The sequence below is a fragment of the Triticum urartu genome, chromosome 7A, assembly GCF_056163025.1.
Source record: "Triticum urartu cultivar PI428250 chromosome 7A, HENAU_Tu73, whole genome shotgun sequence".
Lineage (NCBI taxonomy): Eukaryota > Viridiplantae > Streptophyta > Magnoliopsida > Poales > Poaceae > Triticum > Triticum urartu.
The window spans coordinates 748,682,078-748,753,445 of NC_141879.1; the positions used below are offsets into that span (position 1 = coordinate 748,682,078).

A 71,368-nucleotide genomic window follows, 5' to 3' on the forward strand; every position below is an offset into this window, starting at 1 on the left:
CTTATTGGGCCATACGGGAAAGAGAGAGGGGCTGCCTAGGGCAGGCCGCGCCCCCCCCCCCCAAGGCCTAGTCCGAATTGGACTAGGGGGAGGGGCTGCGCCCCTTCCTTGTTTCCTACTCCTACTACATGGAAGGACTCCTAGTTGGACTAGGAAAGGGGGAATCCTACTCCCGGTGGGAGTAGGACTCCCCTAGGGCGCGCCATAGAGAGGGCCAGCCCTCCCCTCCTCCACTCCTTTATATACGGGGGCAGGGGACACCCCATAGACACACAAGTTGATCCACGTGATCATATTCTTAGCCGTGTGCGGCGCCCCCTGCCACCATTATCCTTGATAATATTGTAGCGGTGCTTAGGCGAAGCCCTGCGACAGTAGTACATCAAGATCGTCACCATGCCGTCGTGCTGACGGAACTCTTCCCCGACACTTTGCTGGATCGGAGTCCGGGGATCGTCATCGAGCTGAACGTGTGCTAGAACTCGGAGGTGTCGTAGTTTCGGTGCTTGATCGGTCGGGCCATGAAGACGTACGACTACATCAACCGCGTTGTGCCAACGCTTGCGCTGTCGGTCTACGAGGGTACGTAGACAACACTCTCCCCTCTCGTTGCTATGCATCACCATGATCTTGCGTGTGCGTAGGAAATTTTTTGAAATTACTACGTTCCCCAACAATGGGTGGCTCCGATGGCTGCGGATCTGGCGTCCTGTCCAGATCCGTCTCGGTACGGCCTTGGCTGGCCAGTGGCGCGAGGAGGACCGGTGAGGGGCGGCTAGAGGCTCCCTGTTGGCATGTCGACGGTGGCCCTCGTCTCCACGGCGAGGCTCCATTCGGCTCCAGCCAACTGCGAGGTTGGGGGGACGCGACTTCCAGTGAAAATCGTGCCGACTTCGGTCATGGCGGACAATGGTCGCATGTATGACGTCGTTCCCTTCTCAAGGCATCGTTGTTGCAGGTCGTGACACCCCCACTCGTGATGCTCCGGGGGAAACCCTTGATCTGGATCTACCGGATCGGACGATGATGGCATGATGCCTTTGATGCCGTTGTCCCTCCTGAGGGCATCGTTTTGGAGCAAGTGCTAGTTGGACGGGACAAGCGGAAGAGCGGTGTCTCATCCACCGCAAGGCCGATGGCAGATCCCAGTGTCATGGTGCTGCGGAGGTTCGGCGACGGGCGCATGTGGACAGATTCGTGCAGGATGGTGGAGTTGTCTGGCGTCGTGGTGGCGTCGACGGCAAGCCAGGCAAGGTCGATGGGTCAGTTGCTGCTCTGGAGATGGACCGGTGGAAGATAGCAGCGGCAGCCTCTGAGAGTGTGTCGGTTCGGTATGGGACCCAGTCCCGGTGTGTGGATGGGCTGGGGCCTCCGGCTTTAGATGTTAGGGTTTGATGCGATGTCCGTTTGGTATTAGGCCCGGATATTCGGCACACCTTCATCAATGGGATAGGAGTAGCAATAGGTGTTGCCTAGATGGTGGCTTCAGACTCACTGGTGTATTACTTTGTATGATCTCTGTGAATAATTAATAAGATAGCCGCATGCATCGTCTAGATGCAGAGGCTTATCCTCCTTTGCCAAAAAAATCCGAACCACAGAAAAAACATCGTCGTGCCCTTTTGTTCGCTACCACCTCCGTCCTGGTTTATTGGGCCCCTTTGTACTTTGTGTCAAATTTTGACCAAAGATTTAACTAACGAAATGTTAATGACATGCATAAATTTTTTTTAGTTCAATCTATGGTCAAATTTGGCACAAAATACAATAAAGACTAGTAAATCAGGACGGAGGTAGTATATCTTAACTCAAGCTTTTACTTTCCTCGCGAGTTCTTTTCTCCGCTACCTAGTGATGAAGACATGTACCTAGGGTAGGGACACGAACCTGACCGAAGAGTCCCACTCTAGGACACCCCTGGGAGAAATCATCTTTCAATCGACTTGAAGGCATCCCACTCGACAAGTTCGAGACACTCGACCAAGAAGCTATCACTCGACCATGAAACCAATCACTCGACCGCCGGAAGATCTGTAGTCACTCCGTAGGCAAACGGTCAGCAGTTAAGTAGTCTTCATGGTCATTACAGCACTTTATTAGAGGCGTTACCAGTAACGCCCCATCTTAAATGTACTTTAAACCCCGCATTACTGAGGGCAAGAGGGGGCCGGCGAACTCTATATAAGCCACCCCCCTCCTCAGTAGGAAGGGTTCGCACCCCTGTAATCGATACACGCATAAATCCAGTCGACCGCCTCCAGGCTCCGAGACGTAGGGCTATTACTTCCTCCGAGAAGGGCCTGAACTCGTAAACCTCGCGTGTAACAGCTTCCCAATAGCTAGGATCTCGCCTCTCCATACTCACCCCCTACATCACTGTCAGAGTTAGAACCACGACAGTTGGCGCCCACCGTGGGGCCGGAATCTTAGCGCTTGGTTGGAGAAGTTGCGATCTTTTCCGATCCCTTTGATCATGGTTTCTTGCGGAGTTTTGGTGGAGAGCTGCGAGATCCGTCTCGGCACGCTTACCTTCATCGTCGACGACTCCGCCTGGCTTCAAGAGGCACCGCTCGACATCGACGCGCTCCCCGCCCGCGGCGCGACACATTTCCGCGCATGCGTTCGTGGCGTCCTCCTGCGGAAACCATCGACCCAATATGGGTCGGCCCCCGTATCGTCTCCCCGCCCTGTCTCTCACCAACGCAAGCGCTCCGGTCGGTCAAGACTTCAGCGGTGGGTGAGGCACGCCGTGGCCCGCTAATCGGCAGCCCCGCAAGTCGCGGCCATCGAGCCCGTCGAATCCCTCTACGGCCTGTTCGACCTGTCGACTGGCTCCATGGAGACCGCATCCGAATGCGACAGCAGCGATCCAGCGGCTGAGGTTCTGGCGGTCGACGGAACACACAGTCCCCCTAGTTTCCCTCGCACTGATGGAGGCGCGGGTGGGGGCGATCCGTCGCATCCCCACGATGAGTATCTCCCCGAACCTCTCACGTCATTGCAGCGAGAGGAGCTTCGCCGCCGGAACATGGACGCGCTCCGCACTCCTATCGTCGGAGAGACCCCCGAGGCCCGGGCCTTGGAAGGCGCGCGTTTGGCCAACTTGGCCGAGCGCACTCGACTGGAGAATCTCCAGCGAGCACTCGACGAGCAAGCGCGTCAGCGGGCTCCCGAGTCTAGTCGACGCCAGCTCTTCCCGCCGACGCAGGTATATCGAACCCCAGTTCAGAATCTAGCCGCCGCGGCCCGTATAGCAGAATCGATTCAGCCCTCCCAGTCGGAGGCTGGCAGGGGCTTGTTGCAGATCAGAGCATTGCTCCGGGCGGCGGGAGACCAGAATTCCACTGTCTCTCAGTCGCGGAATAGGATCCACAGTCGGTCTGTCGCAACAGATACAGTCGAGTCAGCTCACAGCCCGAGATCGCCCCCGAGGCGTGAGGGACGTGGTGGCCGGCATGATCAGTACAGGAGGAATGAGCAGTATGATCACCGATTCGACCGTGATGATCGACGTCGAGTGCCAACCCCTCCCCCGAGGAGTGGGTCATATGCGCCTCGATGGCAAGATGACAGACGCCCTCATAGTGTTGGGCAAAGGATTCCAGTCGACCCCAGAGACCCAGGCTTTGATGCGAGATCCATCCTCGTTCAAGGTTTGGTCGACAGGAACAAAGCTCATCGAGAAGGCTACAACAGAGATGCGCCTGCCGGCAGCAGAGTACATGCTTCAGGGCCAGAGTGTTTCAGTCGAGCCATCAGAGCCGCGGTGATTCCTCCCAACTTCAGGTTGGCGACTGGAATCGGCAAGTTCACCGGTGAATCTAAGCCAGACACCTGGCTCGAAGATTACCGAGTGGCTGTACAGATTGGCGGTGGCAATGACGAGGTGGCCATGAAGCATTTGCCTCTCATGTTACAGGGCTCGGCCAGAGCATGGCTAAATCAGTTGGCACCCAGCAGCATTTACACTTGGGAGGACCTCTCCCGAGTGTTTATCACAACCTTTGAAGGAACGTGCAAGCGACCTGCAGGCCTAACCGAGCTGCGGTCTTGCGTGCAGAAGCCGAATGAAACTCTGAGGGAATACATCCAAAGGTGGATCACGCTGCATCACTCGGTTGAGAACGTGCCGGACCATCAAGCGGTTTGTGCCTTCAAGGAAGGTGTTAAATACAGAGAGTTGAATCTGAAGTTCGGCCGAACTGGAGAGATGTCTCTGAATCGGATGATGGAGATTGCCACCAAGTATGCTAACGGAGAAGATGAAGATCGACTCCGGAGTGGCAAGCAGAAAGCAGTCGCCCAGGAAACCGGAGGAAATTCCGGTCGGAAGCAGAAACGGAAATCCGAGCCAGCTGCTCCTGGGGAGGCCCTGGCCGTAGCCCAGGGAAACTTCAAGGGAAAATCCAAGGGCACCTGGAAGCCCAAGAAAGTCAAGGATCAAGACGGAAATGATGTTTTGGATCTGCCATGTCACATCCACACCAAGAAGGATGAAGAGGGTAATTTTATTTACCCAAAGCATACCACTCGACAGTGCCGGCTCCTGATCCAGCAGTTCCAAGGAAAACAGTCCAAGGATAAGGAAAAAGAGTCGGACAGAGTCGAGGGCAAGGAAGACAGTGACGATGGATACCCCCAAGTCAATTCCACCCTGATGATTTTTGCCGATGTCGAAAGCAAAAGTCGACTGAAAGTCATTAACCGAGAGGTGAACATGGTTGCCCCGGCAACACCCAGTTACCTGAAGTGGTCCCAGACTGCCATCACATTCGACCAGTCTGATCACCCGACGCACATTGCCACCCCTGGGAGGCAAGCTTTGGTGGTCGACCCAATTGTTGAAGGCACTCGACTGACTAAAGTCCTGATGGATGGGGGCAGCGGCTTGAACATACTGTATGCTGAAACATTGAAAGGAATGGGCATTCCGATGTCCAGACTCAGCACCAGTAACATGAGTTTCCATGGAGTCATTCCTGGGAAGAAAGCCCAATCACTTGGCCAGATCTCTCTTGATGTGGTTTTCGGTGATTTGAAGAATTACCGCAAGGAAAAGTTGACATTCGAGGTTGTGGACTTCCAAAGTGCTTATCACGCCATTTTGGGCAGGCCAGCTTACGCGCGCTTCATGGCCCGACCATGTTACGTGTATCTCAAACTGAAGATGCCTGGCCCCAAAGGTGTGATCACTGTCACTGGCAATCGGAAGAAGGCGGAAGAGTGCTTTCAGAAGGGCTCAAAGATTGCAGATGCTCAGATGGCAGTGGTCGAGCTGCAAGAGTACCAAAAGACTGCCGACCCAAGCGAGTTGCTACGAGCCAAGAAGCCTGCTTCAGAATCAGCTTTTCAGTCGTCCGGTGAAACAAAAACAGTCAACATTCACCCGACCGACCCCGACGCTGCTCCGACTCACATCTCAACGACGCTTGACTCCAAATAGGAAGAAGCACTCATCCAGCTCCTTCGTGAGAACTGGGATATCTTCGCATGGAAACCCTCCGACATGCCTGGAGTTCCCAGGGGGCTGGCTGAGCACCGTCTACGGGTCGACCCAAAATTCAAGCCTGTGAAGGAACATCTTCGACGGTCCACCGTCCAGAAGAAGCAAGCCATTGGCGAGGAGGTGGCTCGGCTCTTAGCAGCAGAGTTCATCCGAGAAATTTACCACTCCGAGTGGCTCGCCAATGTCGTCATGGTCCCCAAGAAGGACAAGTCACTTCGCATGTGCATTGATTTCAAACATATCAATCGGGCCTGCCCGAAAGATCATTTTCCTCTCCCTCGCATCGACCAAATAGTCGACTTGACTGCGGGGTGCGAGAGATTGTCTTTTCTAGATGCTTATTCCGGATACCATCAGATCCGTCTGTATGGACCCGATGAAATCAAAACAGCTTTCATCACCCCATTCGGATGCTTCTGTTATGTCACTATGCCGTTCGGCCTCAAGAACCCCGGAGCCACGTTCATGAGAATGATTCAGAAGTGTTTACTCACTCAAATCAGTCGGAATGTGGAGGCATACATGGATGATATTGTGGTCAAGTCACGCAAAGGTTCCGACCTGCGAGCTGACCTTGCCGAAACTTTTGCCAACCTCAGGAGGTATGATATCAAGCTCAATCCATCAAAATGCACATTCGGAGTTCCAGGCGGAAAGTTACTCGGTTTTCTCGTTTCCGAACGAGGGATCGACGCCAATCCTGAGAAAATTGGCACCATACTCCGGATGAAGCGTCCTGTGCGCGTGCATGATGTCCAAAAGCTTATAGGCTGCTTGGCCGCTTTGAGTAGATTCATTTCTCGCCTCGGTGAAAAGGCGTTGCCTCTCTACCGACTGATGAAGAAGTCTGACAAGTTCGAGTGGACTCCAGAAGCTGACGCAGCGTTTGCAGAACTCAAAGCTCTGCTCTCCACCCAGCCGGTGCTTGCTGCCCCAATCAGCAAAGAGCCTCTGCTGCTGTACATTGCGGCCACGGGACAAGTTGTCAGTACAGTACTCACGGTCGAGCGGGAAGAAGAAGGAAAGGCCTTCAGAGTTCAGCGCCCAGTCTATTATCTGTCTGAAGTTTTGACCCCTTCAAAACAAAGATACCCTCACTACCAGAAGCTTGTATATGGGATTTACATGACCACGAAGAAGGTTGCACATTACTTCTCTGACCACTCCATTACAGTCGTCAGCGACGCCCCACTGTCAGAGATACTGCATAACAGAGATGCAACTGGTCGAGTGGCCAAGTGGGCGATTGAACTCCTTCCCTTAGATATCAGGTTTGAAGCAAAGAAAGCTATTAAGTCCCAAGCAATCGCAGATTTCGTCGCCGAGTGGATTGAACAGCAGCTTCCGACTCAAGTTCACTCGGAGCACTGGACCATGTTCTTCGATGGATCTAAGATGCTAAATGGTTCCGGTGCTGGGGTAGTTCTAGTCTCCCCCCGAGGAGATAAGCTCAGATATGTTCTCCAGATTCACTTCGATTCCTCCAACAATGAAGCAGAGTATGAAGCACTTTTGTATGGGTTGCGCATGGCCATTTCACTCGGCGTCCGTCGCCTCATGGTCTATGGCGACTCAGATTTGGTGGTTAATCAGGTGATGAAGGAGTGGGACATCAGAAGTCCAGCTATGACCGGTTATTGCAATGCAGTGAGAAAGCTAGAAAAGAAATTCGAGGGGTTGGAGCTTCATCACATCCCCCGACTGAAAAACCAAGCAGCTGATGACCTGGCCAAGATAGGCTCCAAGAGAGAAGCCATTCCCAGTAATGTGTTTTTGGAGCACATCCGCTCGCCGTCAGTCCAGGAAGATCCTTTCACAGAAGAAGCCCCACAACCGAAAAGTGCCACAGATCCGACTGAAGTCGAAGTTCCTGCTGTGGTCGACCTGATCATGGAAGTATTGGCCATCACTCCCGACTGGACGGTACCATACATCGCGTATATCCTAAGGAAAGAGCTCCCAGAGGACGAGGAAGAGGCTCGGCAGATCGTCCGCCGATCCAAGGCCTTCACAGTCATAAAGGGGCAATTGTACAGAGAAAGCGCGACTGGAATCGGTCAGAAGTGCATAACTCCGGAAGAAGGTAAAATGATCCTTGATGAGATCCATTCGGGGACCTGCGGTCACCATGCGTCCTCTCGGACCATTGTGGCCAAAGCATACCGAGCAGGATTTTACTGGCCAAGAGCAAATGAGATGGCAAAGGAGATAGTTGACAAGTGTGAGGGGTGTCAATTCTACTCCAACATGTTCCACAAACCCGCATCAGCCCTGAAGACCATTCCACTCGTCTGGCCCTTCGCTGTCTGGGGACTGGACATGGTCGGCCCCCTGAGAATAGGCAGGAGCGGTTTCACCCATGTACTTGTGGCAGTCGACAAGTTTACCAAGTGGATTGAAGCTAAACCCATCAAGAACCTCGATGCTGGCACTGCTATTAGCTTCGTCAGAGGACTAACATTCAGGTTTGGAGTCCCTCATAGCATCATCACTGACAATGGGTCGAACTTCGATTCAGATCAGTTCAGAGCCTTTTGCGCCTCTCAAGGCACTCGTGTCGACTACGCATCAGTCGCCCATCCCCAGTCGAATGGACAAGCTGAAAGAGCAAATGGTCTGATCCTCAAAGGACTAAAGCCTCGGCTAATGCGTGACCTCAAACACGCAGCAGGTGCCTGGGTCGACGAGCTTCCGTCAGTTTTGTGGGGATTAAGGACCACCCCTAACCGGTCGATTGGAAGAACCCCATTCTTTCTTGTTCATGGAGCCGAAGCCGTTCTGCCAAGTGATCTCCTTCACAACGCTCCCCGAGTCGAGCTCTACACCAAAGATGAAGCAGAACAGGCTCGGCAAGATGCAGTAGACCTCCTGGAAGAAGAAAGAGAGATGGCCATGATCAGATCGACCATTTATCAGCAAGACTTGCGTCGATTCCATGCCCGACATGTGAAGAGTCGGGCCTTCCAAGAAGGAGATTTGGTCCTCCGAGTGGATCAACAGAAACCACACAAGCTTGCTCCTACTTGGGAAGGCCCCTTCATAATCACCAGAGTCCTCCACAACGGAGCGTATCACCTCTACAATGTTGATCGCCAGATTGACGAGCCGCGAGCTTGGAATGCGGAACTACTCCGCCCCTTTTACACTTAAGTTCCTTCCCATAAAGATGTAATAAGAGAAACTCCCGTAGTTCATCTTTGTCAAAATCAAGAGTGTTCCAATGATTGCTGTCACTTCTGTTTACATACGAGAACCCCCAGTGGGTGACTTAGCCGCGAACCCGTTTCGCCTAAGTTCAAAAAAAATCCTACCGAGTGGAGAGCGAACCTCCCACTCGGGGGCTTAGCTGCAGTCCAGCACTCGCCTAAGTTCTCCTACGCAGAGACTTAGCTGCAGTCAGCACTCGCCTAAGTTTGAAAAATCCTACCGAGTGGAGAGCCAACCTCCCACTCGGGGGCTTAGCTGCAGTCCAGCACTCGCCTAAGTTCTCCTACGCAGAGACTTAGCTGCAGTCAGCACTCGCCTAAGTTTAAAAAATCCTACCGAGTGGAGAGCCAACCTCCCACTCGGGGGCTTAGCTGCAGTCCAGCACTCGCCTAAGTTCTCCTACGCAGAGACTTAGCTGCAGTCAGCACTCGCCTAAGTTTGAAAAATCCTACCGAGTGGAGAGCGAACCTCCCACTCGGGGGCTTAGCTGCAGTCCAGCACTCGCCTAAGTTCTCCTACGAAGAGACTTAGCTGCAGTCAGCACTCGCCTAAGTTTAAAAAATCCTACCGAGTGGAGAGCCAACCTCCCACTCGGGGGCTTAGCTGCAGTCCAGCACTCGCCTAAGTTCTCCTACGCAGAGACTTAGCTGCAGTCAGCACTCGCCTAAGTTTGAAAAATCCTACCGAGTGGAGAGCGAACCTCCCACTCGGGGGCTTAGCTGCAGTCCAGCACTCGCCTAAGTTCTCCTACGCAGAGACTTAGCTGCAGTCAGCACTCGCCTAAGTTTGAAAAATCCTACCGAGTGGAGAGCGAACCTCCCACTCGGGGGCTTAGCTGCAGTCCAGCACTCGCCTAAGTTCTCCTACGCAGAGACTTAGCTGCAGTCAGCACTCGCCTAAGTTTGAAAAATCCTACCGAGTGGAGAGCGAACCTCCCACTCGGGGGCTTAGCTGCAGTCCAGCACTCGCCTAAGTTCTCCTACGCAGAGACTTAGCTGCAGTCAGCACTCGCCTAAGTTTGAAAAATCCTACCGAGTGGAGAGCGAACCTCCCACTCGGGGGCTTAGCTGCAGTCCAGCACTCGCCTAAGTTCTCCTACGCAGAGACTTAGCTGCAGTCAGCACTCGCCTAAGTTTAAAAAATCCTACCGAGTGGAGAGCCAACCTCCCACTCGGGGGCTTAGCTGCAGTCCAGCACTCGCCTAAGTTCTCCTACGCAGAGACTTAGCTGCAGTCAGCACTCGCCTAAGTTTAAAAAAAAAATCTTACCGAGTGGAGAGCCAACCTCCCACTCGGGGGCTTAGCTGCAGTCCAGCACTCGCCTAAGTTCTCCTACGCAGAGACTTAGCTGCAGTCAGCACTCGCCTAAGTTTGAAAAACCCTACCGAGTGGAGAGCAAACCTCCCACTCGGGGGCTTAGCTGCAGTCCAGCACTCGCCTAAATAGGAAACACTTCTCATTTCCCAAGGACGACGAGGGGCAGGTCGACCGCCACCTTCTCCTTCGGAGCTGCACCACGGACACAAAGTTATTTCGAGTGAAGATCAAATCCCACTCGACGGGTCATCCACAAAGAGATTCAACGACAAAGCAAGTTCAAATAAAGCCTAAAATATCCGAGAGCCCTTAGATCAAAGTACTCGAGCCCACAGCTCGGCAGAGTTTATCTGTTACACTTCCACTCGGCATTCCGAGGCGAATTTAAGGCAGAGTCTGACGGATTACAAAATACACTCGGTATCCCGAGGCAATTTTTTTCATTCCTCAGGAGGAGGAGGACTGGCAGGAGCGACAAACTCATCCAAGTCGATCCCATCTGCGATACGGGTAGCAGCAGCAATGAATGTCTCCATGAAGTCCTGGAAGTTGTGCTTCCTCGTGTTGGCGACTTGGGATGGTGGCCAGTTTCTCCTCCCGCAACTCCTTACAGTGGACGCGGACCAGGGACAGAGCCACGGCAGCGCCACACCGAGCTGAAGACTTCTTCCACTCCTGCACTCGGTCAGAGATTCCATTGAGTCGAGTCATCAGAGACTCGAGATCATTCTGGAGCGAAGATTCCGGCCAAAGTGTCGGGTCGATCCGCGTCATGGCAACCTTCAGTCGAGCCAAGTAATCCACGACGCCGTCAACACGAGACTCCAGACGGAGCACGTTCATTGCGGCCTCGTCCTTCACAAGGGAGTTAACTGGGTCCAAGCTCGGCTCCACTCGACTGGTCTCCTCTTCAAAATTCTGGCAAAGCTCTGCATACAAGATTCAAGGATAAGACAATTTTCACAGAATGAGTCGACTCAAAAACCAGTCGGAACTGAATGCGCACCTCCAAGCTTAAGGTACAACTTCTTGGCAAGGCTCCCCAAGTAGCTCTCCAGGTCGTTTCTCCCGCGAGCGAGGCCTTCCAGCTTCTCGCTCAGGATGAGGTTCTCCTTCTTCCAACGTGAACACTCCTTGTTGGCCTCATTCAGAGCAGTCTTGAGCTTGGTATTCTCTTGTTCTAAGTGGTCGACCGAAGCTAGCTTCTGTGCGGCCAGAGCGGTCTTGTCATCAGCCTCCTTGCGGGCGGCAGCCAAGTCCTGATCCTTCTTCGCCAGAGCTTCTTTCAGTGTTTCTGCAAAAACGATGATTGAGTCAGAAAAAGCGAAGAGATACTAACCAGTCGACGAAGGCGTCTTACCTGCGGCGCCGTCTCTGACCTTCTGCAGCTCCGTCCTGGCCAGCTCCAGATCGAGGTTCATTTGGATTTGCTGCTTCTCCAAGTCAGCCAAGCGGGTTCCAAGATCACAAGATTTCTGAAGTCAAAGAGGAGGAGTTACAATTTCAAAAAAAAGCAACAAAGACAATAAATACTAAGACTATGGTCGACTACCAGCAGTCCACCTTAGTCTCGGGGACTACACCCAGTGGGTGCACTTAGCGTGCCCCCACCGGTTCCTATCCCACCCATCCGACCCCCGAAGTCGAGTCAAAGACAAGTTGCTTCCGAGAAGCTAAGAGACAATAAGCCTACACCCAGTAAAAAAAGAGAGAGAAAGACGTCGACTGCCCGCAGTCGACAGAGTGAAGAAACTCAACTACGACTCAATTTAAAGACCACAGCCGACTGCCAGCAGTCGACCGTAGTCTCGGGGACTACACCCAGTGGGTGCACTTAGCGTGCCCCCACTCGTCCAAGAATTGGCAAACACACCCACTGGGTGTACAAATTAAAAACCTTCGGAAAAGAGAATCTTCAAAGGACATACCAAAACAGACCAAGTGTTGAAGTCGACTGACCTGGACATTGCTCTGAAGAGCCGAGCTTGCGTCGTAAGCCGCCTGGCAAGCCTCCCGAGCCACTTTCACCTGTTCCATCATGACTCCGGCCTGGCGTACAGCCTCCTTCGCAGCAGCCGCTTGGTCCTCAGGGACGGGGTACGCAGCAAAAAGCGAAGACGGATCTGCAGTCGACGCTGAAGGCTGCACACTCGTCAAAGGAACAGTGAAAGTCACGGAAGCCCGAGTGGGTTTGCCATCATCCTGAACTGCAGCCTCAGGCGCGGGAGTGGATTGCAGAGTCTTGCCAGCCAACACCTTCTTCTTCCTCTTCACCCTCAGCGGTGCGTCGTCGTCGTCGTCCGGGAGGTCAATAACATGAGGAGGAGCTGCAAGGAAAACATTCAATTGACCAACGCTTCAGTCGACTCGTAAGCAGGACGGCAGTGATCGTACCAGGGTTGGAGGTGACAGCGTCCTCCATTTCTTGGTCGTCGTTCCTGGCAGAGACCTCAGAAGTTGCACCACTACAAATCTCAAAAGATTAGTCAGTTGGCCCAGCGAATCGACCAAGGATCCGTCCACAGTCGACAAAGGAAAGCAAGTGTTGTTGTTACCCCGAAATGGTGAGAACAGCTATCTTCATCTTGGGCAAGGCCTTGGGCGGCTTAGATGGCGCCGTTCGTGGGTGCTTGGGAGCCTTCCCGGTCAGCGGAGGAGAAGAAGTCCGAGGGCGTTTCGACGACTGCCCAACAGGAGCGGTCGCCTTGCCACGTTCCTGTGCTGGATCATGGGCGAGCTTGGACCGTCCCTCCGGGCGGGGAGGTTCAGCCTCCTCCTCCTCTTCACTGGAGAAGATGTCGTCGCCCTCCTCTCCCTCACCATCGGACTCCCACTCGACCTGGTCGTCCCCGCTCTCGCCTCCGCTCCCCTCACCTTCCTCGGTCGGCCCTTGTGCCCCGCTGGGCGTCGAGTACATCTCAGTGGTAGCCTGGAGGACAACGGACAGGACGAAAGTCAGTCGACTTGCATAAAGAAGACTAATACAGAAGGCCAGATGTCCGACACAAAGACATACCTGATCCACCTCATATGAGTTGTCGAGTGGAATCACCCTTCTGGCTCCTCGGGGGTTGTCTTTGTTCCCCGTGATGCTTGACAGCCACCCCTCCAGCATCTCATCGGTGACCTCCTCCGGGTAGATTCGAGTGGTGTCGTCGAGGCCAGAATACAGCCACATCGGATGGTCTCGCGCCTGGAGCGGTTGGATGCGCCTCTGGAGAAAGACCTCTAACAGGTCCATCCCAGTCACCCCCTCACGGACAAGTTCAACCACTCGACCCGCCAATACTTTGACTTGGGCACTTTCCTCCGGCGTGACTTTCAGAGAGATAGGCTTCTCGGCTCGGTCGAGTGAAAAAGGAGGAAGACCGGTCGACTGTCCGGGGGTCGCCTGGTCCTGGCAGTAGAACCAGGTCGACTGCTAGCCGCGGACCGACTCCGGGAAGGTGATAGAAGGGAAACAGCTCTTCCCCCTCGTCTGGATCGCCAGACCCCCGCACAACTGAATGACTTGCGTCTTCTCGTCACTCGACTTGGCTTTCTTCATCGACTGAGAGCGGCAAGTAAAGATATGCTTGAAAAGCCCCCAATGCGGACGGCAACCCAGGAAGGACTCGCACATAGAAATGAACGCGACAAGGTAGACTATGGAGTTGGGGGTAAAGTGATGGAGCTGCGCTCCGAAGAAATTCAAGAAGCTCCGGAAGAATGGGTGGGGAGGCAGAGAAAACCCTCGGTCGATGTGGGTGGCGAGGAGCACGCACTCACCGTCGCGGGGTTGCGGCTCGATCTCCCTCCCCGGGAGACGCGCGGCCTCATGGGGAATGGCTCCTCCCTCGACCATGTCGTCGAGGTCTTCCTGCCGGAGCACCGATGGCATCCAATCGCCCTGAATCCAACCCTTGGGCAGGGTGGTCCGGGAGGAAGATCCACCTCGCGAAGACTTCTTCCCCTTCCCCGTCGCCGTCGCCTTCTTCGCGCGCTCCAAAGCAGTGGTCTTGTGCCCTTCACCATCATCACCGGAGAGATCTCGCACGGGCTCGCAGCGCTAGGGTACGGCCGAGGGTCGCAGGAGGGCTGGCGAAGGAAGAGAGGAAGAAGGAAGGAGAAGAGAGCGCACGGCTTAGAAACCCCGAGCCGGCAACTTATAAGGGGCCGTTCCCGAGTGGCTGACCGGTAGGCCCAGGCCATCCAGTCAAATCCCGCAACAGACGCGCGCGCAGTACGTGGCGAAAAAGGCGACGCGGAGATCGAGGAACTTCCGCTTTATCGCTTCCGATCACTGCGGCTGCTCCCGTCCCGCGCGCTTCCCAAAATCCAAATCCCGTGACATCCGCGGGCCGCAGAACAACTCGCTAAGGAACAGAAGACCCCGACCGCGCCGGCACTCGGCACGGCACAAACAAAGAAATTCACTCGACAGAAGGCCTGGAATGGATCAAGGCGACTGAAAAAGGTTGGCAACGTCATCCGTGACAATTGTCCCGAAACGAGGCGCTCACATAGCCCGAAGAACCAGTCGGAAAGATCTCCAACTCTTTCCCCACTCTAACCTCGATCCATTCGGGGGCTAATGATGAAGACATGTACCTAGGGTAGGGACACGAACCTGACCGAAGAGTCCCACTCTAGGACACCCCTGGGAGAAATCATCTTTCAATCGACTTGAAGGCATCCCACTCGACAGGTTCGAGACACTCGACCAAGAAGCTATCACTCGACCATGAAACCAATCACTCGACCGCCGGAAGATCTGTAGTCACTCCGTAGGCAAACGGTCAGCAGTTAAGTAGTCTTCATGGTCATTACAGCACTTTATTAGAGGCGTTACCAGTAACGCCCCATCTTAAATGTACTTTAAACCCCGCATTACTGAGGGCAGGAGGGGGCCGGCGAACTCTATATAAGCCACCCCCCTCCTCAGTAGGAAGGGTTCGCACCCCTGTAATCGATACACGCATAAATCCAGTCGACCGCCTCCGGACTCCGAGACGTAGGGCTATTACTTCCTCCGAGAAGGGCCTGAACTCGTAAACCTCGCGTGTAACAGCTTCCCAATAGCTAGGATCTCGCCTCTCCATACTCACCCCCTACATCACTGTCAGAGTTAGAACCACGACACCTAGTACTCTTTGTAGCTTGCTTGTCAAGTTCCTAACCAATAAGCACTAGAAGGTTGTTTTGAAATTCACCAACCCCTTAATATCGTCTAGTTTTTGGTTTATTTTTATCAAGAGTATGCCAATGACATACAATATTTTTATAGAAGGAAATTTTGAAAACTCGTCTATTTTTTTTCCATGGTTCAACTGGTCTAGTTTTTTTGAGAAGAAACTGGTCTAGTTTTTGGTAGGACTATATATTTCACCCCAAATCAGCCCAGGGGAGGGCGAGGCCCATGGGTTCCAGCACATATTTCCTTGCGACAACCTACGAGGTCCACACCGCGATATATAGGTCACCGGCAACTTTCCTCCCTTTATAATCCACCAATCCCTTGGCCACTCCGCCGCCACCGCCGCCGCCCGTCACAATCAACCGCCGTTTTGCTTGCCGCTGCGCCATCTTCGACTAGATAGAGCAAAAGCAGGCGACGTGCGAGGCGAGCAGAGAGGATGTCTTCTTTACTGTACTACCATTATCTTGCGAGGAGAGGAGCAGGGATTCCAAAGCGGCGGCGCGAGCGAAGGCGTCGGCGGCATCACCTTTACCTCGTCTTCGACGACTGGGCGCACGGCTACAGCGTCCGCAAGGTGAGCCCCTCGCGCCACCGACCCGGCGTGCGGCGCAGGCGCCTGCTGCCTCGGCCTCTCGTCCGGCTGGAGGTGCAGCCCGGGTCTCCGGAGTGCTTCGCGTCAGCCTTCGGCACCATGATCTTGTCCATGTATCCCTTGCAGACTCAGCTCGATCCTGATGACTACATGGGCTATCCCGCTACCAGGACCTTCATCCCCGCGCTGGACGTCCGCTCGCGGGGCATCACCTTTGGCCCCGGGCCGGCGAACCCGATCCGTCCCATATATCTCGCCGTCGGCGAGGATAAGCTGTCCACTCTGGGCGTAGGCACCTTCCAGATGCTCTCCGTGGATCTATCCGGTGGCAGCAACGGCAGCATGGACATAGATTGGTGGCCGCGAGTGCTTCTGAAGCCGCCATTCGATCTTTGCAAAGCCACGTCCACCTCCTACGCCGTGCACCCCGACGGACGGTCCTTCCTCGTGAGCACCAAGAAGGAAGGCATTGTGGCGACCTTCGCCTATGACGCAGAGGAGCTCTCTTGGAAACAGCTCGGCAATTGGGCGCTGCCCTTTGCCGGCCGTGGCCACTTTGACCCTCTCCTCAACGCCATTGTCGGGCTCTCGAAAGACCCCGACACCCTCGGCCAACTCTACTCCTCCTACCTGCCCAGCTCCGATGACACCCCTCCCGTGTCGAAGCTTGGCAAGGAGAAGCTGTTCAGCGAGGACCCGGCCGAGAGGCATGTAGGCGCCATCCTCGTCTACATGGGGCGCCGGAGCAAGTTCTGCCTCATAGAGTGCGTCTGCATCGATCAGGAGCTCAAGGAGGAGGGAGACGTGGGCTGCTTTCTTTATCGTTTGACCACTTTCTCTCTCAGCCATGACATGAATGGAGACCTCACGACTGGCAAGAGCCGCCAAGTGGAATACTACAAAGTGCCTGGAGAAACCACCAAGTTGTTCCTCGGTGATCCAGTGGCATTTTGGATTTAAAATGCTGGAATTTGCACACTCAACGAATGTATCTCCTTCTATGTTTTCATGTGTATGAGTTCGTGGCATGTCAAGACTTTTTTTTCATTCATTATTGAATTAAGTTGCAAACACTCCAGTATTGGGGGTGCTGCTTCAAGCCTTCAATAGATTTTTACATCTTATATCTGATCCACCACTACATGTGTTTCCTTCCTCCTCTCGACATTTTCCGTTTAAGAATGCATACACAGTGGCATTTCTAACTTCTTTTAGGTTGTGTTTTGTATAGCGCCTGGTAGTATTTATGCAGTGGGGTGAACCATGTGAGATTTAGAAAAAAAAACATTGAAATGAATTGTGGATCCTATTCTTATTTTATCGCGAGGGATAAAAATGCATCAAGAGAAGCAAGAAACCAGGCAAACACGAGGCATAGATGGCTATTTTCTCATGAGCAGTCACCACAGGCAAGGGAGATAATTGGGCATGAGAATACAAACAATACATAAGCATCTTGGTTTAGATTTCCATGTCCTACTGGTTGCGGGGTTGATGTGACGCCGCACATATGAACCTGTGTACTCAGGGCGCATGCATGAAAAATTCAAACAGGTCCAGTCGTCAATGGTTCCTCTAAACTACTTATGAGTTATGAAACAGTAAGTTTTCATAACTCTGTTCTGCTGAACCTCAAATGACTGCCAGATTTACAATATACAAAGCATTAATGCAAGCATACAAAGCATTTACTAATATACAAACAGAAAACCAAAGAGATGAAACCAAACAGATAACGGAGAATATTACTTGCAATCCCAATAATATCGGAAGAAGCATTCATAACTCAAGCCCAATCTGTCTAGCGGCATCAGTTAGAGATTTGATGTGACCATGCTAGAGGAAAGCCCCTTGGTCAAAGACAACTTTGGTGTTTCCTTTCTCCAAGCAAGAGTTGGTAATCACTTCATCAATCCTTGGTGCTACTTCCTGGAAACCAAGCATCACAAGTTCACAACCTTGAACTCTCTCATCAGAAACTAAGTGTTGCCTTTCATCAGCAAGAAACAACTACAGATGCAAGTCTTAAGCCTATTGATTTAGTCTCAATTAAAATAGACCATTACGAATATGTCCTAAAAGCATCATGCGCCTCTACTGACTTGTGGAAGTTTAATGCTATAAGTACAACTCAGAAGCATGTGCTATCATTGAGAAGCTAGATGTATAAATCAGTAAAAGCATCCTTACAAGAGCACATACCTCTATAAGTTTACTTTAGAGATACATCAGCAAAATTAGGACTGGCTAGACACTAGTCGGCTGAAAATTTAATTTGTGCCAGTCAATTGGTTTCCAGCCGTCCGGTGGAAAATAAACGGCCCGATGCGCGTCTTCCACTTCCAGACCGCCTTCTTCTACGTCAAACCGCTGAGCCACCATCGGCCTAATTGCCGCTCGCGGCCTACGGTGCTCCCACGCCAGCCTTGCGGCCCCACCCTCCCCCCCTACTGCCACTCATTGTCGTGCTGCCGCCTGCCCCGGCCACCCCTCTAACCCCAGCCATGAATCATTTTTTCCGATGAACCTCCACCCCCCCAAGAACCCTAAGATAGATAATGGGGTCGCCTGCCAACCTATGATAGATAATGGGTCTCCTGCCACCCTAAGATAGACCCAAAGGGCTTCTCTGGCGAGCCGGCGACTACATCTTCCTTCCTTCTGATGGCTGCTTCCTTCAAAATTGACTGACCCAAAAACTATTTTCAGGCGACTTACAAGTACCTATTGTGAGTAAAATTACTATGTTCCTCAGATTATCCAAGTTCCAATAGTCTATCTAGAAGCAACTGCGCTGCCAATATGGCTCCAGTTAGAATGTATATATACACTCGTAGACTCGGTACTAATGACACATTTTATCTTGTACTCCCTCCATTTCAAAAACAAGTGGCGTGGTTTTAGTTCAAATTTGAAATAAAACCACGTCACTTATTTTGGGACAGAGGGAGTAGTTTACATATAAAATTGACAAGCATAATAACAGCTGCTAGTGCATGATTCCCTTATGAACTGGATCAACGGTTTATTCTTCGAAGGAAAAGAAACCAACTGTCTGACAAACAAGGTAACTAAGTTATCAAGTATTGAGAGGGACTAAGCATACCAAAAGCATACTTTGAGAAACACCTTCGCAATGTAAAAGTTTAAACCACATTTTTTTGTGACACGTCGAATCAAACTTAAGCACAATGTACAATGTTAGATGAAGGAATTGGAGTAAGTCTTAGGACTCCCCAAGCTTTCCAGAGCGACATGTTGGCCACCCTAGAGCACCACTCTAATGTCACTGATCATCTCAACGCCAAAGAACTGCAATGGAGATATCATGGGGAAACAAGAGAAGCATCAGATGGGCTTGTGATTGCATGATGCTTGACTATTCAGCACAGCTGCTTGGCCGCCAAAAGCAATGGTGTATAGGCGGTATCAAGGAATGCATGTTAGTGTGCTACTATGACCTCCCGACTGCTGCCCTTATTTCAATAGTTGTTCAAGTTCTCGTATCCTTGCTTCATACAACTTCTTTCAAGAGAAATAATTTTATTTTGTCATCAGATTCTAAGCAAGCACAATTTTAAAACTTTTGACAAGCCTTACACAATTCTAAGAAAAAGTGGCTCGGGAAAATAGAGATTAAGCAAAAAATCTTTATTGTGGTGATGAAATTATCGTGGACAATCACATGCCAAAGTGTCTATTCGCATGGTGAATCTCATCTTCTATTTATCAGTAAAGATGAACATCGTTTCATTTTTGGGCTTTTGTTGGTTTTGCCACTAGTTGTGCCATGCTACTCAGTGTTTCCACTAAAAGTTTTGACTATTTAAAATGACATTGTTTCATTAGAAGCGTACTAATAAATGACATTTTATGTTGTTATCATCATGTCAAAATCGGTTGACCAGTATATATGTCCAAAATACCCATGGTCTCAATTGTCATACCCTGCTCCTCTCTCTAGTTCTTCTGACCAAAATATCTCTCTCTCTATCATACACTATCATAGATTGTTAACGAGAAAGTTGATATACTATCTATTCCAAAATATAAGGTGTATTAAAAAAATTCTATGGTTAAACTTGTGCATGTTTGGTCAAGTATTAAGAAGAAAATAATCATATATAATATCAAATTTGTATCATTATATCCATTATAGAACAATATTTTCATATTTATTTATTTGTATTGTAGATGTTGATATTTTATTCCATAATCTTAGTCAAACATATATATGTTTGACTTTCAAGAAAATTGATGCATCGTCTAGCTTCTCCATGCGTAAAAGATTCCAACTCCACAAAAAATCAAATCTGCAAAAGTAACATGACACAATAACGTAATTGTCTCACTGCCACAAAGAACTGGAGTAATGTGTTCCCAAAATGATTACGATGACTGCTAGATGATGACAAAGACTTTAAAATTCTTGAAGATCCAAGGTCCTCCCACCTCCTCACGCCAGGATGACATCTAGAGGTGGGGGGCGGAAAAAATTTGTATGGCAGCTACTGTTTAATTAGCATGCTCATTTAGTAACCACACATGCACATGCTACTGTTTCATAAGTTGCAAAACTGTTTAATTAGCATGCTATTTTTTCTGAAAAGTTCATGTTTATCGATGCTTTAATCTGCGTTAACTGCAGCATTTGTACGTGTGATTACTAAATGAGCAAGAAGGGCTAAATGTTGTTGTCAATTTTATTTAATGCACCTCAAAATCTAAAAGGGTGTTAAACTAAAATGAAAATGCGATTAACAAAACGAAAGACTAAAAAAATGAGATATGCCCAATAAGTAAAAAAAAAGAGGGAGTAATACAAAATATCAGGCCAGGGGAGAGCAAGTCCCATGATTTCGACAACAGCCCACGAGGTGTACACCGGTCGGTCACTGGCAATCCCTCTATAATCCACCAACCCCTTGGCCAACAAAGACGAGGCAAAAGCAGAGGTATGAATGAGGGTTTCTCGTTCAGCCGCCGCTGCCATCATAGAAATTTTGGTCCCCTCCCCTCTGGCTGCCATCTTGGCGCTGAAAGGAGGGGGCCTCGGATCTTCAGGAGCTCTATGTTCTTCGTCACCATCTAGTGATCATTGTAGCTTCATGAAAATAAAGTTACTCTCATTCTTTTCGCAGTGCCATGAAGTTAGAGATTTTACTTCCTCGCATATCCGATTGTTCAGATCTGATGAGTTTACGTTAGTGTGTCAAGCTTTTTTTTATTTTGATTCTTTGTTGATCTGTTATCAACACTATGGTGAAGATATTGTGATTCGACAACCTGTACTTCGAGGGTATCATCCCCCACCCAAGTACGTTTATCGATCAAGACTTACCATTTTTTTGGATGGGCAACTCAAGGCGCTTTCAAAACCTTTATTGGCAATGTTTGTGCTGGTGAAAAAATGACAACATCGTTGCTCCAGTCTAATTGCAGGATCTTTATCAAATTCTTGTGAGTATTTCTTCTAGCAAAGATTATTCCACGATGAAGATGTTTTCCAGAAAAAAAATCATTGTAATTCTTAGTCATTAGGGTTATCTTGTATTTTCTTGGATTTAAGATCCAAATCGGTGTATCTATAATTGTTATGATTTATAGGTGTTTCTAAAAAACACAATCCCTTTGCCAACCCCTAATAAATAAAAAAGAGAAATAAGAACCAATCCCGTGGCCACCCCTACAAAAGGAAAAAAAAAACAATCCCGTGGCCTGCTCATCGGTCCAATTGTTTGTGCCGGTGGGCTATTGGTAATGTTTGTGTCGGTGAAAAAATGACAACATCGTTGCTCCGGTCCAATTGCAGGATCTTTAGCAAAGTCTTGTGAGTATTTCTTCTAGCAGAGATTGATACCATGATAATGATGTTTTCCAAAAAAAATCATTGTAATTCTTAGTCATAAGGGTTATTTTGTATTTTCTTGAATTTAAGACCCAAATCAGTGTATCTATAATTATTATGAGTATATAAATAAAATTATACTCCCGACAAATCTAAGATAAAATTTTTGGAACAGAGGGAGTAGGCGTTTTTAAAAAATCCCTTTGCCGACCCCTAATAAATAAAAAAGAGAAATAAGAACCAATCCCGTGGCCACCCCTACAAAAGGGAAAAACAGAACCAATCCCGTGGCCAGCTCAGCCTCTACTAGGGGTGGGCATAAAAACCGACAAACCGAATACCGAACCGAAACAGAAACTGAAAAAACCTAATTTTCGGTTTTTACAGTTGGTACATTAAAATTCCTAGGCCCTTTACCGCCGCCGCAGTAGGCAACTTCCTAGGGTTTTGCCGCTGCACCATCAAGCAGGCGACGAGCAAGGATGTCTTCTTCATTGTACTATTACCTTGCGAGGAGGAGAAGAGCAAGGATTCCAAAGCGGCGGCGCGGCGGCGGCCGTGAGCGGAAGCGACGGCGGCAACACCTCTACCTCATCTTCGACGACTGGTCGGGCGGGTACAGCATCCGCGAGGTGAACCCGTGGCGCCGCCACCAAGGCGCCGTGCGGCGCCTGCCTCGGCCGTTCCTCCGGCTGGAGGCCCTGCGTGGGTCGCCGGACTGCTTCGCGTCGGCCTTTGGCACCATGATCCTGTCGATGCATGCCAGGGATCCCCAACTTGCTCCTGACGACGACAGCTGCTGGTCCGGGGCCGGCATCCCGATCCTGGACGTCCGCTCGCGGGCCATCTCCTTCGGCTCCTGGCTCGAACACCACATCGATCCCATCTATCTCGCCGTCGGCGACGACAAGTTGTTCACTCTCTGCCTCAACTCGTTCGAGGTGCTCTCCCTGGATCGATCTGGCGGCGGCATGGAGTGGTCGTGGCAACTGCTCCCAAAGCTTGTTGTTGCCGCTCTCTTCCTCGCTCACTCAGAACTAGAGATAGAAGAAGAAACAAGGCATACTGGAGTTTTACCCGGCCGCACATACAGCCCCGTTTTTCTTTCAAGAACACCAACTCTTCCCAACACACACACACGCACACGCACGGATCACCTGGCCACTAAGCCAACTAACTAAATCATATACCCACGCCCGCTGGCCACTAACTAGCTAAGTACCAGCAACTGACTCCTACATGCATGCATGTATAGCACCCACGCATCATCCCCTCAACGGCAACGACCCAGCCGAGCATGTGATGCGTCCCAATTACCTACCTGCATGCATCTAGCGAACTTGGCCACCACGCTTGCCAACAGCCTTGCTCTACGTGGCAGACTTGAGTGTACACACACTACACACACATACGCTACACACGCGCGCCCGTGCACGCCCCTGGTGCACCCGACGCGAACGCTGCCATCACGGGCATGGCTTGCTGCTAACAAAGCTGCCGTTCGAGGTTTAGGACGTCAGCTCCTACGCCTTGCACCCCGACGGGCGGTCCTTCCTCGTGAGCATCAAGAAGGAAGCCATTGCGGAGACCTTCGCCTTCGACAGTGGGCTCTGCCGTTCAACGGCCGCGGCCACTTAGACCCACACCTTGGCGCCTTTGTCGGTATCTCCGAGTCTGAAGAAGACCCGGACACGCTCGGCCGACTCTACTCCTGCTGCCTGTCCGGCTCCGACGGCACCCCTCCAATGTCGAAGCTCAGCAATGAGAAGCTGTTCAGCGAGGACCCGGCCGAGAGGAACCACAGTGCCACCCTCGTCTACATGGGACGTCGCAGCAAATTCTGCCTCGTAGAGTGTGTCTACAGTGATCATGGGCATGAGGAAGACCCCCGACCGGACAGCGGTCTTTATCGTCTCACCACGTTCTCCATCAGCCATGACATGAATGGAGAACTGACCACTGGCAAGAGCCGTCGGGTGCGATACTACAAGGTGCCCGTCCTTCAACAGCCTGTGGCATTTTGGATGTAAAGTGCTAAAATAATGTAATTTTGGATGATGAGTTCATATGTTTAATTTTCACACACTCACTTGTGGTTGTTTCCTTTCTACTCCCTCCATTCCTAAATATTTGTCTTTTTAGAGATTTTAAATGGACTACCATATACGGATGTATATAGACATATTTTAGAGTGTAGATTCACTCATTTTACTCCGTATGTACTCAGTTGTTGAAATCTCTAGAAAGACAAATATTTAGGAATGAAGGGAGTAGTACGTACTTATGTTTTAATAATGTGTTGATGAATTCATCTCCTTCTATGTTTTCATGTGTGCGAGTTCCCAACAAAAATAAATCATTCTATGCATGTGAAGACGTTTTTTTTTTTGCTTCATTGATTTAATTCAATACGGCAAGCTTAGTAAGGGGTAATAAGCTGCAAACACTAAGAATTGGGGGTGCTGCTTCAATCGGCCGGTCGACTGTCGCCTTACCCTAGCGTAGAATTACATCGTTTTAATCAGTTTTCATTGTGCGGTGATTTTTCTACACCTTACCTGATACACCATTACAGTACATGTGTTTTCTTCCTCCTCTCTGAATAGGTGTGCCATGATAGGCCTCCATACGTCGTAATTAAACTTAGTACATGATCGAACATCCAAGCATTTGCTGAATGTAATTCATCTGTCCATGGACATGCATGGAGCATGATTAATTCAAATTCATATGATTGGACAATGCGATTTGAATATTGACCATCTTGTTTTGTTTGGATTGGTGGCTACGATATTACTAACTGGATGCAAATTATAAACTGTACCTCGTGCATGATGAGTGCCACCCTGGTTTTGTAGGAAGAACAAGGCAATGCACGATATATTTTTTTTACACAATTTCCACGTCCTAAAAAACAATTTGCACGTAGTGTTCCCCTTTTGGGGGGATTCTTGGTAATGAGGTTGAACTCCAGCCTCTCCCTGCATGCCGATGGTGTCTCCCTTGTCCCTTGCTAGCATCGGTTTCTTCTAGAGTTATCTTTCCTCGTGTGCGGGGCGAATTGTGAAATGTGAAATAAAACGATGAATGGGAATAACTCTTACAGCTCACCCAACATTGGGTGGGACAGAATGGACTAACTATAGCACAACTCCAATTTATTGCTCGCTTCAGTGCTTGTAATCATCGCTAGGTGTTCTATGAATCTGGATGTAATTTTTATTATTTTTGGTGTTCGTTGTACTGCCATGATTGAAGATGAATAGATTGGAAGTTTTTTCGCAAAAAAAGAAGGAATACATGTTTTTTACCTAGTACGTGGTTGTTTTGTTCGGTTCGTTCATGTTTTCCCACAACGGCTCACCCCCACCATTTTTTTCCAACTAAACCCCACGTCTCGTTTCCCCACCTACAACTCATCTGGTTTTTCCACGTTAAAAAGAACCGAAAGGAAACCGAAGGCTTCTTCGCTCATGCACGTGGATAGGAAGATACGTGCAGAAGGCCTTCCTTGCTCGCTTCCTATCTCCCTCCTTCGCCTAGATCCAATTGGCCGGCTGCTTCGTGCCATCGCCCATGGCAGAGTGCCAGCAAACCGACCAAGAACAAGATCATCTCGCTGAACCCCCCCCCCTTCCTCCTCGCTGATCGATTCTCTTGCGTCCGCAACCGATGAGCCTCCTTATCCTCCTTCAGTTTGATTTTATTTCCCGCGGTTGGCATATGGTTCGGACGGCACAATGACTTGGTGTCTGGGTTGCCATCGCAACCTCGCACTATAGATGGAGTGCACATGAGTTGTTGGCCAAGCCGGCAGCACGCCCTCTGCCTCGGGCCTCTGGCCTTTTATTTTGTCTGGTCACTCTGGTGAGGTTTTTTCTTTCTTTTCTTTCATCTAACGATTCTCTTGGAACTATTTGATGCAATCTCTGTATGGTCTATCTTGTACTTGCGCCTGCATGACGCTTAGCTGTTTTGGCGCAACCGCCTGACCAGCAAAAGCAATTGCGCATGCGTACGGGTACGACGGTGAAAATGCATCTTGCCTGTGTTTTGAAAGTCTGTTCTTTTTTTTTTCAGGACAAAAGATGTTCCTTTTTGCAAACATGATGAAGATGCTCTCTCTCTCAAAATAAAAATAAAAAAACATGATTTTTTTAGCAAAACATTAAAAAACATGATGAAAATGAAAATGCTAGGTTTGTGGGGGGTGGGGGGTGGCAGTCCAGTAATTTGGGGCGCCAACGACCTTCTCTTTCCCCACCACCATATACCACCCGCATCGCCACCACCATTCCACTTCCCTTCCCCCCACGCGGCATCACAGATCACCACCCTCCCCCTCCCCATCCCCTCGAGCTCCAGATCCCGAGCCCATGGCGACCGCCTTCGACTCCCCGACCTCCTCCCCGGCCGCCGCGCCCTTCCACGACGACCCCTTCCTCAGCTTCGCCGACTCCCCCACCCCCGCCGCGGCCGACGTCCACGTCTCCGGGGACGACTTCCCGGCCTCCCCCGACCCCTACGCCTTCAGCCACGACTCCGCCGCCGCGCACCCCTTCGGCATGCCCGACTCCAACGGCAACGGCCACGCCATGCACCACGAGGTCGACGCCGACGACGGCCTCTTCACCGACTCCGGCCCCGTCCTCCCCGACCCCGCCCAGATGGGGGCCGACGAGGGCTTCCTCCTCCGCGAGTGGCGCCGGTACGTTTGGTTCACTTCCTCGCCTCTACCGCTGCTCAGATCTGATCGATCTGGCCCGGCTCGGTGGTTGGTCCTGCTAGATCTAGCCGCGCGATCGTGGCGGGCTGGGTTGCTTCGGGGCGTAGATCTGCTTAGATGGGTGGCGATCTGGCCTGCCGCTTGCCATTATCTGGGGCGCAGAGCTGCAGTACGCGCGAGATTCCATCGCTGTGGTGCAGATTCGGTCTCTCATGCGAGCACCTGCTCGAAATTCGGTGCATGTGCCGATATGATGGTGTGATCCAATGCCTCCAGCTTCACTAGACTAGGATTTTAGCTGAATTAGAGCAATTGACGTGCAAATTGGTCACCGCACCCGTGCTTAGTTGCTTGGAAGTGATGCAAGACTTCACACCATGACTTGATGTCAATGAGCTAAAAATGGCTCAGCTTTAAATCGGGGATTTAGTACTGGGTGGTCTCAGATCAACAAAGCAGTCGGAATCACATGATCAAATCCCAATTTTTACTGCCTGGGACTCTCTGGGTGTTACTTTAGCATTAGGTTTCGCCAATAGGGAAATGAAATTGCCATATGTTGATGTGATCCACGGTCTTCACAGCTTCAGTAGCACACTGGGATTTTAGCTCTATAAGAGCAAATGATTGCTTGGAATTCAGTGCTTGTGCTGTATGATAGTGTGACCCAGTACCTTAGCAGCTTCAGTACACTAGGATTTTAGCTGAATAAAAGCAAATGATCGCTTAGAATTTTGCCATGATCTACTGTATATGCAGCTTTTGCAGTAGAAATTTAACTGCATAGGAGCGATTGCCGTACAAATTGGTCATGGAAGTTGTGTTTTTGCAGTAGGATTATATATGTCTGACTGCCACAACTTTTTTCATCATGACCTGTTAATATGATAAAAATGATTTATCTTGCTGGAACACTTTCTCAGGCTAGCTGATCTTGTGGTACATTAGGTGCACAATTTTATTGAAACCTGGGATTTTGTAGTTGAAGATATCAAATCAAGAAGGTCCAATTGGATTTGCATGATGAAACTGCAAGTTTGAATCTCTAGGACTTTCTGCGTGTAGCTGCTTCTTTAGTTTTTTATCTATAGGGAATTGAAAATGAAATTGACTTCCCTTGTTCTTATTTCTACATCATAGTGGCAAATACATACAGGTTCATGTTCAAGCACATAAGTCTGTATGTTTGTATGATTCAAGTATTTTTTTTTTTTGGTTTTTCAAACTGGGCTATTTTCCAAGACAAATCTACACATGACTTCCTCTTCCTGCTGTGTCCAAAAAGCGAGCTTTCCAAAAACTAAAGGAGTGTTCTTGATTATGTTGATGTTATTTCCCCTATAGGAAGTGTTTGCTTCTTGGCGTTTCTTTATGTTTCCTCCAGTGCACTATTTGTCTATTTAAACCCCTGCACCAAAGTGTGCAGTTTGCAGTAGCCACTATGAAATAAACTTTCAGATAAAGATATAACAAATGACTCCAGATCTGACTTCCGGGCCAGAGAATATCTTAAAATAAACTGCTGTAGACCCTGTTCTATATCATCAACTACAACGCTAGTGTTGCATTAAATATCTTGAACAGAGGCCATATCTGCTAAAGAATAAATACTGCTATGTTTTCTGCTTGATTTCATATGTGTTGTGCAAAGTAAATGCTAACACCAGCTCTGAACAGTCAAAATGCACTCCTTCTGGAGGAAAAGGAGAAGCACGAGAAGGAGCTGAGGAGCCAAATCATCCTTGAAGCTGAAGAGTTCAAGAAGGGTTTCGTTGAGAAACGCAAGCTGAACCTTGAGACAAGCAAGGATCACAACCGGGAAAGGGAGAAGGTACATTATTTCTCAACATCATGACCCTGTGTATTCTCCTGTGGCTCTTTTTGAACAAGATATGGTTACCTGACATCTCTTTTTGTTCTCTCCCTGTGTTGCTGCCAGCTTTTCCTCTCCAACCAGGAGAAGTTCCACAAGGGAGCAGACAAGCAGTACTGGAAGGCGATATCCGAGCTCATCCCACAGGAGATTGCACACATTGAGAAGAGGACGGGCAAGAAGGACAAGGACAAGAAGCCCGGGATCATCGTGGTCCAGGGCCCCAAGCCTGGGAAGGCCACAGACATGGCACGGATGCGCCAGATCCTGTCGAAGCTGAAGCACACACCACCGCCACACATGAAGCCACCTCCACCACCCGCCGCGGCACCCGCCGGGAAGGACGGAGCTCCGGCCGCCGCTGGAAAGGACGGAGCTAAGGCGGCAGCGACACCTGCTGCCAAGGATGCCCCTGCCAATGGCACTGTCCCTGAGAAGGAGAACGCCCCACCCGCCGCCGCCGCTGCCCCCGCAGCAGCAGCTCCGGCGCCACCAGCTGAGCCCATCGCCGCTGCCTGAATGAGGATGGCTTTGATCAGCCGCTAATCCTTCGCAGTAGGGTTATATTTGGGTGTCAGTAGAGTTGTTCCAGGAGAGATGGATGGGGAAGGAGCGTGAAGGCCACATAGCATGCGAGGTGGTGAAATCGTCTGAGTTCACCACGGGGAATCATGGCGGAGATACACGCAGTGTACTATTATTAATTTGAGTTTGTTATTATGAGCAGGAGGGTTGTTACTTATGGGACCAACAAACTTTATTCGTTAATATTGTCATTGCATTTTGTAGAGAGAAAGAGGGGACTGGTAAGAATAAGGTAAGGCTGTGCTGCTGCTGTATGTGTTTGTATATTTATCATCAAGTGTTGGATTTTTTTTGGAAAGACCTGTGATTGATGTTGTATGGAATTTAAGTTGGATACTGTGATGATTTTGTTGGCATTGCTGTAGGTTGAATGCTCTTATTGTCGCATCCTCTTTGTGTGTGAAAATTATTGTGCAACATCCTTTTAACCACTTCAATTATTATTTTTGTGATGAAATTTCCCTGTTTAAATTTGCACTGATGGAAATGCAACAGTTTCACATGAATTGATTTCTTTTTATGTAAGTCACCTAAAATCCATATAGCCACCAAATTATCTTTTTGGTGTAAAGTCCATTTTTTTGGGTAGTTGGATCTACCTCGTATGGTTGTGCACTCTTCAACCTCCAGCTGAAGATCAAACATAAAAAACTATACGACGACAAAATTAACAAATTCCTCGTATGGTTGTGTTTTTTTACAGTTTTTCTATATTTTTTTGATTTTACTATTTTCTATAATAGATTTTTAAGTACTCCAATGGATGGAGTAGTAGAGATTTTACTGTTCTATAAAGGGGTGAATCCAAGAATTGGCTTCTAACTATGGACTCTGATAGACTTTCTCTCGTTTTCCACCACTATCCTGCTTCTAATTATGGTCTTGCAATATTGATGTAATTTTTAATTATATTTAAGATGTTTTGTACTTTTGGCGAGCTTTTATAATAGATTTGATCTTTTGAAAAGAAAAAAAACACAAGGGTGGATCACAGATGTAGGAATGGTGGGATATTTCTCACACTGAGGATGAGGAAAAAAAGGTAGACCAGAGCGGTGGGGTGGGATAATGGCGGCATCCTCCTCCGCCCCCATTTCCCCCCTCCCTTCTCCTCCCTCCTCGCAGCCCGTCTTCCTCCTCCTGCTCCCGCGGCCGCCGAGACCATCCCTCCTCCGCCTCCGTCATCCGCACCGCCTCCTCCCCTCCACCTCCACATCCACCCGCTGCTGCTCTTGCTCCTCCGCCGCCGCGTCCTACAACGGCTGGGCCGACCTCCCCGCCGACCCGGACCTCCCCTTCAGCCTCCCGCAGCAGTCCCTCGCCGCCGCCCCGCTCCTCCTCCTCCTCCCGGTCGCCGCGCTCTCCCTCTCCCGCCTCCCGCCCGCCCCGCTCCTCGCCGCCGTTTTCGCCGCCGGGTTCGCCACCGCCAGGCACCTCGCCCCCTCCTCAAGCCAGCGCCTCACCGCCCTCCTCGCGGATCTCGACGCCCGCCTCCTCTCCCTCAAGGACCGCCTCCTGGCCGACGACGACGGCGGCGACCACGGGCCCCGCCCCATCCTCGATTCCCTCGACCGCGCCCGCGATGCGCTCGTCGAGTGCGCGGCCGCGGCGGCCGGCCCCGCGCCCGGAGACGCCGCGCTGGGCGAGGTGGCCAGGGAGGTCGCCGGCTACGTCGGGGGCTGGGCCAAGGCCGCCCTGCGGGAGCTCAGCTTCGCCTCGCCGCGGAAGAAACCCGCCAAGGCCGTCGCCCCTGATGCTTCTACGGCCGATGCCAAGAGTAATTCAGGCTCTGCTGTAGCTCAGCAAGGGGATCGGGAACACAATCCAGCTGATTCAGCGGCTGTCGGAAGCGCCCGGCCGCTCGACATGCTGCCGTTCGATGGCAAGGATGATGCTGCCAATGTGTTTGAGGATGCAGGGTTCAGTTCTGAGAGTGGGCAGGAAGATGATGACCGGCTGGAGAGGCTGGTGTCCAAGCACAGGTATGGCCGCGGCGGCAGGGTGCCAAATGATGGTCCATTTCAAGAAGGCGGCAGGGTGAGGAGCGACAATCGCTATGAAGAAGGCGGCAGGTTCGCCGCTGAATCTACCGAGTCCTCTTTGCTGGAGAGGACGCTCGAGATCCGGGACAGGTCGTACAGGCTGCAGATTGAGCGCCGCGACGGCGGTGAAAGCCGAGTGAGTGGAGCACGGGGCATGCCGGCTGATGAATTCGTGGGCAGTGCCGCCGCCAGTGTCGAGGAACAACCACTTACAAATGATGATGATGGTGGTGCCGGCGTGGGTTCAGACGCTGAAGAGTTTGGCCGCAACGTTAAGGAGGCTGCTGAGATCTTGAGGAAGGCGAGGGAATGCATGATGGCCAGGGACGACGAAGAGGCCGCGGACGCATTGCTCTATAGGTCAGCAAGGCTTCTGTCCACCGCCGTGGCTTTGAGGCCGACAAGCCTGGTAGCGGTCGGTCAGCTAGGGAACACCTACCTCCTCCATGGGGAGCTCAAGCTCAAGATTAGCCGAGAGCTGAGGACGCTGCTGGCCAACAGCGGGGCTTATATTAACGGAGGAGAGCGTGTCTCACGGTCCAGGAAGCTTGATAGAAGGATCCTTAACAGAGAGAACATTTCGTCTGCGCTGGTGGGCGTTTGTGAGGAGTGTGAGAGTCTCCTTGTTGAGGCAGGCAGAAGCTATAGGACGGCTGTGTCAATTGATTCGGGCGACGTCAAGGCGCTGTACAATTGGGGACTCGCGCTTATCTTTCGTGGTCAACTGCTTGCTGACATCGGACCGGTATGAGCACCGACATTATTATACAGTATGCACATGCTCACATAACAAGTTGATGTCGTATTTACCATCTAGCTAATAATTTACATAGTGTATACCACTTTTGTGTTGGTGGGTAATAATTACTGCTGCATAGTTATCCTGTGATATTGGTAAAATGAGAATGATAAACATCTATTTTTGTTCTGTTGCAATCATTTAATACAGTGCACACAGTCTAGAAACTCAGAATACTAGGCATCAGTCCGCTAACTATTTAGTTTTTTTTGGTTATTTGTGCATTTGACTTATTATAAAAAAAACTGATGCAGGAAGCAGCAGTTGATGCTGATCGGGTGTATTTGGCTGCAATCGACAAGTTTGATGCCATGTTATCCAAAAGCAACACTTATGCTCCAGAAGGTTCGACACCGCTCTGCTTTTTAGCCTGAATTTCCCTACAAGTTTGAACTTGGATACTTCATTTCCTATCTCTAGTTGTTTGGATGTGGCTGTGTATGATGCTCACGTGTAAGTGATGTGGCGTTGCAGCTCTCTACAGATGGGGCAGCGCTCTGCAGCAGCGATCCCAGTTGCGCTCTCGGAACAACAAGGAGAAGATAAGGCTGCTGGAGCAGGCAAAGAGTCTGTTTGAAGACGTACTGTATGTTGAGGGCAACAACAAGATGGTACGGGAGGCTCTATCGTCGTGCATATCAGAGCTCAACTACCATGGACGATGGCTACAGTGAACTGGCATGGGGAGTGCCATTAGTCGTGTGCTGTATTAGGGTTGAAGACAGAGATGAGTGAAATAAGATGAAGCGAGCTGTATGTATGAAGGATACCGAAATCCTTCACTACGACGAGAAAGTCGCTCCTGTACACTATTTGAGTTGAAAGGCTTAGCATTTCAACAGGAAGGAAGAACCTTCGCAGATGAGCTTTGCATGTGAATAACAAGGATCCCAGAATTAGTTTAAGAAATTGCACACAAGTTCCAGTCTATGATTGGCGGATTATTTGTTTGATGCTGATCGTCAATTTCATCATGCATGCAATTTTGACAGGTTCGGAGCTTATGTTGCCTCCTTTCTGTCTGTGGCCTCTGCTCTGCTCGCATGGGGGAAATTGCTGAGAAGATTGTGTTCTTATCAACTCAACTACTTTTGCCTGCAGTGGCACTGTCAGCCAGGGAAATCAGTGCTGCAACCAGACCAGCATTTGCTCTGTGTAGTTGTAGTTCTTGCGGACATCTTTGAAGCCATCATGCCTGTCAGGATCAGCAACAATTGCTCTGACGATGATATTAGGGTTTGCCTTCTTACTCTGCTTCACACCTGTACTTATTACTTAACACCATCATAAGGGATCGATGCCCCTCTGTGATGAACACGTTCAATGATACTATTCACATAGGCAAATTTTGTTCAAGTTGTGGTCTAGAGCAAAACCCCTCAGCGAGTGATGGAAACACAAAAGCAGGGCTATATATATAGATCAAATAAGGTGATAATAGGTTGGAAGCCACAACTTGCAGCTACTTTGCTGTGAAAGAGGGCACCTTCAGGGAGTATGATTCGGCTACTTAGCTTCATGTAAACTGTATGTAGATTATGATTCGGCTCAAATTCTGGCCGTATTGGTGTCTCCATTTCAGATAATATAAGCAGATTTGCCATGTTGGTGTTAACCAAAGCCTTCCATTCTTTTTTTATCAATGACAACACACAATAGTCACGGCTGAAGGAACTCTGATGTGATCCGGGAGTGCATGTAGATTACCAATTGTTACTGTTAAATGAAACATCCAAGTTAACGGCGGGGCACTTACCCTTACGCACCATGCAAGGATTAACACGGTGTTCATACATACTACTACTACTAGGTACTCCATCAGTTACTGGACTTGGCACTGCTAGCGGTTTACAAATGCCCAACTAACAGCAACAAGCAAGAGAGACTACATGGAAGAAAACATGCAAATTAACAGTAGCTAGAGAGACCGCAGTCTGCAGACCCCACCTAATATATATGAGGCAGGTCGGCCAGTGGACGACCCATCTAATATGAGCGCGCTCAAGATGCACACATGCCAAATCAACCAACATGTAGCATGCATGTGGGCTTTGAGGAGAGGACATATATGTATGCCATCAAAAGGACCCAAGGCGAGACTCGTGTCAACAAGCCAAACCTCTCTTGTATAATTAGATGCAACGAAAACATCTAGTTTCAGATACTTCAATAGAAACAACTGTTCATCACCAAGTTTGTTTGTCCCACATACAGCTATACCAAAGGAAAACGCAAACGTAACCACTGCCCTGTGCACCAAATGTGTCTCCAAACTTCTCTAATCAAGTTAATTAAACACAAGGTTGCGTCAGCATGACATTGGAAACACATGCATCCTATTTTAAAGTTAATCATATTGGATGGTATACAAGCTAATACTTGTATCATATTGCAGTGTTAATCCTATATATGGCATGGACAATACAAGAAAAATATAAATAAGAGCAAGCTTACCCCCTTCAAATAGTTGGTGGAGACAAGGATGGCGGGAAACCCGCATACAGATGGGTATCCGAGGAGATGAACACAGGCGCAGACCCACAGAACCACTCAAGCTTCAAAGTCTGGAGATCTATTGAATAATAGTTGTAGTCGATATCAGGTGACTCCGGGTCGCGTAGATTTCCATGTAGAAGTAAGTGTCCTCCAGCAACACCGATGATGGAATAGCGATAATTATGGGGTTCCGGGATTATGTCCTCCCATTGCCACTGCTTTGTGCCATCTTCATTATCTCGGAAAATGTCATCCTTCTACTCCCGAGCTCTCGGGCATGGAAGAAGAAAGAATTGGAATTGCTACTGTATGCTTACAAAAACCTATCGACTGTGGCGGCCAAGGCCGTCTTTGCAATGGTGCCAATGACCGTCTCCTTCCTCTCGCCATCCTTGAAGATGAGGATGGTGGGGATGCTCCTGATGCCGTATCTCATGGCCACCTCTAGGTTCTGGTCCGTGTTTACACTCAGACATCTCAGTTTGCCAACATAGGCCTTGGCCAGGTCTGCGACGATGGGGTGCATCAAGCGGCACAGGCCACACCATAGTGCCCAGAACTCGACTAGCACCGCCGTCTCACTCCCCAGGACGACCTCGCCCAAATTTTGCTCCTCTATATCGCCCACTGCAAGTGCAAATACAAAGAATATGATTGTCTGTCCCTTTGTTTCAGAAGAAGAAATTAATGTACACTCATGCAGCTATGCTTCTTTCGTGCGTGATTGAACTGCACTACCAACAGATTTAATTCACTAGAGCAGCAACTTAACCGAAAAGCTGAGACTAGCGTAGATTGAGCAGGATGCACTTAAATTTGATCTCTCACCACACACAAGTGTGTTGTATTTATCTATACTACTCTACGGTGTACGAGTTTTAAATGTTTGGATCTCAAAACGAGGCATTGGCGCTGGCAGGGTCATCCCGCAGCACTTCTGGGCTCCTCCTACCCATCTCGCCTAGTGTTGTTGTTGTTGGCGGCAGTCCCTCTGGTGTTCACGGCGGCCAGACGGCCTTGACAGCCTATGCATGCACACAGACACGTGGAAGCGACCCCTTCTCAGCACCACTCGGATCTGGTGCTCCTCCATGTCCTCTTCCTCGATCTGGCCTCTCCAGCTTGCTAGAGCAATTTTTAGGGATACCATGATGCTGTTTGGTGATTTATTTTATATTTTATTTACATGACAGCCTTAAAATGATAACATGCATATAAGTAAGATGAGAAAATATATTTTTTGCTTTCCTGAGTTTCATATCTTTCCAATTGCATAGTCTATATAAATTAAATCACTAGAATATCATCTAAACACCGAAAGGCGCCAAAGGTAATAATGGGCAGGAGATAAACTTGGACACCCCGCTCCGTAGTGATGAACTGAGAATTGCTTGCTAAAATTAGCAGAATGACAAAGCCTGGTACCATTGAGTTAATTATAATACTTGCATCATCTCACAATATCGACCGGCCTTATGTATGCCATGAACAATACAAGTAAAAACTAGTAGCAAGCTTACCCATTCAAATAGTTGGTGGAGACAAGGATGGCGGGAAACCCACATACAGATGGGTAACCGAGGAGAAATACACAGGTGCAGACCCACAGAACCACTCGAGCTTCAAAGTCTGGAGATTTACTGAATAATAGTTGAAGTCGTTATCAGGTGACTCCGGGTCGTATAGATTCCCATGTAGAAGTAAGTATCCCCCAGCAACACCGATGATGGTATAGTGATAATTATGCGGCTCCGGGATAATGGCCTCGTTTTGCCACTGCTTTGTGCCATCTTCATTATCTCGCAAAATGTCATACAAGAGCTCACTTTCATAGCGATTTTCAAAACCGTTAAAGCCGCGACTAAGCATGCCAAGCCTTCCTTCCCTTGCCTCCACAAAGACTATCTCATCACGACCGCGTGGCACACTCAGAGTAGAGAACTCTTCCGTGTGCGTGTCGAACACAAGATACTTGTGGGTATAAGCCATCTCCCAATAGAAGCATCCATGAGCATAATGGCGAGACGTGGCGTCATTGGCCGTGAAGCAACCCACACCGACGTGTCCTGGCATCAAGGCGCCCCAACCATGAAATGTAACAGTGCGCCATTGGCCGGCACGGGCACCCGAGGAAGAATAGATGAAGAGGACCAGCTTTTTGTAGCACCACCTGCGCAAGCACATGACTCTGAAGCCCGAGGGTGCGTCGACAAATGGTGCCCTCACTCTCGCCGGCAGGGGCAAGGAAGGGGTCACAGTCCATGACATCCAGCTGCTTGGCTAGAGCAGCTAGGTCGTCGGGGAGGGCTGGTAGCAGGAGGTAGCGCCGGTGCAGTGGGTCGCATACGGCGAGGTTGGCCAGGAAATCCCCCTGCCTGGAGAGGAGGGCGCGGCCGTCGCGGAAGTCACAGTTGCTCCAGAGCTCCGGGGAGGGGAGGAAGGAGCAGGAGAAGTCGGCCTTGGCGATGGTGCGGGCGGCGGCTGGGCCGGGAGGAAGGCGACGGAGAGGTCGGCCCTTTGGGACGGTTCGTACGCGAGTATTCCCAGGAGAGACGGGCGGTGGAGGGCGCGGAAGCGGCGGAGGAAGGAGCGGGCGGCGATGATGCGGCGGAAGGAGGCGCCGGCCATGGATGCGCGGTCGACGTCTTCGGCCGTGGGGAGGCGGAGGAGGATATCCTCGACGACGTGGTCCGGTAGGTCCGCCTGCGACTCCATGGCCGGCGCCGGCGGGGCCGGGGCGTCGCCGGCGATGCCATCGTGGTGGATCTGAGAATTTGGGGTTTCTCTCGGGGCTGCCTACTTTCCGTTTCTGCTGGAGGAAAACAACCTCCTTTTCTCTTTTATTTTTGTTAGAAAAAGGGAAAAATATCTATATTTATTTTGTAGCCAAATCATGTACTCCCCCTCCGTTTCAAAATTTATGGTGTATTTTGTTCGTTTAAGGCAAGACCATTACTACTAATTTCATTGCTGGCACGAGGTTATGTGCCATGGAATCGTTGTCACTAGATTCTTATTTGAAGAGAAGTATTTACTCTATGGATACGGTGATTTATCGTATAGATCACATATTAGCAGTGTGCTGTTTTGTCAAAGTCTGTCTTAAAAAATCATATATTTTTAAAAGGTCAAGCATAGTGTATTAACCTCCAAGGAGAATAGAGCGGAGGAGCACCATGTAAAAGAACAACCATATATGTCATAACTTGCTCGCTGCTCGCCTAACATCGGTAGTAGGCATTTACATAACAAATCTTTAGGCCTCCTATGGTTCATAGGATAGGAATAGGAAAGTTATAGGGAATGAGATCGATGACATGCATCTCAATCCATATAGGAAAGAACACGCCATTAGATGCACTAAAATGTGAAGGATTGATTTCTAGTCTACATAAAAATAGGAATCCATTCCTGCAAACCAAAAGGCTTCAAAGGAGTTTTTCATACAAAGTTCCAATCCTTTATAATTCCTACAAAATTCCTATGAATGAAAGGAGGCCTTAGTGATATGTTGGATTCTAGTTAATTAATTCATCGTAATTGAGTTAATTATCTAGGAAATGTTGACTAATGCAGTTCAAACAAATCCTTCTTCAAAAACTCTGTAGAAAAAACTTTGAAAAAACTCAAACAAATCCTTCTTCAAAAACCCTGTAAAAAAACTTTCAAAAAAGAGGCCCTGTTTTTTCAAAGTTTTTTTTACAGGGTTTTTGGAGAAGGATTTGTTTGAACTGCATTAGTCAACAAATCACTAAATGTCATTGAGCTTGGAGTGAACAGTAAATTCCGAAATAAATCAAAAAAATAAAAAAAATCAGAAAAAAATTGGGTGCAAACTTTCACAAATGTTGTCAGCGCATGGAAATTTTCAGCCTGAAATAACATTTGTGGAAGACATGACAAAAAAATAAACACTCCAAAATGCTTAAAAAATTGCATTTTTTGAGTATTGATTTTGTTTTTTACCACGACTTTCAGGAATAACTTTTTATGATAAAATTTTTGTTTACTATTTTTTTTTACTGGTCATCAATGTGCATTTGAGCTCGGGTGTAGATACTTCGCATCCCGGGCCAAAAGTACCCTTCTACTCCCGAGCTCTCGGGCATGGAAGAACAAAGAATTGGAATTGTTACTGTATGCTCAAAAAAACCTGTCGACTGTGGTGGCCATGGCCGTGTTTGCAATGGTGTGGATGACCGTCTCCTTCCTCTCGCCATCCTTGAAGATGAGGATGGTGGGGATGCTCCTGATGCCATATCTCATGGCCACCTCCTGGTTCTGGTTCTGGACCGTGTTTACCCTCAGACATCTCAGTTTGTCAACATAGGCCTTGGCCAGGTCTGCGATGATGGGGTGCATCAAGCGGCACGGGATGCACCATGGCGCCCAGAACTCAACCAGCACCGCCGTCTCATTCCCCAGGACGACCTCGTCCCACGTCTGCTCCTCTACATCGCCCATTGCAAGTGCAAATACAATGAAGATGATTGTCTGTTCTTTTGTTTCAGAAGAAGAAATCAATGTACACTCATGCAGGGACGCTTCTTTCGTGTGTGATGCAGTTAATCATGTATGGATCAATGTTAGAAGGGAGAGAGGGGTTTGGTGGAAATCGTTGTTGTATTGCTTGAGCCTCGTGGGCGTATATATAGTGAGTACATGACCTGCTTGGAGTACAAGACAAGGTTGGGATAAATCCTATACTTCCTAATAGTCACGATACTCAATATCCCCCCGCAGTCACAACAGTAGCGACACAGACGGTGAGACTGGAGAAGAATCCGAAGGCAAGCCGAAGGACACCCCCCCCCACACACACACAGTCGTAACGGTCGACGCATCACGGAAGTTGTGGCCGGAGTGAAAGCGGACGAGGTTGCTCAAGCAAGGCGATAGCCCTTTGTGCTGTTTGTCGAAGTAGCCGAGAACGTAGGATGGTGTAGCCGTGGTCGAGGTAGCCGTGCGAGGGACGCCGTGGTCGATGTCGAGTCGGGATGGCCAGTGCCGAGGCAGTCGCCGTGGACCGGGAAAAAGAGCGGCGGTGGCGGCGGCCTGAGGAGGAGGAGGAGGCGGCGGCTAGGAGCGCGGCGTCGGTGCTTGAAGTAAGCGAAGAAGAACCCGACAACGTGACGAAGACTGGCGCAGACGGTGGCGTTCCTGCGCCTAGGACGACGGCGTGACGCATACCACACAGGAGTCGACGCGCGTGGACGGCGAAGTGGACCGCGTGCCGCGACGCTATGGCTTGAAGGGGCGACGGAGCGGCAGCGCACGGGTCGGGGCGACGACGGGAAAGACCTCAGGGCGGAGCCGCAGAGGAAGGGACCGTGTGCCACGCTCTATACGGCCCGACGGGGCGACATAGCGGCAACGCGAGGGCCGGTGCATCCAGGGGGACGACCTAAAGTGGATAGGCCTCGAGGCGGCGGTGGACCTCGAGCCGCGACACTACAGCCCGAAGGGGCGACGCAGCGGCAGCGCGCAAGTCGGTGCAACCACAGGGTGAACCACGGGGCGGCGACGAGGACCGCGTGCCACGCTTGCTACGGCGCGACGGGGAAATGCAACGGCAGCGCGAGGGTCGGTGCATTCACGTGGATGGCCTGGAGCGGACGGTCTTGGGACGGCGGTGACTGCGGGCCGCATCACTACAGTCCGAAGGGGCGACACAGCGACAGCGCGCGGGGCGATATAGCGGCGGGAAGAACCATGGAGCGGCGACAGTGTGGTCCAAAGAAACGATGCAGCTGCAGCCCGTTGCTCGATTGACGGAGATATGCGGGTACTCGACGGAGATCTTCACAGGAATTTGCGGAGCTGCACGTGTACGGTCAATCAGACCCATTGATCAGATCAGACACACGTTGGGCAACCATGCAAATCTGTACACACGCGTTTATGCAGGGAGAACCAATGCACATGCATGCCACGTACGAATCAAGCGTCAAGTGTACCGCGTCGGGCCACTGCGGCGCCGGACAAGGGCCAGCGCTGCCGCCAACGCACGCGGACAGGACGAGGCACCCTCGGGTCAGCGCAAGCATACGCGAGTGGCCTCCGCGCTAGCACTAGCCGTTTGAAGAAGATGAAGACACCTGCGGAGTACGCGTCGTTGACGAAGGACTGCGGCGGACCACTCAAATCGATACTCGATCGGTAAACCAAAAAAAGAAAACGCCGATTAAACAAACGGCGAAAGAAAAAAAAATTCAGATCAAAGCATCGTGAAAAAAAGACTTTCTAGAGCAGTCGGTCAACATGATCGGTGGACGAACTCTAGGAACGGACGGCGCGGCCTCCGATGGTGGTCATGGAGGCCGACCGCCCCGGGGGCGGCACGCAGGTGCGGAAGCGGCAGGCGGCGGCTAGGGTTTGGATCGGTTATGTTGATACCATGTTAGAAGGGAGATAAGGGTTTGATGGAAATCATTGTTGTATTGCTTGAGCCTCGTGGGCGTATATATAGTAAGTACATGATTTGGTTGGAGTATAAAGACAAGGTAGGGATAAATCCTATACTTCCTAATAGTCACGATATTCAACATCCTCCGCAGTCATAACGGTAGCGACACAGACAGTGAAACTGTAGAAGAATCCGAAGGCAAGCCAATGGACAGTCAAGAATTGTGGATTCTAGATATGTAGATGCAACGAACTGGGGAGCTAGCCAGAGAAAAGACAAGCAGCAATATCTAACGCTTAGTGCACTAGAATTAGTATGTGCCACCTCATAGTTCACCAATTCACTACCCTGTGATTTTATTTTGGCTACTAGCTAGTTCACAGTGACACTAGAAGCAGACGGCAGAAACTTGAGATTCATATGTGTTACATATAACAATACTAAAGCGAGAAGCTTCCTCTTTTTCTCCTTTTTTTTAAACTTTTTGTTGTCTACTGTACATTTTACTGTTGAGCCCAGTGCCACGTCCCCATCCAGTGAACGTCATCCCTCCTCGTGAACAGTAATCATATACGTAAAACAGTAACCAAGTTCAAACAGTAATCATGCATGAACAATAAATAGTCTGAACAGTACATACTTTTGAACAGTAGCTTCAGGGAAAAGTATATACATATCAGTTAAAAAAATTACATATACACATACACATATACTAAGCCGGCAGTGGCCTGGTCTTCTTTTTTAATTTTATTTTTGTGCTGCTTAGATCCGAGAATTACGTAAAGGGTTAACCGGCAAGGTTTTGTTTTTGTTTTTGTTTTCCTTTTTTGGGATTTTTTATTAAAAGCCTTATGGTGATTTACACGCAATTGGTTGGTCTCAACCCAACACTCCAAGTCACGCTTTGTCGTATGTGTTTTCTTACAAATGGCGAAGTGGACTTTACCGTCAGCCCCGACAAAAAGCTAACGGCAAAGAGTTTCACAGACGGCAAATTAGCTGATTCCTGTAGTGTGTATGTTTCCCAACAATATTTAAAGCATTAAAATATGCATCATGACACACACATACACTATAATTTAACATGAGTTTCATATAATAATGGGTGGCGTTATGAGATTCTATTTTTTATTTTTATTGTTTAAAGGGTTCCAACATATTTTTAACCGAAACAATAATGGAATTGTAATCCAGAGCAATACACGCGAATAAACCGGGACAATAAAAACTGTAAACCAGCACTATGCATTCATGTGAACAGTAATCCAAAAGGAAAACCAAAAAATAAAAAAATAAACCTAATTTTATTTTGAGACTCCTCCTTCCTCGACCCAGAACAGTAAAACCAGTGGAACGGAACAACAGCTGAGTACACCAGAAACATTAGCCCATCCAAACCATAAACCAAAACAATACACGAATTGTAATCTAGCGCAATACACCCAAATAAACCGGGACAATAAAATCAATAAATCAGCATCATGCATTCAAGTGAACAGTAATCCAAAATAAATGTCAGGAAAAAAATCCCCCAAATAACTAAGACTCATTCTCCCTCGATGCGTTCACCTACGCAAGGAGAATAACCGGTGTTGTTGTTGTCGTCTACCTCGCCTTCTCCTTCCCTGTGGCCAACCAGATCAAGACTTTAACCACAATGCGATTATTGAAGCCACCTCTACGACGCGCCCCATCACGACAGTCTATAAGCAACCAACGACAAGGGGCAACATTAAACTAAAAACGGTCACTCGACCAACCTCTTCACTCCACTCCACTCCCAATTCTATTTCTTTGACCGATTCAAGGAAAAAGAAAAAAAATACAAGACAATAGATCATCCATGGAGGGTAGTGTTTGCTCAAAAAACTATTGTAGAACCAATTGTTCCTTAGCTGCCAAAATTTCCCGAAGTATGGATATACCACTTATCATATATCACGATTTGAAAAGCACACTGGGTTGAACATCCTATTATCAGGCTAGATATTCATAGATAATGCGTTAAAATAAGCTTTCCGCCAATTACTATCCATTTTTACACCACGACAAATTTGGGGTTTAAACTACTTATAAATTTTGAAATTTGAATTTAATTAAGTATATCCATATTTGAGAGAGAATGAAAGAATGCCAACTAGGAACTAGATATGAAATGTAGGTGAAAAAGATGCACAAACAGGACAAGAAATATTTCCCTACTATAGGGTCTACACATTGGTAGCAATCCCATTCGATCTCACTACTGATCAACACTAGTTGAGTATGAATTCAACTACATATTACTACCGGTCCCATCATTTTTTTTACCTACAAAAGAGAAAATACGTTCTTATGAAAAAATATTAATAGACCAGACGGTTTACTTAATTCCTTAAATAATTTAATGTTTGTTACGTACCTAGGTAGATCATGGGTAAAGCTAGAATTAATATTCTTCTTTTTTATTTATTTTCTGGCATGATACATGTTGTTTTCTTGCTTATTTTCATAAAATACAGACGAAATCGGTCACGGGCGCGGCGTGCGCCGTGCTTCTTCGGCACTAATACTTACATATGTTGGTGCCGAGACCTCAAACCCTAGCTCACCGTGTCTCGCCCACTCTCTCTGCACCTCTCTCTCACCGTGGCTCGCACCGAGGAAAGGACGAAGAAGATCGAACAGAGGACACAGTGAGTTTCCGGCGCACGAACGGAAAATTTTCTTGAGCTCACACTCAACACCACACGATTACAACGAGCCCCGCCAGAGGCTTTATAGCCTGGGCCAGCGGTGGGCACGACCCACACTCCCCACCCAGTCGAGCGGCTGATCCGGCCCACTGTGGACGTGCCCACGACGCGCACGCATGCACGGGGATCGCTCCGAGCCTGCAACGGATCCGCTCCCAACGCCTCGCCCAGCTCGCCAACGTGCGCACATGCGCACCCTTATTGCCAACAACATACAACTACAATTGCTGCGTAACCCCCAACGCAGGCCTGTTTAGATACAATGCAGTGAAACTGCACGACCACCAAAAATGCGCTAGTTCTTTATCATGTGGAGAAGCTTATTACTAGCTCACTGTGACAAACTACAAGCAGAAGACAGAATCAGGAGCGTTATGCTTGTTACTCCCTCCGTAAAGAACTATAAGAGTGTTTAGATTACTAAAATAGTGATCTAAACGCTCTTTCATTTCATTTCATTACAGAGGGAGTGTAGATTGTGGAGCAGGATGCAGTGAAATTTGATCTCTCGCCACACACAAGTGCGCTGTATTTACTTATTTAGAGGAAAAGCGGTATGCCACTGCTAATTGCTGGATGGCCAGATCAACTGGAGCACACCTGCACAAGTTAGTGTATGTTTTCTTTCAGATTTATATGAGTGAAATCTCGGTGTTGCTGAACAAGATGAAGAAAGTTGTGCACAATTAAGCTGGTCGATTTGGCAGTAAGCTATTCCTATTCCTGTCTATCGGCCAGCATGTACCAGCACTGGCTAGCTGGTGGCACATAGCCACATACCAGAGACTATAACTGATCAAGCAGGCAGCATCGATATTGCCGACACCTACCAAAGGGACTCAAATCTGCGTGATCCTGGTCAAGAACATCCAAGGAGCGTACGTACCGTGGTCGGCGGCGGAGGGGCCACTGGCTGCTCCCGGGTGCAGGTGCACCCGCATCAACAGTACACATGAAATAAAATATTAAACAAGAAAGAAAAAACTGAATTTTTTTGACATCAAACTAGATCAATAGATTTAGCTTTTTGCAAAATTTCGTGACCAAATAACATTTGAGAAGCCCTCAGAAAAAAAACAAAATCACTCCTCAAAAGTGAACAAAACTTTGAACACAGATTTTTTCTTTTTGCCGAGGGCTCCCCGAATGTTATTTGGTTACGAAATTTTGCAAGCAACTAAAACTTTTGATCTAGTTTGTTGTCCCAAAATTTCAGATTTTTTAAATTTTGTTTTGTACCTTTTTAAGTGTACTGTTCATGCGGGTATAGGTGCATCCTGGAGTAGAAAATCCAGTCTCCGAGCAGTAGCCGCCGTGATGGTTGCAGGCTTGCGGCGCGAGGGAGTAGGAGCCGTCGGGTGGTGGAGGCCTCTTGAGATGGCGATATCGCTGCCGGCGCCGGCATTGGAAGTCCATCTACTCTTCTGTAGTTCTGTTCACCGGCCTCGCTTGACCAATCCAGGGAATAAAGGGTGTGTCGACTCTTTTGGAGCTTAATCACGTGATTAGTATGGCTTGTAATGATAATCACCAATAATAGGGCGTTTGGTCTAGTGGTATGATTCTCGCTTTGGGTGCGAGAGGTCGCGAGTTCGATTCTCGCAACGCCCCGTTTCTTTTTTCTTTTTCTTTTTCTTTGGACGTGAAGAAAACTAGTACATTGTTTTTTTGAAGGACATGAAAAGTTGTCACTACGAATAACATAATTTTCTCACAAGATATACAAACAAAATCATCTATGTAGTTCGGTCCGTTACCAAATCTATATCTATATCTATATCTATACCTAATATTAAAGGGCGGAAGTTTTCATAGTTCTTTATACGTCATCCCGTTTATATCCGTTGATTTTGTTTTAACCATGAAGATTGACGGTTGAGATTTTTCGAAATAAACACCGGGTCATGAGGTGTTTCCAGGTCGCATCGCTGGTTCCGTCTGCTCGTCCATCACGTAACCAACACCGTAAAGCTAATCCCCTTGATTTTCTCCTCCCAAATCCCCTTGCCAGATTTCTTCTCGAATTGAAGAACATGAGGTCAGCAAGGTGCAGCCATTGGAGGGCGAGCGTAAGTTCCACGTTACTGGCAGAGGACGAGCCAGCCTACCCAAGGTTCACCGCCGACGAGTTTGACCACTTCCCTGGGATGACGCATGGCTTTCCATGACGATCGACGTAGGCGGGCACCTCGGCGGCGGCGGCTTCGGCCTGATACTGCGGAAGCACGGCCTTGTCATGGATCACGTCATCGATGCCTTCATGATGGATGCCACGGGGAGGCTCCTGGACAGGGCCGCTATGGGGGAGGACACTTCTGGGTCATCCCAGGCGGCAGGGGTGGGAGCTTCGGCATCGTGGTGTCCTGGAAGTTCCAGCTCGTGTGCGTGTCCGCGAGCATTACCATGTTCATCATCCATCGGCCAAGAAACGAATCCGCGAGCGATCTCATCACCGAGTGGCAACATGTAGCGCCGGCTCTGCCTCGCGACATCATCCTCCGGGTCGTCGTGCAGAACCAAGACACGCAGTTAGAGTCCCTGTACCTCGGCAGGTGCGCAGGCGTCGTCGCGACAATGACCAAGATGCTCCAGGAGCTGGGCGTGACGCGACAGGAAAGCATTGAGGTGAGCTAGATCGAGTCCTTCCTCTTCTTCGCGTTCTACTACACAGGGAAGCCGATGGAGCTGCTCCTTGACAGGGGCACCAAGCCCGACAGGTACTTCAAGGGCAAGTCGGACTTCATGGACGAGACCATCCCGAGGGACGTGTGGGAGAGCACGTGGAACTGGTTCATGGAGGATGGGGATGGGCTTCTCATCCTCGACCCCTTCGGCGGCAGGGTAGGCCGCATCGCACCGTCGACGAGGCCGTTCCCGCACCGACGCATGCTCTACAGCCTGCAGTACTACGAGTTCTGAACTTCTGGTGGTACAACATGACGGAGGCGTCGGAGCAGCATATGTGTTGGATCAGGGGGCTGCATTGGGAGATGGAGCCGTATGTCCAAGAGCCCGAGGGACACGTACGTGAACTAAAGTACTTGGACCTCGGCGTGAGCAAGTATGGTGGTGACAGCGCCAGGACCAGCTATGAGAAAGTGAGAGTTTGGAGTGAGGCGTACTTCAAGGATAACTTTGAGAGACTTGCGGCGGTGAAGGCCAAGTAGATCTCACTGATTTTTTCAGGACTGAGCAGAGCATTCCTCCTCTTCGATTATCAGGTGGCATGGCACGACGCGGAATTGCAATGGCACATCTACGTCCATGACACCTCTGCTGTCCACGTGCACCTCCACATGCAAATTAAATCTTTCTTCTGCTGGCTGGGTCGTTTTTGTTCCAGAATTCAGATGCCTAAGGCCCGACCTCATCTACGCCCATGACCCCTCTGCAATCACACATCTACTGCATGGTGTGATTGTGATCTGTGCAATGGGTGCAGAGGGGAAGGGGCTGTCGTTCCGTCCAGCAGGGGCTGCAGCTTCTACGGCTGTGAGCCCGACCCGCATCAACAGCAGCAGATTCAGATGGTTTATGCACATTCATTCATTCACTCACCAAATTGATTTGAATTTTGAGGTACGATTTTCCACCTTGCAAGGTTTGTGATATCTTACATATTGCAACTCTATCATCTTTCAATACCATGATATGCATGCATCTCTCTTTGGTTCTCAAATAAGAACTGCAAGTCTTTCACTTTGCACGGTAGATAACGTGCAGTGTAAGGTCGGTGCTGTAAGTATAAAGTGTAGGCAGATCAAGATGCGAGTTTGTTTAATTTTGACTCCAAGCATGATAGACTAGATAATTAGAGACAATCATCTTGGGTAAAAATATAGCAAAAGTATACTCATATAGGCCAGGTTATCTTCTAGCAAAAATATAGCCGTAATTTCTTCTCTGTCCATTCCTCTTTCTTTCTTCTGTGTTTTTTTTTCCGCAACGGTGGGCTCCCCTGTAAGATGATTGTAATGAGATATATTAGTAGTGATTGGACATTCTGTATTTTGTGATGTACATATACTGAAGGATATTAGCATTGTCTTTGAACTGTTATTTGTTGAATCAGCAACATTGTATTAGGGAGTTCGTCAGCTGCACACATACTGATGCTTAACTGCTGCTTTGACTTATTTGGATAGCATCAGTGGTCGGACGTGTATATGCATGTTTATTCACGCAACTCCATGGCTCTGTGCTTCATCCAGTTGATCCATTTGTATGATGCATATGCTCATTCATGTGCTGTCATAGTTACTCCTCACCGTTCTGGTCAGTGTTTTTGCCAGAGGGCGGTATACTTGAGGAAGACATTTAGGTAAATCCGAGCACTAGCGTTTACCTAATTTTTTAGGTAAACATGATTATTCATATTTAGTTGCTTCTTTATTTTCAAAGCAAACTGTAATTTGCAACTAATCAATTATTTATTTGTTTTCATAAGATTTTAGTGAGAAGAATATTATAAAAACACATTTTTATCATTATTTTAGCTCTTGCTATCATCCATTGCAACTACATCGCACACCCACAAACACATGGAGATTGTCTTGGCATAAAAATATCATGTCCGACTGGCCTATCTAGAGAGATGAAAGGGTGAAAAAGCAACATAACACGTGGGGTGCCATGTGAAATTGAGGACGTGAAGTCGTCTGTGTTTATTTGGTTAGTGTCATGTGCTGTTTTTTTAACTTCTCCAGTTGCAGTGCATGGGTATGTTTCCTACGTAAAAGTTTCTAATTAGAAAACAGCGCATCATGATGTTCCCTCTCAGTTCATTAAAAAGTACCTCACATTTTAATAATTTTTATGTGAGATTTTCATGAGTTCTGTGCAATGTTTCATTTTTGGCTACGCAATTAGTTGCATAGGATGATCGTATGTCCACACATCGGCTCTGCCATAATAAGCATTTGTTTATTGCAAATTTAAAAGCACCCATGTGCATTCTCTATTTTCTGTGTGTGTATATAAAAGAAGCGGCTATTTGTTTTTTGGACATTGTGTTATTATACAGAAAGTTTGTGCTATTATGCATAATTAGTTTTTCAAGAAAATGTGGTATTTGCTACTTTTACTTCAATGTTGTAGTTAAAATAATTACATATCTAAGTATTTGCCCATAACAAAGCAGCCCTAGCGACAGAGTCAGACGCCTGTGGCTGTGTGAGCATAAAAAATTGTGGACATGGAAGCTTCCAGTAGAAGATTTAGAGCACTAGCACGTGGCTAGCCCTTGAGTGAGTTGTCAATGGTAATGGCAAGGCTGGTGTCTTCAGGTCATCCTTACGTGGTTTGTAAGCCGGTGGTATTCACAACCTTGCATTGAAGTCATCGGATGCGAGGATGGAGGGGAGGGTGATACGACAAACTCAGCTACATCCGGTTGGGTCGAGTGTGTAGTACATTTCCCCCCATCTCATGTCATCTCAATGTTTTTTCCTTAAAAATCAATTTGCCGGCTCATTGGCATAATTAATAATCTAAAGTTAATGTTACCCACTCAAGTTAATTTACTTGATACAATACCCCAATGTCCAGAGCTCACACTGCAATTCTCAAATAATTCATCTTTTTTGTCATAGGTGACCATTCTTTGATTCATAGGAACTGGTAACTGCTCCGGTTGCAACGCACGGACATTTATGCTAGTTGAAAGATAAGAAGTGGAATTATAGTTCAGTTAGGGCATCTCCAACGCAAGTCACTATTACTCTCCACCAAATGTCCCTTTTTGCGTTCGGCCTGTGTCCACGGACAAGATACCGGAGGCCGGAGCATGCCATCCAATGCTAAACTGAGAATTTCCGTATTTGTCCGCCTGGGCATTCGATCGAACACGTGACATGCGATGTCAGTGCGTGCATCTCCGGCGTGGCTACGGCCGAAGCTAGCCACGGGCGCGCCGGACGCGGCCACAGGCGCGATGGACGTGACTATGGGAGCGCCAGCGCCGCCACGGGCTCGTCGGACGCGGCCGAGGTGCGCGTGGTCTGCTGCACCAACGAGGCCATGCTATGAGCGCGATGCGGCCGCGACGTACACACCAACGCCTTCTTCTCCACACACCGGAGGTTCCTCCTCACTGGCACAACTTCAAGGGGAGGACCACTTCGACAGCGTGCCGGACTCGCTCGTGCTCCTCATCTTCAACAAGCTCGCCGATGCTTGCTCACTCGGCCGCTGCTCCGCCGTCTCGCGCCGCTACAACACGCTCGTCCCACTCGTCGACGACACCTGCCTCTGCATCGACCACGTCATCACCACAGGCAGTGCGTGTACTCGGACGACCATGGTTTTTTCTTCTGTGAGGCAGTGACGGTCTTCACGAGCTCAGCCGGCGGCTTGCGAGCGCAAGGAGAGGCAGGACTGTTGCGAGCTCCGCGGGGGGAGGGCACGTGGTGTGTTCTTGCTGGGTTGCACGACATATTGCCCCTGGTTTGTCTTGTGAATACTGGAATTTGGACGTCCATACTGCTCCGCGAACTGATAAGGGTCTTCATTGAATTGCAAAAGTGAACATACATGGTTTGGATAACATATATCGGAGTTTTACAGGTCCCTTTTGGAGATGCCCTTAGGGCATTCCGAACCATCCCCTAAAAGGCCATAAGAGAGTAAAATTTTGGGTTTTCTCCCTTATGGCGGACCTAGCCGATCTCCTGAAACAGTTAAGGAGTAGATTTTTACTCCAACTCCCTATTTCCCCAAAAGTTTCCATAAATTTACTCCAACTTTGTGCAATCGAGTAAAACTGGCTCTCTCCTTCCCGCGCCGCACTGCCTCCTGTCCCCGCCACCGCCACCGTTGACCTTCGAGCCGGCCGGAATGGATAGCCAACACCCTCGCTCACCCCGCCGGCGCCGACACCGGCGAATCGCCGCCGAAATCCACCCACACGCTGCCGCCATTGGCAAAAAAAGCTTGGGGATGACAAAGACGTCGGAATCGACACTGGCGAATCGCTGCCGGAATCCACCCATGCGCCGCCGGCGCTGACTACCACGTCCAAGCGCCGCCTTCAACCACGCCAGTGGTGTCCGGCATGGCTACCGTGTCTCCGGCAATGGCCGGCCTCCTTCCCACCGCACCTACCAGTGGCAAGCAGTCTCGAAAGCCGCCGCCGACGGCGTCAGCGCTCGCTGAGGCGGCCACCAAGAAGAAGACGAAGAAGACCCGGCGCCGGCTCTTGCATGGCCTACGCCTCATGCGGCAAGTACGATTGCCCCTACGATGACTGCTCCGGGGCGAGCGGCGGCCGCGACCGGCAACAAAAAATGCGGCCTCCGCGGCCGGCAACAAAAAATGCAGCCACCAAGTGCTTGACGAAATGCCAACAAGATTAAAAACTCGTGTCCTGTTGGAATTCGATAGTGATTGTTTGTGATCGGTAGTGAGGTTTTATAGTGCTTGCTTTGACATTGTAGAGCGGAGATGACCACGGTCGAATTCCTCGCATCGTTGGAGTCCTCAGCCACCGTTGTCCTTAATGATCTCAACTATGGTGACTCGTTTTTCGATCATTCGGCCACCCAAGACAAGGAGGAGGCCGAGGAGGTGGTAGCCAAGGACTAGGACAAGGAGGAGGTGGCAGAGGTGATCGAATCAAGCATCAAGGCCGCAAGGACTTGCACCCAAAACTATAACCAAAAGGAGGACCTTGCACTTTGCGATGCTTGGTGTGCCATCTCCATGGATGCAACAATTGGAACGGATCAAATCAAGACCATGTTTTGGGAGAGGATCACCGACTTCTACAACTCCTCCGTGGACGTGCGATAAAACCGTAGACAAGGTTCGCTTGGGCATCGTTGGAGCACCATCCATGATCAACGCAACCTATGGTCCAGTTGCACCGACCAAGTGAACCATGCTCCACCGAGTGGTGTGCAAGTGGCGGAGTATGGCCCCTACATCTAGCAGATAAATTGTTTGTTGCTATCTTTCACAAGGAGCCTGGGAAATTTGTGATTACTCCATAGTGATTTTTCTTTTAGGTAAGATGTTTTTTCAGATTTGAGAAGTATCAGTCAGTTCAGATTTAAATTGTGCCGAGGCTGTTAATTTTACTGCTGCTGATTGCCTGCCTCATGGTGGAATTGGAGCTGAACTGTATTTTATGTACTATAAGGCACCTATTTTGTCCCATGAAGAGCTTTTGTATGTGGTCACAAAGGTTAGAGAATACCTATTACTTTGAAGCAATATCCTGTGAAGAAAATATAAGTGGAAACATAAACCTAGCTGTTATATGACCATCCTGACTTCCTTTAGGCAGATATTCAAAGCAGAGCATTCTTTGTTGTTCATCTGCCATAAAACATTTCCGTAGCTTCTCATATGTCCTCTTGTGTCAGAACAATATCCAAGAAATCATACAATATTCTTGTGCTTCGCCTTCATGAGACACTTTTGGGAAGGTCTCAGTTGGATGTGGTAGGTCATGATAGGTAAATAATGGGTCGGTAAGACCAATGAAAGAAATACATATCATCTTTCACTGAAAAGTGGATAAACCACATGAATCATGAATGAAACCCTCACCTAAGGGGACGAGCAATATCCTGTGAAGAAAATATATATGTGCGGACATAAATCTAGTTGTTATATGCCTATTACTTTGATGCAATATCCTGTGAAGAGCATGGCAGATGAACAACAGGTGTAGATGTACCACAGGTGTCATGAGTTGTGCATCCTTGTGAAAGATAGCAACAAACACATCAATGTCCGCTATCACTTCATACATGACCGCGTCGAGAAAGGTACGGTGATCGTGGAGTTCACCAGGACTGGTGAGCAGAAGGCGGACATCCTAACCAAGTCACTTGGCCGCGTCCTGTTCCAGGAATTGCGCGACAAAGTTGGGCTCATGGACATCACACATCTTCGACAAGGTTGAGGGGTAGATTGTTGAGTCAACCAAGTCTTCGGTTGCATGCATGCGGCACCAACAGAAATAGCTTCCTCGGCGTGCAAGGACCAAGTAGTTTCCTAGTAATTTCCTAGTAGTTGCAAGGAACTTGACTAGAAATAGACTGGAGCAGTACCTGCAAGTACGTGGTAGTTTCCTAGTGTAGATAGGAAGGTGCTGTGCACTTACCTGGTGCTTGTCACGCAAGTGCCATTCCCAAGTCCTTTAAAAGGACCCCATGTCCCTCATATGTAAATCAACTCAATTCATTTTCAGCTTCAGTACAAGGCAGTAGAAGTGAGCTCCACTCTTACTAGAGCGCCTGTGTATGTGAAGCTTTGAGTTCGTGTCCTCCTCTCCTAGTATAGCTAGCTTGCATTGGCCATAGTTTAGGCCATTTTTCCCTCTGCCTGGTTGAACCTCGGAGAACTAGCTAGTCCGTAGTTTTGTGCTAACATGGTACATCTTGTAGATAAATTGGCCTAACGCAAACAGTTTTCAAGAGAAAGTCATGTGTGATTGTTCATTGATCCAACGCGGTTTATTCTTAGAAATTATGTGCGTTGCCTGAGGTCAACGCCCACGATATTTTTTCAATAACCGTTTGCAATAGCAAAACCCAGTTAGAGGTTAATTGCTCTATTTTTAATATTCCATTTATTAATCTGATTGACATTCATATTAAGCACATAATATATTTCATTTTCATATTAAGGAAGCCGAATTTCATAATTGAAATACATCAGAGTACAACATGATATAGCTTCAGCACTCAGCTACCCCATTACACAACTGCACCAGCACCAAGTTTCACATGAAACATGTAGAACCTTTCGAAATTAGCATCATAGACGGTATATAGACAGATGCATCTCATCTGGAAAACTGCTGAAGCGGAAGGCGAATATTGATCCTTCATTCATGTTGAAGGTCTTTGCATCTTTATGCCAGTGCCCGTGGATGATTGACCGTCCGTCTTTTGTCCTCTTCAGAAACATTTCAATATTGAACCGTGGGTGTTGTATGAAAACCTTTCTCGCCTCCTGACCATAGAGGTGGTTTGAGAGGTAATCATTAGTGAACTCCTTTGGAAAGGCCTGAAAACAAGGATGTGCATAAATATCTTCTCTATATTAGAAACGAGGCAAAGGAATAAAAAAAGGCAAGGTATAATAGTTAGTACTATCTTGTAGTGAACTGATGTCTTCTTCATTGCGCAGACAAAGATCTTGTTGTTTTTTGTTGCTAATTTCATTATCCTAACAATCTTTCTGAGTTTCTTGACTTGATTGATATTCATGGGCAACTCATTTCCACATATGCAAAAGGGTCGAACAGTGGGTCAAAACCTCTGACAGTATGACCTACATGTGCAAGACCAAATTGTTAAAAACCTAAATATTAGAATGGTTCCTGCAATTGCACAATAATGTGCTATTAGACAACGGACCATGCACGTGTATTTAACTAAACACCGCAACAAATGAACCAAACATTAACTGAGCACCACATTGCACAATATAACATACTCCTAATAGAAGATCAGACAGTTAACCAAACCAAGCATGCTTAACAACTTGGAAATATAGCAATTGTATTTGTTTCTCATGTATTCAGTACAGCCAAATTCGATTTATTTCTCACATGGTATACAAAAACAGAATGCAGGCACAACAATTGAACATCGCGTTGCAGAATTGAACCATCCACTTAAGTAAACACCACAACAAATGAACTAAATGTTAACTGAGCACCACATTGCGCAATATAACATACTCCTAATAGAAGATCGGACAGTTAACCAAACCAAGCATGCTTGACAACTTGGAAAATTGCACCCTCAAGAATTGAACATCACATTTGCAGAATTGAACCAAACAGTTAACTGAACACCATATTGCACGACATATAGAACATATACTCTAGACCAGAAGATTGCATGGTAAAAGTAGATAGCATAATTCACTAGAATTTGTTAAGGAAAGGCAGTAGCTAGCAAACTGAACATGGGTCCTTATAGTGAGGTAATAAGACAAGCTACCCCTCATTTTCAGAGATATCGATGACGATTGGCTCCTTGGACATGGAAGAGGGCGAGGCCTCTGTTTCGTGGGTGCCCTCGTCGTAGTGGTGAGTTGCCTGAGCCGCTCCGGGCACCAACCTGCTGGCTCTCGAGATGAGGTAAGCACGTGTACGCTGAGAAAATACCTTGTAGTCTTCGTCAAAGGCACCGACGGTGGCCTCGAGAAAACGCCACGAACTATCGTTTGAAGCAGCCAACTGTGTCGCGGTGTCGGCGCGCGAGGCGTCCACGGTGGCCTCGACAGTGAGGTGCTCCTCCAAGATCTGGGGGTTAGCATGAATGGCAGCCATCGCAACCTCATCTGCACGTGCGGCCGTGACTTGCTTCTCCGCTGCCAAATGCTCCTTGAGATCCTGGCTATACTGCGTGCACCATAGCTTAGGGCGGCGCTTATTTGGTGGAGGGGTCGGTGATTTGGGTGGAAGGTGTCGCACTCGCACCGGTGGTCGGGGCATGTGGGATGTGGAAGGAGGAGGAGGATGGGGGTCGGGTGTGGATTACCTGCCTGGATAGGCGAGGCCGAGCAGCGTGAAGGAGGGTCGCCGGCGAGGAGGCGGCGTTGCAAGCAAGGAGTGAAGGTTTCAACTTAAAAAGAAAGGCGGAAACAGGGGAAATGTGGCTTTTGGTAAGGGGAAGGGGCGGGGACGTAGATATTTCCATGGAAGCCAAAAATTTGGAATCGCTTCAGTGAAAAAACTAGCACGCAAACTGTCATCAGACACGGTCCCTTATTCAGAGTGGGTTGTGGACTATAGCAGCCGCACCTTCTCGCGTAAGCCGTATGCGTACTATAATCCGACGGTGCTCCAAGATATTTTATGCTGCATCTCACACGGTTGGTGATAATAAACTGTGTGAGATCTATTAGATTTTTCGTCTTGATTTGTATTACATAATGGGGTCACAGCGGCAATGGACGGTGTTTGAATTGCTAGACCTTTTATCTGCAGTGAACATGCAACTATATGTGTGTCGTAAAAAAATTTGGAATTATTCAGGGTTCGTTTGGAAATTTTATACATTAAATTGGTTTTCTAGCCATTTCAGGTGCACAATTCAAAATTAAAGCACATGCACAAGGTCCGGTGCACCAACATGGGTTGTAAAATCATATATGTGTCCATGGGTTTATGCTTATGTCCCATGCAAGAAATGGGCATGAATTTCGAACACCACGGCACTGTGGCTCTCTGGAAAATGTTGAGGTACTTGCTTGTGTAATTCTAGTAAATCCAAAACCCATCTAAAATTCATGAACCTTGGCATTCTATCATGGAATGGCATCAATATGCCGGGGTAAAAAATATTGTACCATTTGGGGCAGGTTGTGGTATAAGCTTCTCACAGACCAGAGCTTCTCACAAGAAAGCCTCATGGTTTCGTTAGGGAAACCTGTCACCTTTGTGGACAAAACGATATTCGTCGCCTATTCTTCATTTCAATTTTTTTCCTGGTGTCAACATAGAACAACATGAGTGTCATGTTAAATTTTGGATTTTTTGGGGGATCATTTGGACATTTTTATACGTTAATTGAGTTTTCTAGGCATTTATGTGCATAATTCAAAATTGAACTACATGCACGTTCTCCTTCCATAAAAACGGGCGGCAAAGTCAAATGTTTGTCCTTGGTTGCAGGCTTAGGTCCCATGCAAGAATGAGAATGAATGTCAAACAACTTGACATGGTCACTCGGCGGAAAACATTGAGATACCTGGTTTTTAAATTCTAGTAAATCCAGAGCTCGTTTGAAATTCATGAAACTTGGCATGCTATCATGGAGCAGCATCAACATGCCGTGGTAAATTTTTTTATCCCATTTGGGGCAGGTTTGGGGATATGTTTCTCACAAACCAAAGCTTCTCACAACAACCCTAATAGTTTCAGTAGGGAACGTCCCACCTATGGGGATGAAACGATAAAAATTGCCTCTTATTGATTTCAAAATTTTCTCGTGTCAACATAGAACAATGGGAGTGTTGTATCAATTTTTGGATCTTTCGGGGTTCGTCTGGACATTTTTATGCATTAATTGAGTTTTCAATGCATTTATGTGCATAATTCAAATTTGAACTACATGCACATGCTCTAATGCATATAAATTGGTTGAAAAATCAAATCTGTGCCCTTGGTTGCATGCTTAGGTCCCATGCAAGAAATGGGAATGAATGTCGATCGCCCTGCCACGGTGACTCGGCCGCAAACATTGAGTTACCTGGTTTTTAAATTGTAGTGAATCCAAAGCTCGTCTGAAATTCATGAAACTTGGCATGCTATCATGGAGCGGCATCAAGATGCCGTGGTAAATTTTTTGTCCCATTTGGGGTAGGTTTGGGGATATGTTTCTCACAAACCAGAGCTTCTCACAATCAGCCCGATGGTTTCGGTAGGGAACGTTCCACCTTTGGGGACGAAACAATATCCATTGCCTCTTATTGTTTTCAAATTTTTTCTTGTGTCAACATAGAATAACAGGAGTGTTGTGTCAATTTTTGGGATTTTTCGGGGTTCGGTTGGACATTTTTATGCATTAATTGAGTTTTCAATGCATTTATGTGCATAATTCAAATTTGAATTAGTACACCATGTTGCATTTTGTGTTTTTTGTTGCTTGCATCATTTAGTGTTTATAATCTGAACTACTTTGGATCATTAGCTGATTTTCAAAGTGCATGTAGCTTCACATTTCTCAAGTTATGTTGATTTCCGGAGTGCAAGTGACTTGTATTTTTTAAGTTAAATATTCGCCCCCTGGTAACTTGAATTCTTGGATCCGCCACTGCACACAAATCATACACAAATGCCAGTACGAATTAAATGAAATGTAGGGACTTACGCTAGCTCGTTGTACAGGCTCACTACAGCTCTGCTTGCGCTTGGGATGTTCCATGTACAAGTCCATGTTACCACTTGCTTGGATGTGCAGGCCTTGTGCTCCTTTCATCCCCCTCTACATTTTTGACATGGCAAATGGCTGATCAAATAAGAGGAATCGACCTTGCTGTTGTATCGGAGGACAGATACTTACAAGGTTATACGGGTGTGCAGGATGTGTACCAGATCCCGTAGCACCATCATGCTTAGCTCAAAAATGGATTTGCTTGTTTCAAATGATATCTCCAGAAGAAATAAGAGTTACAGTTAGAGTTGGATAGGCGTGTAAGCTAAGAGAGCAGTGAAAGGATATCCAAACATCGTCGGAACAGTGCACAAGGGAGTGATGTGTGGATACCTAGTTCGGGCCGGCGTTTGGGCATGCTCGCCTAGCTAGAGTGCGGGTCACTTCAGAGACGTTGAGGGTAATGCGCTGGCGTTGGCTGGCCGCGCATGGATGCAGATCTTGAGTGGCAGCGGGGCGCTACGATGCGGTGGATGACACCATTGGTGAAGCCCCAGCGGCCTCGGGGGGCGGAGGCGCGACGATGTGCTGGGTGAAGTAGCCCCAGTGAGCTAGGAGACGGCGTCGGTGAAGCGCACCTGATGCGGTGGAAGTCGGTGTCTGTGAGGCACGTCAGTTGCGGCGGCGACGTTGTCGGTGGACCAACTGGTGCGGTGGACGAGGGCGTAGATGAGGTAGCTCCGGTGCAGTGGTGAAGCGCGACCGTCGTCTTCGTCGCCGTCGTCCGGCACAGAGGTGGGGAAAGAGACGAGACGAGGGGCGATTCGAACTTTGCTCGGGTTGGCGGCGAATTAGGGATTTGAGCAATCTGGGCGCGGAAGGGGACGGTGGAGGAGGGAGAATTTGCAGGGTTGGAATTGGGGCCGTTAGATATTTCAATTCGAAACGTGGAAGCAAGAACTTATTTCGTCGTCGTCCTTTTTTTGGGGGGGAGGGAGGGAGGGGGGTGGGTGGCTGGGTGCTAAGCATCCGTCCGACACACGCGACCACCACGACACGACCCTGGTCTGCCTGGTGCGCCTACATTTGAGAATGCAAATGAATCTTCTTTTATTTGCAAATGAATCTGTATGTATTACCATGTCCGTGTTTTCCTTGCAATAATTAGTCATTCGAAATGAGGTACTATAAATTAATTGATGAGGAGTTATTGAAAAAAATCGAAACGGTATCCACGCTAACGTGGATTAGAATGTGTGCCACATAATTAGTTATTTGAATTAGAGTGTGTGTCACATAGCGATCTCCAATTCTAACGTGGATTTCGCATTTCACTGTATCCATGCTAATTTGTTAATACAAATTCATATGTATATGATGAACACCATGGTAGTGAGAAAACTTTTGTATGGATTCAGACATATGACCTACAAAATAGCACAACAAATCGAGTCAATGTCAACTTTTCGAAACCTAGTATGGCACGAATTCGAAATAATTACCCATATGCATGGTCCTCAGTTCAAATCTTACAATATACACCGAATTGAAACATAGATATTAAGTCACGTACTATCTACATTCAAATGTTGCTTTTAGCCCCCTCCCCCCTGCACACACGCTACATACTTTCTGTATCGGTCAATCTTCCTCTCCTAACCACCTTAGGAAGCTTTCGGTTTCCAACAGACATCCATTCTTTCTCTCCATGTTTCAATCTCTAACTCTCTCAACTACACAACCCCCTTTTTCCACTCTGTTACGAAATGTATTTACCTCGCACACCCGCCATTGCACCCCATGCCGCGCTCTCTCTCTCCCTCTCCCTCTCACCCTCTCGCGTTAAATACATGCATTGCCTAACTAGACCCCCAACCTCTCGTGCGCACGCACGCACGTTGTCTATCTAGGTCACTCCCTCGAGACTGTCTCACTCTTTCTTCCGCACGGTGGGCCACACTCTCTCAATCTCGTTTAACCTCGTTTTCTTTCACACATAAATGATATGTCTCCCTGTTCGGGCCTCGATCGACACACTCTACTCTCTCACGCAGATTGTCTATCTAGGTTAGTCCATCGAAGCCGCCCCAGTCTTTCGACCTCATGGCGGGCCTCTCTCTCTCTCTCTCTCTCTCTCTCTCTCTCTCTTTCTCTCCCTCTCTCTGGCTCTCTCTATCTCTCTTTGTATGTCTCGAGTGACCTCGCTCTTTCTCGGACAAAAACGATATATCACCATGTTTGAGCCCAATTCGACTTATTCACATTGTATACTCTCTCACGCACATTGTCTATCTAGGTCACTCTCTCCAACCTGTCTCACTCTTGCGATCGCACGACGACCCTATGTGATCGATTGACCTTGCTTCCTCCCACGCATAAAATATATCTACACGTCTGTGACTGGATCATCTCTCAAGCTCTATCTTACAGCCCTCACCCTTGCCAAATGCTCAATCGGACAATATCTCTCAAGAGCATATATATTTGTTCAATGAATGTCCGACCACACTCACTTTGTCTCTCTATCTATATGTCTCTCGATTGACCTCGCTTTCTCACGCCGTATCTTCCACACATTGAAGCTACCTCTCCATCCCTCGCAAAGCCGGAGCTATTTACATTGCGAGGGGCACTCCAACCTTGGATTAATTTGTGTAGGCATTTATTCCGGCGGTTTAGATTATATTTTTGTAGCATTCGGCCCACACACTACTAGGAAAAGGTCTACTAATGGCGCACCAGTTTTGCCTACTAATGGCGCATCACTGGTGCGCCATTAGTATCACACCACTAGTATTTATTACTAATGACGCACCACTGGTGCGACATTAGTATCTGGTATACTAATGGCGCACCACCCAGTGCGCCATTAGTATATAACACCATGCGCCATTAGTATGCCTCCCAGGGGCCATATTTAACCATGTGCTTTGGCACACTAATGGCGCACTGTGGATGGATGCGCCATTACTATACTTGGCATACTAATGGCGCACTGTTTGGTGATGCGCCATTAGTATACTTTGGCATACTAATGGCGCACTCTGTAGTGATGCTCCTTTAGTACGAATATTAGGTTTTTTTTACTTTTCTGATTTTTGCACAGGTTACAAAATATATTATTTGACAGAATATAGACAGTAGCACACAGCAACAGCAGATTCATCGAATACAATAGAAGATTAGTCTCCGAATACAATTCATCATATTAGTCTCCGAATTCAAAAGACCGAACAAAGATAAAACATTACAAGTCTCGAGACCGCGAGTATCGAGTTTGTCTTCACATTACAAGTCGATATCGATCATCTAAACTACCATCACATAGAAGAGAGCTGCGGTCATCACGATGAGCATCATCGCGATGAAATTGGTCTTCATCCGGTTCCTCCAACGCTCCCTCCTCTCTCCCGCTAGATAGCAGGCGTATCTAGATTCCGCCTCCGCCCTAGTGGTGTACCCTTTGTAACTGTTACCGCTGAAACGGTGAACCTGTCTCTGACACTCCGGGATGAAAAGGTATTGTGCCCAAGTACAACATTTAACAATGCAATGCAGATAATCATTTTTTTCTCACAGTACTTTTCCCAAGTAATAATAAACTAAATAACTGAGTAATCCAAATGAGGAAACAGAAAATAGCTGGCTGCAACAACATAGCAAGCCTTCACTTACACAAGAATTCATTTCAAGCATCATTTATTATCTGAAATAGATCATGCTAAAGATACATGATACATCATTTCAGGCATCATTTAATATCAGTACAACTAACTAGCAGTACTTAAACAAGTTAAGCTACTGACTACAGTACTGGCTACTCACTTAAGCTAGAAGCTACAAGTTAAACACATTATAACTTGAGTGTAACTCAGGACAAGTTAAACTTAAGCTAGAAGATACAAGTTGAACACACACCAGGCAGTTTTTATAATATTATCAAAAAAATATCTTCAGTGTAACTCAAGACAAGAAAAATCTCCACCAGAATAGGACTAGCATTTAAGAGTAATTTCCTCCAGTCAAACAAAGTTCAAACAAAAACTGACAACACTCTTTTGATTAAGAGCCAAGTCACAACACTCTTTGAAGTTCAAACAAAAACTGACAACACTTGTTTGATCTGTCTTCTCCAAGAAAGAGCCAAGTCAGTCTCACCTAACTAGGGAAACATCAGTTAGACCACTAGCAATTGGGAATACACAACTGGGGCTAGGTTTGTGCTCTAGCTAGGCAGTAAAACAGAGCATATAGAGGCATTGCCTGCCTCTGCTGCAAGTGGGGATGTGAGCAGGATTATCACAATTAGATCACTAGCAAGACTCACAGTTAGGGATTTCACAAAGAAACTCTGTAAAGTGCCAGAGCCTAACATCTTGCATCACAGAGCAAAGCATTAACCGGGCCAACTCCACAAGTCACTAACCAGGCGCACAAGTTGACTAATGTCTGCTGATCTTAGATACTAATATATACATAAGAGTTCTACTAACTGAACTCAACTCCGGCACCACCGCTGCTTCTGTCCATCGCCGATTTGCTGGACAAACAGAGTGTTTGCGAGAAGGAAGAGGGGAGAGGAGGCGGAGCTCACCGGGGAGGCGCAAGGAGGCCCTGCGATAGCTTAGTAGCAACAGAGGTGGCCGGAGTTGAGGAAGACAGCGGCGACCCGAGGAAGAAGAGGTGGAGGGGGGTGGAGGGGTCGAGCGCCGTCGCGCCCTGGTTCCGCGGCTCGCCGACCCGGTGTTGAAGCAGATTCTGCCCGCCGCCTTGCTTGTCGCCTCGCACGGTGGAGCTCGAGCGGAGAAGGCACGGTGGAACGTCACGGGTTTCTAGGGTTTCGAGGGCTGGGAAAGCGAGGGAGAGGGTGGGTGGGTGCGGTGAAGGCGAGGGAGGGGGTGGATTGGGAGCGGACGGCGATGGGGGATAGGGCAGGGGCTGACTGGGGGCGGCGACGGAGAAGGAGGCGCGAGGGCGGCGGTGGCGTGGGTCGGGGCAGCGGGGGGAATTAGCTAGGGGGTGCGAGGGAGAGGGACGAAGGGGATCTGGCGAGAAGGAGGGAATTAGCTAGGGGGGGATCTTACTAATGGCGCACCCGCGGTCGGTGCGCCATTAGTAATCTTTTTTTACATAGCAATGGCGCACCAGGCAGATGTGCGCCATTAGTAATCTTTTTTTTACATAGCAATGGCGCACCAGGCAGAGGTGCGCCATTAGTAATCTTTTTTTATATATAGCAATGTTGCACCAGCCAGAGGTGCACCATAAGTAATTTATTTTTATTTTTTGTTGCATGTAATAATTTTTTAGAAAATGAATATGAATATGAAACAGTAATATTTTTTATAAAAACTGTAATAATTGTTGTTTAAAAACAACTGTAGTCTACACTTTATTACTATTATTTTTTAAAAAATTAAGAGGGGAGAGGAGGCGGAGCTCACCGGGGAGCGGGGGAGGGTGCGGGGGGTGCTCGTCGGCGGTGGTGGAGCGGGGGAGGGTGCGGGGGCTGCTCGTCGGCGGCGGCGGAGCAGGGGAGGGTGCGGTGGGTCGTCGGCAGCGGTGGAGCTAGCGGGGGAGGGTGCGGGTGGGATCGAGATCGAGATGGAGGGGGAATCGAGATCGAGATGGAGGGGGATCGAGATCGAGTGTCCTCATGAATATTCAATATTTTATCATATTGAATATGAAAAAATATCATCAAATTTGAAAAAATATTCATGAATTCAAAAAGTGCCCATGAAATTTAAAAATATTCATGATATCAAAAAGTTCCCATGAAATACAACTGAGAAATGAAGACTATGATTTAAATACAGTCGATCTTAGCTAGCTATCTATTCATAATCTTCTTGCCCTTCTTTTTCGCAAATGGAGTTCTTCTGTGGAACGGACGTCCTTTAGGTAGGGTGGTCCTGCTTCGTCTTGTGGTGTATGCTGCTACTGAAGGAAATATTCCCTAGAGGCAATAATAAAGTTATTATTTATTTCCTTATATCATGATAAATGTTTATTATTCATGCTAGAATTGTATTAACCGGAAACATAATACATGTGTGAATACATAGACAAACAAAGTGTCACTAGTATGCCTCTACTTGACTAGCTCGTTAATCAAAGATGGTTATGTTTCCTAATCATGAACAATGAGTTGTTATTTGATTAACGGGATCACATCATTAAGTGAATGATCTGATTGACATGACCCATTCCATTAGCTTAGCACCCGATCGTTTAGTATGTTGCTATTGCTTTCTTCATGACTTATACATGTTCCTATGACTATGAGATTATGCAACTCCCGTTTGCCGGAGGAACACTTTGTGTGCTACCAAACGTCACAACGTAACTGGGTGATTATAAATGAGCTCTACAGGTGTCTCCAAAGGTACATGTTGGGTTGGCGTATTTCAAGATTAGGATTTGTCACTCCGATTGTCGGAGAGGTATCTCTGGGCCCTCTCGGTAATGCACATCACTTAAGCCTTGCAAGCATTGCAACTAATGAGTTAGTTGCGGGATGATGTATTACAGAACGAGTAAAGAGACTTGCCGGTAACGAGATTGAACTAGGTATTGGAATACCGACGATCGAATCTCGGGTAAGTAACATACCGATGACAAAGGGAACAACGTATGTTGTTATGCGGTCTGACCGATAAAGATCTTCGTAGAATATGTAGGAGCCAATATGAGCATCCAGGTTCCGCTATTGGTTATTGACCGGAGACGTGTTTCGGTCATGTCTACATTGTTCTCGAACCCGTAGGGTCCGCACGCTTAAGGTTACGATGACAGTTATATTATGAGTTTATGCATTTTGATGTACCAAAGTTTGTTCGGAGTCCCGTATGTGATCACGGACATGACGAGGAGTCTCGAAATGGTCGAGACATAAAGATTGATATATTGGAAGCCTATGTTTGGATATCGGAAGTGTTTCGGGTGAAATCGGGATTTTACCGGAGTACCGGGAGGTTACCAGAACCCCCCGGGAGCTATATGGGCCATAGTGGGCCTTAGTGGAAAAGAGAAGGGGCTGCCCAAAGTGGGCCGCGCACCCCTCCCCTCCCTTGGTCCGAATAGGACAAGGAGAGGGGGCCGGCCACCCTCTCTCCCTTCCCCCCTCCGCGAATCCTATTCCAACTAGGATTGGGGGGGGGGGAATCCTACTCCCAGAGGGAGTAGGACTCTCCTGGCGCGCCTCTCCTAGGCCGGCCGCACCCCCCCTTGATCCTTTATATACTAAGGCAGGGGAACCCCAGAGACACATAAGTTGATCTTCGTGATCGTTCCTTAGCCGTGTGCGGTGCCCCCCTCCACCATATTCCACCTCGGTCATATTGTAGCGGTGCTTAGGCGAAGCCCTGCGACGATAGAACATCAAGATCGTCACCACGCCGTCGTGCTGACGGAACTCCTCCCCGACGCTTTGCTAGATCGGAGCCCGGGGATCGTCATCGAGCTGAACGTGTGCCAAGAACTCGGAGGTGCCGAAGTAACGGTGCTTGGATCGGTCGGATCGTGAAGACGTACGACTACATCAACCGCGTTGTCACAACGCTTCCGCTGTCGGTCTACAAGGGTACGTAGATCACACTCTCCCCTCTCGTTGCTATGCATCACTATGATCTTGCGTGTGCGTAGGAATTTTTTTGAAATTACTACGTTCCCCAACAGCTACTTCATCGTCGTCGTCATGTTCGATCTTCGGGTCGTCGTACTTGTCGAAGTCTTGCTCATTGGCTACTCCATCCATTCCGATGATCTTCCTTTCGCCTCTCCTCATGACAACATGACTGGGCTTTGACGGGTCGGTAATGGAGAAGCATTGGTCCACTTGGGAAGCCAGTACCCATGGCTCAATTTTCGCGGTGACGTTTGCGCCCGCGGTCTTGGATTTGGCTTCGGGTATAACCATGGTGGTGAAATACCAGTCTTCTTTTAGGACGCTCTTGGCCCATCTGTCACGGAACATCGGGACCTTCTCTCCAGCGTAGCTCAGCTTCCAGATCTTCTCGATCCTTCCGTAGTATCTGTCCTTGTCGTTAACGGTGTAGGATTCCATTGTTACCCCAGAGTTCTGATAACCATCGCTCTTCATGTCCTTGCCTCGGTGTAGAATGTGTAGCCGTTGATATCGTATTTCTCATAGGTCATCAGGTTGTGCTCGGCACCCTGTGACAAGGCGAATATGAGTTGTTCTTCCGCGGAAGAATCCTCATGTAAAGGGTACGACAGAAGCTTCTGCTTGAACCAACGCGTGAAACATGAGTTGTGCTCTTTGATTATATCTTCGTCTGTCCTCTGTTGGCCTCGGTCATTGTACATCTTCTCAATAAAGGTTTTGTGCTCTACCACCCAAGGATCGACCACGTCTATGTGTTGTAGCGCGACTAGGTTTGCTCTTTCAAAGTCGGCGAGTCGACCCTCAAAGTCGACATGCATTTCGCGGCGACCCTCACGGTGACCCCATCCAGCGAGCCTGCCAAGGTGCCTGTTGACGGGTAGACCAACGGGGTTCTCGATGCCTAGATAATTCGTGCAGTAGGAGATGCACTCTTCGGTCAGAAAACCCCTGGCTATACTTCCCTCTGGACATGACATGTTGCGAACGTATCCTTTGATGACACCATTCATCCTTTCGAACGACATCATGCTGTGCAGGAACGTTGGCCCGAGTTGGATGATATCCTCCACGATATGGACCAGCAGATGCACCATAACGTCGAAGAATGTGGGCGGGAAGTACATCTCAAGCTCGCATAGTATCACCACGATCTCTTCCCGTAGCCTTCTGAGTTGCCTCTCGCCAACCGACTTCCGAGAGATGACGTCGAAAAAGTTGCATAGGCCAAATAGTGTTTCACGGATATGCGCGTCCATGATCCCACGGATTGCAACTGGAAGTATCTGCGTCATCAGCACGTGACAGTCGTGAGACTTCATCCCGCTGAACTTCTGCTTCGCTGGGTCTAGGTATCTGCTTATCTTCCCCGCATAACCGTAAGGAAGTTTTACTCCTATGAGGCAGGTGAAAAACTGCTCGATCTCCTCCTGACTTAGAGTGAAGCACGCGGGAGGGTAGTCATTTCCGGTCTTCTTGGCCTTTTTGCCTTTGCGATGACTTTCTGTGTCCTGCTTCGCCTCATCATCATCATCATCATCATCATCATCATCATCATCATCATCATCATCATCATTAGCGTGAAGCTCCTTCCTGATGCCCATTGATTTCAAGTCTGCCCTTGCTTTCGGCCCATCTTTGGTCCTCTCTGGCATGTTGAGCAGGGTACGAAGCAGACTCTCGCACACGTTCTTCGTGATATGCATGGCATCAAGGCTGTGAGGCACATGGTGGATCTTCCAGTACGGCAAGTCCCAGAAAATAGACCTCGTTTTCCATACCTTCAGCAGCGGCTCTGGCGCCTTTCTCTTCTTTCCCGGCTCTGGCGCCTTTTGCTTCTTTCCCGGCAGTGGGCAATCTTTCCAATTTTTCAACAGCCCGTCTATTTCCTCGCTGCTCCTCGTACGCGGGCGTCTTCGGAGTTCGGTTTCACCATCGAACAGATCCTTGCGTTTCCTCCACGGGTCATCGTCGCGAAGCCACCTTCGATGTCCCATGAACACGGTTTTCGAAGACCCGGGATCTCTATCTAGCTGGCGATACGTTGTGTCATCCATGCACCTGATGCATCCAGAAAATCCGTGGACCACCTGCCCCGCGAGATATCCGTAACCGAGATAGTCATGCACCGTCGTGAGCAGTGCGGCTCTCATAGGGAAATATTCTTTCTCTGCGGCGTCCCACGTATTGGCTGGCATTTTCCATAGCGTGTCTAGCTCCTCTTTCAGCAGCCCCAGATACAGATTGATGTCGTTCCCTGGTTGTTTCGGCCCTTCAATTAGCATACTCATGTGAATGTACTTCCTCTTCATGCACAACCAGGGGGGAAGGTTGTACATCCACACAAACACAGGCCAGGTGCTATGTGTGCTTCTCTGGCTGCCAAACGGATTGACTCCATCGGTGCTCGCGCCCAGCACGATGTTCCTTGGATCCTTCCCAAATTCTGGGTGTTCGAAGTTCAACGCTTGCCACTGGCTCCCATCCTTAGGGTGACTCAGCATCTTGTCTTTTTTATTTATCTCCAGATCATTTGCGTCATCTTCTCGCTTCTTCTCCTCCCTATCCGCGTGCCAACGCAGGAGCTTTGCTACCTTAGGGTCTGCGAAATACCGCTGCAGACGAGGAGTGATCGGAAAGTACCACACCACTTTTCGAGGAGCTTTCTTCCTCTTCTTGTATCGAGTGATGCCGCACACCGGACATATGGTAGACTCCGCATGCTCGCCCCGATAAATGATGCAATTGTTCATGCACACATGGTATTTCACGTGCTGTAAATCCAGAGGACACACGACTTTCTTCGCCTCCTCGAAACTGGTCGGGCACTTGTTCCCCTTGGGAAGACGTTCGTGCCAGAATGACATGTTCTCATCGAAGCATGCGTTAGTCATTTTGTGTTTTACCTTCATCACCAAAGCCATGAGCGTTACTTTCAGGCGGGTATCCTCGGGTCTGCATCCTTCATACAATGGAGTAACCGCGTCTATCTCAAGCTGATCAAGCTTGGCTTTCTCTCGGGCGGCAGCTCTTGCGTTAGCCGTCTGCTTGAGAAGCAGCTCTTGAATATGAGGGTCCTGCACCCAGCCCATCGATGGTCCATCGTCGTCTACTCTCCGGCATCTAGATCTTCATGATCATGCCCTTCGTCTGCTCCGGCATCTTCCTCATCATCATGTCCGGCATCTTCTACATGATGACTGTGTACAGCATCACCGTCGTGATCATGTCCTGGAGATTCTTCGTCTTCTCGCCCGCCCGAGCCGCGGTGGTTGTCTTGCTGCCCTTCCTCATTTCTTGCCCGGCCCCCATGGACGACTTCATAGTCATCTTCATCACCATGCCACCGATAGCCATCCATGAAACCACGCAAGAGCAGGTGGTCCCGCACCTGCCCGGAATCCGGGTCCGCAATAAGGCTCTTCAGCTTGCATCTTCGACACGGACATCTTATCTCCGTCTCGTTCTTTTGAAGCATCTCGGCCTTCGCAGAGCTCAAAAACCTATTCACGATGCCTTCGGTCATCGTGCGGACCATGGTCGCCTGCGGGGTAGAGCAAAACAATATTTTAGAACCAAGAAAAAATTTGGCATGACTTTCCCTAAAAACAGGACCAAAAAGAACGCATAGTGCCAAAATTCTCGCCGAAACGGAAATGAATCAACATTCTGGCAAAATATTGGCAACTATCGCATTTCAAATACCGGTACCTGCAAACACAAACATATATGCAACACCACAAACATATGCAACACCACAAACATACATAGATCTAGCTAGGCCACAAAAAGTGCATGTGCACGTTGTTGGAGCGAGCTAGGGAGAAAAAAAGTAGATCTACAACATGAAGATAGCTTTCCCCTTACTTACCTATCAAAAAAGGTAATTTCAACACTTAATTTTGATGAATCTATGGTGCAAATGAGGTGAGGAGGAGGAGGCAGCCGACAAGCTTAGAGAAGGAGGTGGGGGGAATGAAGTGGGGAAAGTGAGTGTGTAGGTGTGGCTGTCCAAAAATATCTAGCTGGTCCCAGGTTACTAATGGCGCACCACACAGACATGCGCCATTAGTAACCCAACATACTAATGGCGCACCACACAGACATGCGCCATTAGTAGTTTTGCAAAAAAGTAAAAAAAATATTTTTTTTTACTAATGGCGCACCGTGGCACAGTGCGCCATTACTAGTTTAAACTAGTAATGGCGCACTATGCAACGGTGCACCATTAGTAGTTTTGCAAAAAAGTAAAAAAAATACAGTAGTGGCGCACTCTATGGCTGGTGCGCCATTAGTAGTTCTAACTACTAATGGCGCACTCTGCCCGGATGCGCCATTAGTATGTTTGAAAAAATGAAAAAAACATTTTGTTACTAGTGGCGCACCGTGTGCCTGGTGCGCCATTAGTGTCTTCCACACTAATGGCGCACCAACACATGGTGCGCCATTAGTATATAGTAATGGCGCACCACATGTCTGGTGTGCCATTAGTGTCAATTCCATCTATAGCCCTTTTCCTAATAGTGACAACTACTCGAAACACCGTTGCAATCCCCGCAACTCCCCTAGTTGATTTTCCTCTAGCTCGGTCATCGCTCTCTCGCACGTCCTTTCTCGGCTTCAACGTTGCACCATGGTATTATTGCAAAAACTCTGTTGTTCTATTTAATTATTATAAATAAGCTACAAAACTACACACCGATAGTCCACTTGGAATAGAATAAATTTCGACCCACAAATTAAAGTGCTACAAACTACACACCGAGGGGCCCACATGTCATGAAACAAATTTGGACCCATATACAAATTAAAAAATAAAGGACGGGTATCGAACATGCGACTAGGGCCTTCAAGCCGCACGTCAATAGGCAACATACGTAGAACAACAATGTTTGTTGTACCTCCCTTTGTTCACATAATGTTTTTATATTACCACAGCCCATTTAATTGATAACATGTAATATTATTTTTAGTACTATTTGCCTTCACTTACTGGTGGGTTCCATGTGTGCTCTCTCTCTCTCTCCTCCCCTTCTGCGTTTAGACCCACGGGCAAACACGAAGAACTCGCGGGCGATGTTGTCGTTGACCATATCTGGACACGTTCACAAGTTACGGCACCAGTTTCACGTGCTAGCGGCACTAGTCAGTGTGTACGTGCAATGCACGTTAATTTGGAAGTATATTAAGTGCATGTGGATATTAAGTAGGATATTTTTTACGTGTTATTATGTGATTAGCACTATTTTTGGCATGAAATTAACTCCACGCTAAACGTGTTGAGCGCTCGACATTGAAGCAACCTAGGTCATTAGATGACAAGGAATACATGTGGCTTGATGACGTTTTATATTTAATTTGATACGGCTCTAGTAGAACATTCAATCGATCAAACCATAGATTTCGTTCAGTCTTACTCCAACTTTAAATATACGACGGTCGATCTAAAATAAACGGAAATGATAAACGTTCAGATTTTAAGCATGGCAATCCGAACGTTTTTCCTGCCAAATTTAGATTACGCGGCGGCGGCGGGGGCGCCTTGCGGTGGGAAGCGGCTCCTCTGCCGTGCTCTGTGTGTCGTCGGGCCACTGACCGACGGCGACGGCGGCGCCTTGCGCCGTTGTTGGCGTACTCCTGGACGTTGGCCTAGCTTCAAGGAAGGCCAAAATGTTCTGGAATTCGGAGCGAGTCAATTGGCGGGAGGAGGTGACTGGCGTTGGTGCAAGGAAGCGGTCGACGGCGGCCATCCATGCCGCTGATGGGGGCACTGGCACCCGCGCGGGGACAGGCGCTGTCAAAGGCGCGGCAGAGACATTCGTGTGCACAGGCACCGGCACGGGCGCGCACGCGCAGGCGCATGCGCTGGCAGGTGCACGGGCACCGGCACGGGCATGCGCATCAGTGCACGTGCAGGCGCGTGCACTGGCAGGTGCACGGGCGCGTGAAAGTCAGCGGGGACCTCATGGAACCCCGTGGCATCAAGCTCGGCGACAATGTGCGGCTCCCAGCCCATCAATGCCATGGGGATGGGCGCTGGCGCAGTCGAGGCGATGAGAGCCGGAACGGGAGCGGGGACAGGCACGACGTCTTCCCGCAAGGGCAGTTCAAACTCGTCCCAAAGCGCCTTATGTTCTTGAGACTCCGGCTGGGTGTCTTCCTCAGGAAACTGGAAGACTAAGGGCAAACCATTGTGATGCAAGCATGGCGTACGTTTAGGGCAGGCTGGTTGGAGGTAGACGACAGGATAATCGGATAGGAAGAGAGAAGATTGTAGCGATACCGGGTAGTGCGGGGTTGCTTTTAAACTGCAGCACCGAGGACGTTAAAAGTGGGAGCAGTTGGGACGAAGGTGGGCGGCGGAGCCTGGTCAAAGGGCTCGCCTCCCGGTGAGCCTGCATAGCGGTCTGCTCGCACGCCTCCCGTCGACTCACACGCTTGCTCGCACGGCACCTGCCGATGAGAGCGGGACTAATGGCGGCACGTAAACGCCCACGGTTTCAATAGTGAAAGCGTTCGCCTTAACGTGACAGGCCTTTCTTCCAAAATACCTTGGCTCTTCATTTGTGCAACTTGTCATAAGCAGCTTG

The 71,368-nt window shown here is 48.5% G+C and overlaps 3 protein-coding genes, 1 non-coding gene and 3 pseudogenes across 4 annotated transcripts; 6 read left to right on the forward strand and 1 right to left on the reverse strand.

Annotated features, from left to right (window-relative positions):
* Positions 1-15,644: 15,644 nt before the first annotated feature.
* On the forward strand, positions 15,645-16,760 carry LOC147962758 (uncharacterized). Its single transcript, XM_087534298.1, has one exon. It carries the CDS (start codon positions 15,645-15,647, stop codon positions 16,758-16,760), a length of 1,116 nt encoding a protein of 371 aa, XP_087390424.1.
* A 5,370-nt stretch (positions 16,761-22,130) lies between these two features.
* LOC147962759 (uncharacterized) lies at positions 22,131-23,678 on the forward strand (annotated as a pseudogene).
* A 2,261-nt stretch (positions 23,679-25,939) lies between these two features.
* Positions 25,940-29,168, forward strand: LOC125520914 (clathrin light chain 2). Its single transcript, XM_048685955.2, has 3 exons — positions 25,940-26,356; positions 28,052-28,205; positions 28,314-29,168. Exons 1-3 carry the CDS (start codon positions 26,025-26,027, stop codon positions 28,764-28,766), a joined length of 939 nt encoding a protein of 312 aa, XP_048541912.2. The 5' UTR covers positions 25,940-26,024; the 3' UTR covers positions 28,767-29,168.
* A 690-nt stretch (positions 29,169-29,858) lies between these two features.
* LOC125519107 (uncharacterized) lies at positions 29,859-32,624 on the forward strand. Its single transcript, XM_048683986.2, has 3 exons — positions 29,859-31,619; positions 31,928-32,018; positions 32,148-32,624. Exons 1-3 carry the CDS (start codon positions 29,901-29,903, stop codon positions 32,345-32,347), a joined length of 2,010 nt encoding a protein of 669 aa, XP_048539943.2. The 5' UTR covers positions 29,859-29,900; the 3' UTR covers positions 32,348-32,624.
* A 3,069-nt stretch (positions 32,625-35,693) lies between these two features.
* On the reverse strand, positions 35,694-38,633 carry LOC147962760 (uncharacterized; annotated as a pseudogene).
* A 6,216-nt stretch (positions 38,634-44,849) lies between these two features.
* Positions 44,850-44,921, forward strand: TRNAP-UGG (transfer RNA proline (anticodon UGG)). Its single transcript has one exon. It is a non-coding gene; the product is annotated as a tRNA-Pro (tRNA).
* A 553-nt stretch (positions 44,922-45,474) lies between these two features.
* Positions 45,475-46,578, forward strand: LOC147962761 (berberine bridge enzyme-like 22 pseudogene; annotated as a pseudogene).
* The last annotated feature ends 24,790 nt before the right edge of the window (positions 46,579-71,368 follow it).

What these genes read in the sequence shown, in the direction of transcription:
- LOC147962758 (XM_087534298.1), top strand. Translation starts at nt 15,645, where the DNA reads ATGTCTTCTTTACTGTACTACCATTATCTTGCGAGGAGAGGAGCAGGG.
- LOC125520914 (XM_048685955.2), top strand. Translation starts at nt 26,025, where the DNA reads ATGGCGACCGCCTTCGACTCCCCGACCTCCTCCCCGGCCGCCGCGCCC. An exon ending in CTCCTCCGCGAGTGGCGCCG is followed by an intron (nt 26,357 to 28,051) that starts GTACGTTTGGTT and finishes AGCTCTGAACAG; the next exon opens with TCAAAATGCACTCCTTCTGG. An exon ending in ACAACCGGGAAAGGGAGAAG is followed by an intron (nt 28,206 to 28,313) that starts GTACATTATTTC and finishes TGTTGCTGCCAG; the next exon opens with CTTTTCCTCTCCAACCAGGA.
- LOC125519107 (XM_048683986.2), top strand. Translation starts at nt 29,901, where the DNA reads ATGGCGGCATCCTCCTCCGCCCCCATTTCCCCCCTCCCTTCTCCTCCC. An exon ending in TGCTTGCTGACATCGGACCG is followed by an intron (nt 31,620 to 31,927) that starts GTATGAGCACCG and finishes AAACTGATGCAG; the next exon opens with GAAGCAGCAGTTGATGCTGA. An exon ending in CAACACTTATGCTCCAGAAG is followed by an intron (nt 32,019 to 32,147) that starts GTTCGACACCGC and finishes GTGGCGTTGCAG; the next exon opens with CTCTCTACAGATGGGGCAGC.